At 38.3% G+C, this 72089-nt stretch overlaps 2 protein-coding genes, 2 long non-coding RNA genes and 1 pseudogene across 4 annotated transcripts; 4 read left to right on the top strand and 1 right to left on the bottom strand.

Annotated features, from left to right (window-relative positions):
* The first annotated feature begins 1110 nt into the window (after positions 1-1110).
* On the top strand, positions 1111-1918 carry LOC145964823 (uncharacterized). Its single transcript, XM_083087984.1, has 2 exons — positions 1111-1285; positions 1584-1918. The coding sequence occupies exons 1-2, from the start codon at positions 1111-1113 to the stop codon at positions 1916-1918; spliced, it is 510 nt and encodes a 169-aa protein (XP_082944110.1).
* Positions 1919-31154: 29236 nt separating this feature from the next.
* LOC145964729 (proto-oncogene tyrosine-protein kinase ROS-like) lies at positions 31155-60762 on the top strand (annotated as a pseudogene).
* On the bottom strand, positions 42341-42963 carry LOC145964732 (uncharacterized). Its single transcript, XR_014436544.1, has 2 exons — positions 42916-42963; positions 42341-42805 (listed from the first exon to the last, which is right to left on the bottom strand). It is a non-coding gene; the product is annotated as an uncharacterized LOC145964732 (long non-coding RNA).
* LOC145964730 (uncharacterized) lies at positions 44722-45397 on the top strand. The gene is made up of 2 exons (XR_014436543.1): positions 44722-44822; positions 44933-45397. It is a non-coding gene; the product is annotated as an uncharacterized LOC145964730 (long non-coding RNA).
* Positions 60763-67203: 6441 nt separating the features above from the next.
* Positions 67204-68656, top strand: LOC145964821 (uncharacterized). Its single transcript, XM_083087983.1, has 2 exons — positions 67204-67330; positions 67554-68656. The coding sequence occupies exons 1-2, from the start codon at positions 67204-67206 to the stop codon at positions 68654-68656; spliced, it is 1230 nt and encodes a 409-aa protein (XP_082944109.1).
* Positions 68657-72089: the final 3433 nt, after the last annotated feature.

Genomic DNA, 72089 nt, shown 5'->3' with positions numbered 1-72089 from the left:
TGATTACGATCTCTTAGCGAATTTAAAACAATAAATCGGTCATCGTTTTCATCGATAATACGGGGACGTCCCGAACCGGGTCTTCGCTGGAAGGAATTGGTCTCTAGATACCTAGTGTAAGCACGTTGCACGGCTGACACCGATAAATCAAGTGACTGAGCAACGTAATTGCGACTTCTCCCATCTTCAATTAACGCCACAACTTGAGCAGCGACTTCAGGAGTAATCGTCGTCATAATCGACCAATTTGAATGGTGAAAGATTAATTGTTGTTTACTGTTCGTGTTCGGACGAAAAAGCAAAATGGCAACAAACTTACAAACGGGAAGAGACTAAATTTATGTGCATTTAAGATTTCAATGGCAATGATAATTCGCGAAAGAATAAAAAATTCGAATTCGCAAGCTTGAAGAAATAGGGCCAAGGAAAAAGCAAAAGCACAAGAAGCAACTTGAACGAAACATGACTTAATTTTACTTCTCGTGGTTGTGTGCGTATGTGTATTAATGAGTGTGTGTGCGTGCGTACGTGCGTGTGCGTTTACGTCACTCTGTGTGTGCGTGGGTGATTGTATGTCTTTTCTGTGTCGTAGCTGTGTCGTTCACTCAATGAATCATAAAGAACGCTCCGAGTAAAAAGTTGTAATAAAGAAAAATTTTCTTTTCTATTCATTCATATCGACAAAAAAGGAATGTAGCATATAGAAGTTACAGGTCAAAATGGTAGCTTTTTGCTAGATTAATTTTAAGTGCAGGACACATTGAGAAAAGACATACAATCTCCCACGCACACACAGAGTGACGTAAACGCACGCGCACGTACGCACGCACACACACTCATTAATACACATACGCACACAACCACGAGAAGTAAAATTAAGTCATGATTCGTTCAAGTTGTTTCTTGTGCTTTTGCTTTTTCCTTGGCCCTATTTCTTTAAGCTTGCGAATTCGAATTTTTTATTCTTTCGCGAATTATCATTGCCATTGAAATCTTAAATGCACATAAATTTAGTCTCTTCCCGTTTCAAAGTTTGTTGCCATTTTGCGTTTTCGTCCAAACACGAACAGTAAGCAACAATTAATTTTTCCCCATTCAAATAAGTCGATTATGGCGACGATTACTCCTGAAGTCGCTGCTCAAGTTGTGGTGTTAATTGAAGATGGGAGAAGTCGCAGATACGTTGCTCAGTCACTTGATTTATCGGTGTCAGCCGTGCAACGTGCTTACACTAGGTATCTAGAGACCAATTCCTTCCAGCGAAGACCCGGTTCGGGACGTCCCCGTATTACCGATGAAAATGATGACCGATTTATTGTTTTAAATTTGCTGAGAGATCGTCATCAAACAGCTATTCAAATTCGAAGCAGTATAAGGAACGTCCGCAACAATAACATATGCGTTAACACTGTTCGGAATCGATTGAGAGAAAACGGCCTTATTGCACGAAGGCCAGCAGCTGTACCTTCGCTTACGCGTCACCATCGCGGTTCAATTTTGCAGTCAATTATAGACATTGGACGTACGCAGATTGGCGTAACGTTTTTTTAGCGATGAATCTCGTTTTGCTCTATTCTCTCCAGGGCGAGAACGGGTTTACCGTCGAGTTGGAGAACGCTTTGCAGATTGTACGGTGAGTGAACGACACAGCTACAACGGAGGCTCTGTCATGGTTTGGGCAGGAATATCTGCTAATGCTCATACGGATTTACATTTTTTCGAGCAAAACATGAATGCAGATGTATACGTAGAGGAAGTACTGATACCCTACGTTATTCCGTATGCGTCCTTCATCGGAAAGGGTTTCATATTCATGCAAGATAATGCGCGACCACACGTTGTAACGGCTCTGCTGTTACTAGAGCCAAGTTTACGAACATACGCTCGCGCCAAGTTGGCGCTGAGCGCCGCCGATTGAGCACCTCGGCTGAGCCGCGGATTAAGAGCCGCCGATTGAGAATCGCGGCCTACCCCACTTCAACACGCATGACCGTGTGGAGGTAGCGCGTGGGGGTATCCAGCCGAGTATATAAGGCAGTCGCTCCGGCAGACCTGCACCTATTCCTGTCCCGACTCTCGGGACGCTCGAAGCCACAGGGCGTACTCTGGGCATTCGAAGCCTACCGAGTTCCCATCCTTGCCTCTGGTCCAGAGCATGGTCGTTATCGTGCCCGGTCGGTTGTAACCGACGTCCAGTGGTATCCCATCGAGCCACGGACGACCCAGTCCAGGGTACGGGCATTCTCGTACTCAGTCGGTTGTAATCGACATCCGGAACTGTCCGGCTCGTCCTCGAAGACCGAATAGCCGTTCTCACGGCTCCTGACCGAATAGCCGTTTTCACGGCTCCTAACGAATAGCCGTTCTCACGGCTCCTGACCGAATAGCCGTTTTCACGGCTCCTGGACTACAGCCGTTTCCACGGCTTCCGGACGACAGCCGTTTCCACGGCTCCCGGACGACAGCCGTTTCCACGGCTCCTGGATGACAGCAGTTTCCACGGCTCCTGGACGACGGCCGTTTCCACGGCTCTTGGACGACAACCGTTTTCACGACGCCCGGACGACAACCGTTGCTACGACTTTTGGGATAACAGCCGTTTTCACGGCTCGAAGGAACAACAGCCGTTTTTACGGCTCCTGGAACGAATAAAGTATAACCACCTTCGCGGTCTCACTTTCTAGCCGTACTCCTTCCCCGTCGGCAACACCCGCGTTCTCCGACCGAACCGGCCGTTTCTTCGGCCCCGCGTCACGCTAGTTCGTACTCGTTAATTGTACTTCGGTGACCTGTCTTAACTCCCCTGGTCTAGAGCCCGGTTGTTACCGGGCCCGGTCGGTTGTAACCGACGTCCAGTATACCGGTGTACTACGGGCGTTCTCGTGTACACCACCCAGAGGACGGGTGTTCCCGTCCTCAGCCGACCACGGTTCGCGGACCCTTGTTAGACCCTCGTTAGACCCGTGTCCGTGCCTCGTTGCACGCGACCACCCTGTAAGTCTTTCGCGCCCGCGTCCGCAATTAGGTTCACGCGACCACCCTGTAAATATCTTCCGCTCACGCCCGCGCCTAGCCTTCACGTAATAGCTCTGTAAATATCCCGCGTCACTAGATTAAGGTTTGTGTTCGTAAGTTGCGTTCAATTCACGATCACGCTGTACATACCCCGCGTCACTAGATTAAGGTTTGTGTTCGTAAATAAGTCGTGTCCGATTCACGATTACTCTGTACACATCCCGCGTCACTAGATTAAGGTTTGTGTTCGTAGATTCGTCGCGCCCGAGCCGCGGCGTGCTGTACCACCCTGTGCACATCTTACGTTCGTTGCGAGAAATCCGTGTCCGTCACGAACTGTACGCGACCAGCGTGTAAAGATCTTGCGTCCGCAATCTCTAGTTGTACGCGTCCGCTTAGAAATACATCTGTTTGTGAAACTTAGTTTAAGGATTACAGAATAAAGGGTTTGTTCTTAATTAACACGTGTAGTTCTGCGAGCCTGAGCCTCCCCTTCTCCCGAACCCTGACTCCGGCGAGCCGATCCGCGGCGTCGGGAAAGGTACTCCGTTACATGGCGCCCGAACAGGGACCTGATCGTTAGAGGCTCCGACTCGCAAGCTACGTCCGTCTTGCTCCATGCTCTCGGAAATTTACCGACTCAACAAGACCGAGATTATCGCGAGATTATCCGCGGCCGGATTAGAGACTACCGGAAACTTTGAGACCGTACGCCAGCGACTTCGAGATCATATCATCGCGGAAAACGCCGAGATGGCTAAGTCCGGGGGTGATAGATTCCAGAGCATACCCAGTACCCCAGAACCTTTTTTTTTTGTTTTACATTACGGAGGGCAGGGGAAATGCAGAATCCCGGCCATCTCCCCATACAGGGAGAGGACCAGGATCCATCCTTATGCACACCCCCCAAAACCAGTTCGGGGGGTAGTGTGGGGCTCTCCCGTCTCCTGCGACAGGCCTACCTACTAAAACCCCTGCCCGACGGGGTCCATAAAGAACCCAAGCGGCAAACTTCTTCTAGTTGTCCTATGATCAGCCCCAGGGGAACCGGGAACCATTACTTCCCTGGGGACTGAGGACTCTTACTTGACTGAGGACATCAGCACGCGAACGTGCACATCATATGCTGGCTAATTCTAGTTTTACTTTTCTCTGTTTTAAGTACCATGGATCAGCGAGAAAGCTTCAACCGACTGTCACGCATCGAGTCATGACTACGACCAGGAGGACGGAGCAGAAGAGAGACGACGCATCACTACAGGTACGTATATTATATATACATATTTACATCACTTAACCTACACATATACACATATACACATTCACACCCACACCCACACACACACACACACACACACACACACACATATACACATATATATACAGGCATATCGCAGCTATAGGTAAGTATCTACATTCAGGTGTTATCGGAACTGTTTCTTATTGTTAGCGAAAGAGAACGAGATCTGCGAGCTTGTCTAGCTTTCTCTTCGATTTCCTTCGTCAACATTACATGCAGAATGTGGCAAAAGCCACCCATTTTTCTTTTGTCTCCAATATCTTACTTATGAGTACATTCATTTGCAGGTCAGGACCGATAACATCGGTAAGGGCGTTTCGTTCCTCGTCCCATCTGGAGCACTGGGTGAGCGTGTGTTCCACCGTGTCGACATTTTTATTACACGCCATACATAGTGGAGAGTCCACTTTCTGGATTCTTTCCAGATAGGACCCAAAACATCCGTGGCCGGTTAGAATCTGTGTAACATGGAATTCTAGCCTGCCATGCTTCCGGTCTAACCATCGGCTAAAAGAAGGTAGTATAGCGTTGATGGTGCGTGTACCATATTTAGAGTTACTCAAGTAGATTTCCCATTGCCTGAGCAAGAGTAGATTTTCCTCTTTTCTAATTTCGTTAACACCCCTTGTCGTATATTCTCCGTTTTTGTATAGATCGTGTATGCGTTCATAGATGCGTTTTCTGCATCCCACGAGAAGGATGACAGGAGGCATCCGAGCTAGAAGAGACGCCGCATCTAAAGATACTGTGCGATAAGCGCAACAGATTCTATTAGCTACCGATCTTATACTCTGATTCATTTTGCTAATATTATTCTTGTTTCTATTTAGATAAGAGTACCACACTGGAGCACCATACAGAAGAACGGAGAGGATGACGTTCCCGTATAACTTTCTCTTGGACTCACAGGGGCCTCTCAAGTTAGGCATCAGTCCGGTTAGTGCGCCTGTAACCCTGGAGGTTTTGGCAGTCGCATAATCGAAATGCGGGACAAAAGTAAGTCTCCGATTTAAGATTATCCCCAGATATTTGAAAGAGTCTACAACTTGGACCTTGTCTCTATCTATAACAAACGTTTCTTTGGATGTACCACGGGGTTTCCTGGAGAAGACCATAACCTCGGTCTTTTGTGTGGCCACCTTGAGGCCCAGTCTTCGGATCTGTCCCAGGATGATATGCACCTGAAGAGAAGCCCTAGCAAGTGCCGTTTCCACATCTTCAGCAGCCGTTAGCAGGAGCGTGTCGTTGGCGTAGCACGTGATGTTGGAGTACTCTTCCAAACGCTTGTGCAGGACAGAATCATATCCGATGTTCCAAAATAAAGGTCCCAGTACGGAACATTGAGGAACGCCTGATTGGATCTTACGAGACTCAATGCCTTCTTTAGTCGGGAACATAATGAATCTATTATAGCGATAGGAATCTATGAGTCGTCTTATATAATCAGGAATGTGTTTTTCCTTTAAGGCAGATCGGATCGTTCTCCATGGAAGAGAGTTGAAAGCGTTATCGATGTCCAAGCTGATAGCTACTACTACCAGGCCATTCGACAGCGCATTCTCAACAATACCGACGACACGACATAGCGCATCGACGGTAGACCTTCCCTCCACGAAACCAAACTGATTATCGGACAGAGCATAGCAGGGATTATCATTGAGCCATTCGTTAATCTTCCTACATATGACTCTTTCAAACGCCTTACCAAGTTCGTCGAGAACACAGATCGGACGCGACTTCGGTATTCTATTGACTGTAGCCTTGTCTTGTTTCGGGATCAGAACTAAGCGTCCCTTCTTCCACCAGTAGGGAAGACACCATCCCGAATGCAGCGGTTGTAGAATGCTGCCAGAAACTCCACAAAGCAATCAGGAAAGACTTTCACAATCTTGTCCGGTATACCGTCCGGTCCAGGAGCGGCATCTTTCAACGGTCTCCGTCGGAGTTCAAAGTTGATCTCAGCAAGTGGGACTTTCCATTGATCCTTCCACTGGAAATTGTGCCAAAGAATATCCAGATCATGAGTATTACCCGGGGGGAAGAGCCCGGATAGTACTTTCTCTCTATTAGAGCGGTCAAGAAGCTCAGTCAAGGATGGAGAAGACCTCCTCAGCTTCCCAGTAACAATTTTAAATGGAAGACCCCAAGGATCTTCGTCAATGAGAAGAAGCAGCTCGCTCCATGCTCTGGCTTTCGCTTCCGTGATGCTACGACGCAAGTTCTTTTTGCCGTTTATGTTCGTCCTGCAATATGAGCAGTCTGCTTTCGCTAAAGCTAGTATCGTAGTCATTACACCTCCTGATGTATCTCATCCATTTCCTTCGAGCATGCAGAACCTCCGACCGAAGATTGGCAATATCAGGATTCCACCAGTAAGTTGATTTCATCCTGCGGTTGCCTCTCTTTCTTTTGGCAGAGAAGTCAGCCGCGTCTGCTAAAACCTGCTTAATTTTGCAGGATATCGTATCAGGATCAATAGCATCATCGAACAGCATGCCCAGAGCCTCCGGAGTGTACCACGCGAGGGCAGAACAGAAGCTTTTCTCCTCAAATGCAACCCACGACCAACTCGGAAAGCGCGATACGTTTCGAGATTCGATATAATTATTATTGCTATTATTACTACTATTTACATTATTTACATGATTTACTATTTCATAATAGACGTAGCAATGATCCGAGAGAGATGCCACTTCTTCAAGCACCTTCCAGGATACAATACGTGAGAACAATTCCGGAGAAGATATCGTTATATCTATTACCGAGCTGCCCTGAGGACGAACGCATGTCGGAGTGGATCCAATGTTTACTACACATAGATCTCTTTCCGCAATCCAGTCTTCCAGCAAGCGACCACGCCAGTTGAAGGCAGCGGATCCCCACATTGGCGATTTAGAGTTAAAATCGCCAGCGATCACCACTGTCCTATCTATTGCGTCCACCACGTCGGATAGGCGGTCAAAAAATTCAAGTGCATCCGCCCTATTCCCATTAGGGGACAGATAGCATGATACTACCATAACTTTGCCGAGATTTGCCACAGCTATTCCCAATGAACACTCCCCAGGTATCATTAGGGATCCAGTAGTCATTTCGGGATGATAGAAGATCCCAGATAAGCCATCCTCGCTGATGACCCACTGTTTACTGGGATTCCGAAGTCTGGGCATCTCCGACACAAGACAGACCGCGATATCGTCCAGAGTATACTGGAATAAGAGGTCCAATGCAGGCCTACTTCTATTAAGATTGCATTGGATCACTCTTATCATCAGGAGCAGAATTAAGTGTCGGCTTCCGAACCGATTTTTCCGTCATGGATTTCTCTTTGGATTTCTCTGTTTTAGATTTGACATCCTTACCGCAGTTGTAAGATCCAGCTCTGTGTCTGGCATTTAGGCCTTTGGCCTCGCAAAGAGCGCAGCGCATCTCCCGCTTGCAAAGGGCCGACGAGTGGCCGTGTCCACGGCAGCGGAAGCATGCATGAGATCTATCAATCTCCGACTTGCATATCTCCTTATGGTGACCAGGTTCCCAACAGCGGAAGCATCTTGGAGTGCGAGGTTTTTGCAACTCCAGTCTGGCCATCGTCCATCCAAGGGGAATTTTGCCACGTTTCGAGGCCAGAAGAGCCGCCGTGAGAGGGCATCGGATCCACGTCATAAACAGATCATTTCTCATAGGCATGATAGGAGTGACCGAGACCTCGGATACTTTGCACTCTCCTGCCTTTGCAATTCCTGCAGTAATGTCAGATACACCTACAGACTCATCGAAGCCAACTATACGAATCTCTCCTTTGATTTCAGGGCGTGATACAGCAGCCTCTTCACCCAGGACAGATGCAGCGCGGGAACGGAGTTCTTCCGCCAAGCCCTTGCTGTCAGCGCCGGGGACTTCTATAAGAACTGCCCCATTGGCAGTTTTCTTAATCTTCGTGGAGTTGATTCCAATTTCCTCGAGTGGAATCTGCTTTCTTAATTTAATCAGAGCATCCGCGTAAGAGAAGTTCTCAGACTTCCCTTTGATTGCAACCACGGATGTCTTGGGAAGTTTCTTTTGCAGGATTTGTATGGCGTTTTTCTCCTTAGGAGAGGGTGCTACTTGTGCAGGAGCCGCCTTCTTCCCGCTTATAGTAGCTCCTTTTCCTTCTCCATCCTTTTTATCCTCCTTCTTTTTATTTTTCTTCTTCTTTTTCGTAACCACCGTCCAGTGTTCCGAATCTTCATCTTTATTCTGATCACCACTTCTATTTTTAATCTTTTCTTTTTCCTCTTTTTCAGGTACCGGCGCAGCAGATGGACGAGGACTACGGAGAATTCCAGTAGCAGGACCACCAGAACGGCCAGGACCAGGACCAGGACCGCGGTTATCGCCAGGGATGCCAGGATCCCGCGGACCCACAGGACCACCAGGAGGAGCAGGACCACGAGAAAAACCAGGTAAGTCGGTATTGGTTTTAGTTCTAATCACTACATTTTACAGAGGGTTAAGCTCGACAATACTCTTGATTACGGGCTTAGCTCTAGGCTGCCGTTGAGGGAAAGGATCCATCGTGAGAGAGCCATCAAGTTCATCAGGTTTGTGTGTACCAGATTCGAGTAGTGAGATTCTACTTTTAATATTAATAATCTCTTCTAATATCTTTTTAGGTACATCATCTTTGTTCTCGCCAGGTCTTCCATCACGGATGGGGGATGTTCCAACGCTACGCATTACCTTAGAATGCCTGGTGAGTATTTTCTGTGTTTCTGTAGTAACTTTAAGATTTTCAGATTTTGCTTCAAGACTAATAATGTCTTGTCTTAACTGCTGATTTTCTTTTTGGGCAACGTGATAATCAGCAGCCAGTCTCGCGTTTCGAAGTTTAAGTTGTCCAGGATCATCCGCACCAAGTGAAAGATTGTGCATGGCCCGGATACACTCCTTGATCAATTCAAGGCGTTCTTTAACATACTTGCCAATCACTCCTCGAATACTTGCACTTCTTATTCTGATAAGCTGAACATCATCTATCCAGTCCATTGCCAGAGTTGCAAGATTAGCTGCAGTATGGTCAGTCAGCTCTTCAGTATCCAACACCGGATGCATTTTGTTAGCGATGGGTGATGGTCTTCTTTTAGCGTATTTCTTTTTTCTTTTACTTCTAGGTTCAGCTCCACAGTCTGGTTCGGATTGCATCGAACCGTCTGTCTCACCAGATGTGGACTCGATACATGAGTAGAGAACTCCCGTACGAGAAGAGTGATCTTCTTTATTCTCCTCAACGGTTGTATCGAGGATCTTCGTTCTTCTGCATCGGAGCTTGCGGCCGCCTCCAATGTCCGATTTCTCTTCGTTTGAGTCAGTTAAGACCTCACGACGACGCCGTTTTCCTGTTACAGGCTTGACAGACTCAGCGACCGACTGTACATCGTCAGGGAGTGTAACACCTCCAGCCAATGCGACATCAACGTCAATCTCCATATCAAGAGGCTCTGCTAGGGGATCGGATGGATCCACCGAGCATACGACTGTATCGTATTGTACTTCTTCTGTTAAATCACTGATCGGAGGTCTTTCCGGCAGTGGTTCGCTCACCGCACGGCTCGGTTGGACAGGGCTCGTGGTTCTCTCACTCTCGACGTCGATGTCTCTGTCGTACGAAGCACGACAGTCGGGCATCAAAACCGTCGACGCAACACTAGGTTGCCTCTCTCCCTCGGATACATCAGTTTCATTTTTGTTTTGTTGTGAGGAGGTGTCCATAATTATTGTACATAATCTTTTTACGACGGTTCGCCCATCATGGGAACCCTACCGCAGTAGGATTACTTTCCCGCCGGTAATCAACCCTAATTAAAATGAACGACAACCGAGAAGCGGCTTTCGGGTGGCCAACCCTAGTCGTCCACAGTGACTCTACAAAAAGGTTCCTAGAGAGGGCCAGGTCCACAAATGATGTTAAAGGTTTAAGGGGGGAAGACCCTCCAGACAACAGGTTTTTCAATAATTTTTTACAAAAAACTGAGAGTATTTATTACATTGAATGAAATTACATATTGACATTGATGTTCAAATGTATACACACAAATTTTTTTATAAGAAAAGAAAACAAAATGGCGGCGCTACAGCTGCTCAAACTTGGCTCCTTCAATTTGCGCTGTGGAATGCCCAGCCCCTTGTAGTCAACTGAAATCAACCAATCAAAAGTTTTTCATTAAAATAAGTTATTTCGCTTTGTATGTACCTATTTTTAACGAAAAAAAAAAATGAAAATTTGAACACAAAAAGAAAAAAATTAAATTGTTAAAAACAATATTTTTAGTAATAGTTATTACTAAAAATATTGTTTTTAACAATTTGTTTATAAAAAAAGTGTAATTTTTTTCTTTTTGTGTTCAAATTTTCATTTTTTTTTTTCGTTAAAAATAGGTACATACAAAGCGAAATAACTTATTTTAATGAAAAACTTTTGATTGGTTGATTTCAGTTGACTACAAGGGGCTGGGCATTCCACAGCGCAAATTGAAGGAGCCAAGTTTGAGCAGCTGTAGCGCCGCCATTTTGTTTTTTTTTCTTATAAAAAAATTTGTGTGTATACATTTGAACATCAATGTCAATATGTAATTTCATTCAATGTAATAAATACTCTCAGTTTTTTGTAAAAAATTATTGAAAAACCTGTTGTCTGGAGGGTCTTCCCCCCTTAACGTCACCCCTATCGAATGGGCCCCGTGGATCCGAACCACGAGTAACCCAGATCTCGGGCTAGACGGTGCCGGGATTTACCCTACCCAGCTCCGGGTATGAGGAAATACTGGCCAAGTAATCCTCCATACACACGCCCGGTTACCCGGCTTCAACCCCGGCATAGGCTCCGCAGCAGAGAGGGAGCGGTTTTCCCACGTTAAACATGGACCTTCAGGCACCTCACCCCGGACAAGTCCGGGGCTTATGCATCTTCCAGGCCAAAGGTCAGGTACAGACCTCTCTACCGCGGTCGGGAGGCTACTACTCCCCCCTTGGTTAGTCTACCGGGAATATCCACCAGGGCCGGCCGTGTCCCATTCACACACACACATGGCTATTTGAAAGAAGGGAGCCACCCTTACGAAGAGATAGAGGGGGATCGTGGGACAATGGGAGGGAACAAGGATGGGATATAGGGTCAGGAACACATGCGCCAGGTGCGCCTTTCACACATCCACACCCACATTTACACACCAGGAGTTAGAAGGGATATGGGGTAGGGTTGATGGGATCAAAGAAGAAAGAATAGAGAGAGAGAAGAAAGAGAAGAATGAGTCGGGGCGTTTCCCGCCCCTAGCGGCACTCGGTGGGCCGGGCATTTGAAGTCAGGGTTTGCCATCCCCTATCCGCATCAGGCCAGAGTGCCCGGAGGGAGCGGAACCCCCCTTCTCATCTCCCATCGACAGGCCCGTGGCAAGCCACGTACCCATCTCCGAGAGATGAGGAAGTGCAATGGTGTGCTCTTAGACCCGCCTCAAAACCGGAGCGGGAGCCTCTCCACCACGACAAGGTGGCACACCACGGAGAGGAGTACCCCAGAACCTTTGTTAGAGGATCTAGCACCAATCTTAAATCAGATGAGAAAATGGGGCTTACATTTTGACGGTAAAGATCCCCTGTCATTCTTTGAACGTGTAGAAGAGCTTAGTGCTGCATATGGCTATGAGGGATCACGCTTGTTAACGGGTTTGCCCGAATTACTACGAGGCGATGCCTTACTATGGTATCGAAATTGTCGAGCCACCTGGCAAACTTGGGAACAGTTTTGCGAAGATCTAAAAGATCAGTATTTACCCAGTGGCTACCAACGCCAGTTACGGCAAGAAATTCAACGCCAAAAACAACAACCAAACGAGTCCTTCAAAAAATACGCTACGACCGTTCTGACGATGATGCGTAGAGCTGGTGGTTATACCGCCCAAGAATAGATAGATCAACTGTATGAAAATTCCGATCCGGATTTCCAACTCTACGCCCGAATTAGTGAAATAACTACCCTGCCCGAGCTATTCCGCCGGGCCGCAGAATACGAAACCATCAACCAGCGTCGCAAAGATTACCCGAAGGAGGTTAAGAAAACCCCCGAGGCCAACGTGGCCACCGTTCAGTACGACCGCAGCACTTGTTGCTGGTGTTGCAAACAGTAAGGGCACACACGCCTCGATTGTAAGCGCCCACCTCAAAAATTTTGTTCGCGATGCGGGAAAGACGGCGTCCTAACTCGAGACTGCCATCCCCCGTCGGGAAACGACCCACGGGTCGGCGACAAGGCGGCCGATCCCCGACCCGCTTCCGAATAAAATACACACTGTTACGTCCCGCGCCTGAATTTTTTCCGCGAATTTCCATGTAAATCCTCTAAGTTCCTTTCAGCGCATTTGAAACGAGCGCCAAGACGCGCCATGACACCGAACCCCGACTAGCGGCCGAGCGCGGCACTGCGTTAGACTTAAACACGCCAAGCGCCCAGAGATGGCTCAGCTAAGGACCCTCTCTCTCCAAGCTCCCCACTCTCGACCGCCGCAGCGGCCGAGCCGCCGAAATCGAGGAACCCCGGAGCGGGCCCAGACTCAGCCAGTCTAACCCGCGATCTCGAACTAGCAAGTCCTAAGCTGGACTCTTCTTCCAAATCTAAATTCTAAGTCTAAAATTCAATTTCTAGTCTATTCTTACTCAACCGCTATTTAACCTTGTGTGTATTAACTTAAGAAATATACTAGTGTTCATATTAGAATTCGTGTTTATTCAAATTCATACATCCCATATTAACCTATGCGATCATAGCTATACTTCCATCACGCACGTGCACATTTTTATAATAAATTGCAATCTCATAAATTCTGACTTCACTGGTATCTGTTAAGAGAGGATCACCGCTCACAGATACAGCCTAAGAACTCTCAATTAGTGAGGACCACCGCACATTGAGACATATCTGAAGCAACAGCGAATCCAAGAATGCTTAATTACTTTTCATTACGCAATGCTTAAAACTCGCCGTGCTGGTAGGAAAAATCAGCTCTGCAGATTACTCGCGAGATACGAACGCGGCACCGCAGACAGGCATACGACGTTCATTGAAACAGATTACCGTTGTGACCACGAATACGAACAATTATTCGTGAGTGTTAACAAAACCACGTGCTTAATAAAGTGGCCGGATCATCTCATCCCCATTGACGTTGATAACCAGCCGCATCAACCCACTTCCACTCATCCCGGAGACCCGCGTGGAGCGCCACGATACCCGCCGACCAGTGCAGCCTGACTAATTAATGCGGCCCGGCCACGTGGAAATTAATCTTTGAAGGAAATGAAGCGAAGCCATCTTGGAGGTAAGTGACGGTTGGAAAATCCTGTTCGTGCAAGTCACGACTTTTTGCTAGGCCCATCGTGTTTTTGTATAAGGTTTCACTTTTACGATCTCAGCTCGACCCTTCGGCGCCGCGGTACATTCCAGTGGTCAATCGAGCCCCTCTGTATTAAATCCCCGGTCTTATCTCCGCGAATTACCGCGAATACCGGCTCTATCCCGCGAATTATAGCCAAATATTAATAATAATAATAACAACAATTCGAATTCGTAGCGACAAATGACCGCGGTCCTCCCCTTAAGCTGTAATTAATGAAATTATGAATTGGGATTTAATCCGACGCCTGGGATATAACGCAACGACCTACTAACCTACTTTCAATCTCGGGATTTAACGCAACGACCTACTAACCTATTTTCAATTTTGGGATTTAATGCAACGACCTACTAACCCACTGACCTATTTTCGATTTCGGGATTTAACGCAATGACCCAGTGACCTAATTTCGATTTTGGGATTTAATGCGATGACCCACTGACCTACATAAATTGACCTAATTACCCAATGACCTACTTTCCCGAATCCCTTTAAACCGACGCCGCGTTAAAGGGACTTAGTCCCAGCCGAGATCTACTTTCAGGAAAATCCCTGAAAAATCGGATTTAACCCGATGAAATCGCTCTTCCCCGATGCGACCCTGCGAGTTTCGTGATCGGACCACTCAGGCCCCCCTTAATATCCCCGATCTTTCCCTGAGCTTTTGCCAAAAGGCTTGCGGATTCGCGAATAATCAAACTAGAGCCGCTCTATGCGCTTTCTGTTATTATTCCCTGCCCGCCGAAGAGCGTTTACAGTATAATTACGTGACGAAACATAAACTTATATTAGGCGAACCCATCGGATTCGCGTGCCACTCCTGTGGTAATAGATTAAGCAGCATCAGAATTAGCGAGTGCCCCGAGTGCCCTGAGCGACTTCTAGACTGTTGGCTACGCCCTGCCAATCATCCAGTAACACAAGACGGTAATATAGTCATCCCTATCGTGTACTCCGACGAAGGGTCCACCGATTCCGAGCCCGAACAATAATTCCGAGTGCTTCAGATCGCACGTATCCCCGGGAAGAACCGCATAGGTTTGCTTGACCCGAAAAAGCGATCGAGCCCCGCGACGTCCGAATTCTCTTTTTGAGCCGCGACATCCCGGGACGTAACAACACCACGGCCGCATATCCAGGTACACGCTCATGGCATCGCTGTATGGGCACTCAATAATCCTGGCAGACGGCACTGAGGCCACGGTGAGGGCTACTACCGACCTCACAATTAAAGTCGGAGGGACCAGGGTTGATCATCGGTTCGGAGTCGTACCCACGGCAAGAAGCACCATGGTCATTGGTATCGATCTGTGAGCTAAGTTGGGGATTACCGTACCAGCCCCACCGCTTGGCCAGGATACATTCGCGCCTCAAGTTGCTACCATCATCGGTGATATATCTGCGGGAATTACCCCTCGATCCCATACGGAAGACCGACGGTTCCGTCAATTCCTAGAGGAAGAACTGTTAAAATTTGAGTCCGTCCGAGGCCCCACTGACCGTATCACACATACAATCCGTTTAAAACCCGGGCCACCAATTAAACAAAGATACCGGGAACCCGGCAATGCAGGCCGTGATCAACACCGAAGTAGACAAGATGTTGGAAGCCAGAATCATAGAACCTTCCAACAGCGCGTGGAGCTCTCCCGTGGTCCTCGTAAAGAAAAAAGACGGGGCTTATCGATTTTGTATTGACTTTCGAAAGTTAAACCAGGCCTCGGAGAAGGACGCTTATCCTCTTCCACATATCACCTGTTACGTCTTACTCTATCGTCTACTTAACGATCCTGCAGGGTCATACACGGACGAGTAAGGTTATATCTCTCAATTTCTTTTAGGGCAACCTGTTAGGCCGGCTATACCCTGGGACGCCGAGAGATTCAGATTAATCTATGCTTTTATGACCTTGGGAAAATGAATAAAGACAGTTATATGATTATTATTTTTTGTTAATCTTTCTCCTATTTATTGTAAATCTTTTCTTATTATATCTCCATACATATTATTGGTAATTCTTACATAGAGTATTTATTTTGTCAATATTACAATTTTATAGTTCGACTATACTATCCAAAAATTCCTCGCTATTTAGGTAGCCAAGAAGGCGATTAACCTCCTCGTCCTCGAAATTTTCCTGAATCGGAGAAATGGGTACGGGAGATAAATCAAATGGTATTTCCCCTGGCTGAACTGGTGAGAAATTGGGGGTAGAGTATCCGAAAAATAAATCTGGCTCGGGGGAGGGTGCTTGGATTTCTTGATCTGCTGTCACAGGAGTTTGACGGATTTCCGCATCCCGCTCCCATACGTGTCCCAGTCCCAGTCCCAGAAGGATCCTTCCAGAGGGATTGTCCAAATCTACCTCGATGATTGGACACTCGCTGGTGTTGGATGTCGTGTCGGAGGGGTCTGATGTCTCGGAGTAGTCGCTCTGTTCTTCACCAGCAGGGATGGCTCGTATGAGGGAGTTATTTACTCCCGAAACCGGGGCCAGTGGCGCAAATGTTAATTCGTAGGGGGTATTTGTTTGCTCGTTAACAGCCTTGGTAATGTGTGGGGGAATGTCGTCTCGGTCTACGAAGAACGTTCGCGAATAGTTTAAATTATCTCTTATAAGACGTTGGCGTAATAACGGATCATGTCTATAATAAGAACCACGGCGTCGAATCGGGAATTCGCGTCGAGTGATAGTGTCCTGACGTCGGGCGCTAACCATCTATTAGTAAAATAATTTATTTTAATCATTTTATTTGTAATATAATTTATTAATTATTTGAATTTCATTCGCGATTGCTAACACTTACGGTGAGAATTTGTGAGGGGTCACCTGTCAAAAGAACGTATCGCGTGAGTAGTATGTTTGATGGACATGCACATGCACGAGAGAGATGGAAAACGATTGAGAGAATTTATTTTTCTTCCTAATAAATTAAGGACATTAACTTATTAATATAAATTATTTTAATTGCACAGTGACGTATTTGATTTGTTTTCGTTCGAAGAAATGTGTTCGCTTGTTTTGCAGAACAAAATAGTAATTTTAAAGTGTTAATCATGCATTGTTGTTCCAGGTAGGATTGAAGGCTTCATATGAGGAGAGGATGTTGTCGCAGGATATGTCATATAAATGACAGTCTACCAATGCGACTGGCTTAGCCTATGAAGGTATGAAAATTATTGAAGTATCGAGTCAATCGGGCGTATCCCGATTGGACACGTAACGATTCGACACCGCTCGATTGGACACGCATTATTAGACACGTTTTATTGGACACCGCTCGATTGGACACCGCACGATTCGACACCGCACGATTCGACACTGCACGATTGGACACGGCAGCATTGGACACTGCACGATTGGACACGTACATTGCACGATTGGACACGGCAGCATTGGACACCGCACGATTGGACACAGCACGATTCGACACCGCACGATTCGACACCGCACGGTTGGACACCGCATGATTGGACACCGAACAATTGGACACCGCACGGTTGGACACCGCACGATTGGACACCGCACGATTCGACACGCAAGATTCAACACCGCACGATTCGAAACCGCACGATTGGACACTGCACGATTGGACACCGCACGATTGGACACCGCACGATTCGACATGCACGATTCGACACCGCACGATTCGACACCGCACGATTGGACACCGCACGATTCGACACGCACGATTCGACACCGCACGATTCGACACGCACGATTCGACACCGCACGATTCGACACCGCACGATTCGACACCGCACATTTGGACATGTATGCACCCCGATAGGAGTGCCTACGATAGGGTGCAACTTTCCACGCGAAGCGAGGGGGACGGGGTGGGTGCGGGAGGGGGGCCGAAGGCCCCCCTTGCACCCCCCGTGTGTGTGTGTGTGTGTCTGCTCCATGCTCTTTGTGCGGTGTCGAATCGTGCGGTGTCCAATCGTGCGGTGTCCAATCGTGCGGTGTCCAACCGTGCGGTGTCCAATTGTGCGGTGTCCAATCGTGCGGTGTCCAATCGTGCGGTTTCGAATCGTGCGGTGTTGAATCTTGCGTGTCGAATCGTGCTGTGTCCAATCATGCGGTATCCAACCGTGCGGTGTCGAATCGTGCGGTGTCGAATCATGCTGTGTCCAATCGTGCGGTGTCCAATGCTGCCGTGTCCAATCGTGCAATGTACGTGTCCAATCGTGCAGTGTCCAATGCTGCCGTGTCCAATCGTGCAATGTGCGTGTCCAATCGTGCAGTGTCGAATCGTGCGGTGTCGAATCGTGCGGTGTCCAATCGAGCGGTGTCCAATAAAACGTGTCCAATAATGCGTGTCCAATCGAGCGGTGTCGAATAGTTACGTGTCCAAAAGGAGGTCACCCGAGTCAATCTAAGCCAGTGCTATTTTACTATATTTCGACAGGTCCTCTAAGAGTCCGTCCCATGCTTTAAAGTCAAGTGTCGATGTACAAGACGTCACGTCTCCCAGCACAGGATCAAAGAAGAAGTATCCCTGAGGAAAAGTCCTTCTCTAAACGGCCGAGGAGTAGCACGGCGCTACCCAATGCACATCAATTGACTTACTCAAAGCGACATTTCACTCTTAAAATTAATAAGAGGATCGGTGGAAATTCGTCAAATCAAAATAAAATAAGTCTGAATGTATAAGAGGATGGCAGTCAAATTAAAATATGACTATGTAAGTCTGATTGTAACTGATTGTTAAAGACAATATTAAGAAACGTAGAGAAGTAAGATGTTATAATTTTAAAATGTACTTACCAGTTGATGTTGCCTTTCCAAAAGCGAAGACGACGGCTCTCTGCTGGAGACCAATTGCCTCGGCGCGGTTCCTGAAGAGAGGTCGGGATCCGATGTGGAATGACGGCAGAAGACCCAAGTACAAGTTCGAAAAAACTTTATTATAATGAAACTCGGAATACAAGTTCTAAGGCTCTAATACACTTGTCAGGCTGTTGCTTCCTTTCTTCTTGAGAGCTGACGGTCAAATGCACGGAGGACTGAGCTGCGCTCCCTGAGGTACCCTCTAGTCCCTACTCCGTACCAGCGTTCGCAGTGGTAGGAGAATGCGTGCGCTCCTAGGCGTAGGCGGCTCGGCCGCTATTCATCGTTATAGCTGTCCTTCTTCCTCGAGCGCGCTGTGATGTAGTGAGCGCGCTCTTGCGTGGAAGTAGTGGGGATGACGTCGAGCTTGTTAATTTATTTTACAAAGGTAAGATTTTTATAATAGTATTTTAACCATCAGAATTATTTTTATTTGCATGCGTGTATTTTCAGTATAGAATTTTGAGCTTTATTAAATAAAACGTGAATGGATCTTCTAACATGCTTTGTTCAAAAGTAATATTTTATTCATCATATAATTGTTATTTAATATCGCGGTTAATAAATTCTGATGTCGTAACTATCATAATTACAATTGTTTTATATTATAAAATATTCGCTATAATCAGAGAGAGAATGTATGTGTTCGCATGTGTGTCTGTATGTGTATAGCGACCAGCTGATCGCAGCAGGCGCCCAGCGTAAGCACCCGCGTCTGACGGTGAATCGCGTCACCCTTGCCTGCCTCTTGTATTCGACCCGTCATACGTTAACTACTTCCTTTAATAATTCAAAAACTAAGCTTCGGACGAAATTTTGCCAAAGGAAAAATCGTCTTAGAATTGATTCAAGAATGTGTCATTTCAGGGACAAGGGGGTTATTTTGAATCACCCTGTATATACAGGGTGGCCCATTTTAATCCATCCAGTCGAATATCTCGAAAACCAAGCCCGGGAGAGAAAAATGTTTCAGACAAAAGTTGTTTGGTTTCGAGGGCGCCATAAGATGGTACCATTGATTTGACCTTGAAGAGTCATTTGAAGGTCACGTGAAGGTCACTTCAATTTTTTTATATAGAACACCCTATATATTTTTGCAGATTCTTGTAGCTCATCTCGAGAGCTTTCCCAAACACTATAATTAAGTTAGTTTTCATTAAGTACTTTCCGAGTTATGAGGCTTGAACTCATTTCTTAATTTTACATAAACCATAAAATATCTTGTAAAATATTCATTTTTCGATTATCTTACCTTAATACTTTTATGTACAAAATAATGAGAGGAATCAATTGGTGTAAGGAAAACACATAGTTGTTTTTAAGAAAAAATATGGAATTGTTAATTGCAAATTACATATTTTTTCTTCGAAACAACTATGTGTTTTCCTTACACCAATTGATTCCTCTCATTATTTTGTACATAAAAGTATTAAGGTAAGATAATCGAAAAATGAATATTTTACAAGATATTTTACGGTTCATGTAAAATTAAGAAATTATTTCAAGCTTCATAACTCAAAAAGTACTTAACGAAAAGGTACTAAATTATAGTGTTTTGGAAAGCTCTCGAGATAAGCTACAAGAATGTGCAAAAATATATAGGGTGTTCCATTCAAAAAAATTGAAGTAACCTTCACGTGACCTTCAAATGACTCTTCAAGGTCAAACCAATGGTACCATCTTATGGCCCCCTCGAAACCAAACAACTTTTGTCTGAAACATTTTTCTCTTCCGGGCTTGGTTTTCGAGATATTCGACTGGATGGATTAAAATGGGCCACCCTGTATATATTACTATTATTTAAATTAATTCGACGTTAAAGAAGCGTATCGTCGTTGAATTACTACCAAAATCATTGCTTTCGGAAATTGCCAGAAAAACCTGGGATTAGTTCCAACCTTACAATAAAAATTCCCAATTTTTAACAGGGCACTAGACGTCGCGAATGGATCTCACAAGAACCGGTGAGAAATAATCCATGATGAAAATCGTTTCGACTCCTCGGCGGTACGAGCCCCGCAACTTTTATTAACGTTTATTTAACGGAAGGAACAACGATAACTCTTTTATTAAAACGACAATCTCATCTAAGGACGCGAAAAGAATGCGGGAAAAACATAGTGTTTTCGCAATCGTAATTTATTATTTTATTTATTAATATCTTCCGATTCGAAATTCGTAAATACACAAATATAACCGAAGAAACAAATTATTAAATTCATAATAATTAACTCGCGATTCTATAATATCGAAGGCGATCGTTAAATTTTGTGAAGCTAATATTTAATCGTTGACTTATCACATCGAATCTTCACTCTCTTATTCGACATTTCTTTATATTTAATTAGCAACATTTAGGAATATTATCTGACGAGAGGGACAGCGATAAAATTCTTTTGTTATAATGATAATCTTGTATAAGGACGCGAGGAGAACGCGGAAAGAACACGGTATTTTCGCAATCATAATTTAATAATTTATTTTAAGAATATTCAGTTTCGCGCGATATGGAATTCATAAATAAATAAAGCTAACGGAAAGCATATCATTAAATTTATAATAATTGACTCGCGATTCTGTAAGGAAGGTGTCCGTCAAATTTTATAATGCTTATATTTAATCATTAATTTAGCATCGAATTTTTACATTCTATATAAAAATTTTACGAATTTATTAATGACTCTTTAACATGGAAATACAAACAGTTACTCTTTTATGAATATTCCAAAAATGTATACTACAGAAACAAATACTTTAATTTAATGAATTACTATTATATATATATATATGTTAATTACTATTATGTAATCATTATACGTATACTTTCGATAATTTTTCGTGTAATTTGCATAAGAATTTACAATCGTAAATACAATTTCATATAATATAATTATAGTCATAATGGTATTGTATTTTACAATTAAAATATCAATGTTAGATTATAATTAAAATACAATTATAACTATTTATAATTTACAATTTACAATTTACAAATTTATGATGCTATCAATATCAAATAATAATATTCGATTTATTCAAATATTTAATAACATCGTTATAATAATTTGATATTGATAGCATTAACATTTGGATTAAATATTATATTTGATTTAATACACATATATTTTTAAGTTTTAAAATAAAATATAACATGTTAAGATTTCTTAAACGTTAATAATTATGCAATTTCTTTAATATTTCTGAAGATAATTTTGATAATTTAAATTTCACTTTTAATACATTTTTATTTTTCAAACATGTTATATTTATTTTCACAACGTTTTTAAAAATAAATTCAACTTAATTAAAATAATTTTTATTTACCCCTAGGATTATTGGAATATTAAAAGAAAGAATGAATCTTTCTTAATAGCCCTAACAACCCTACTATTAAAGGATTCTAATAATTTTAATAGCTCTAACAATCCTACTATTACAGAATTCTAATGATCTTAAGAGCCCTAACAACCCTAATATAAATAGAAGAATTCTAATGATTTTACTTAATAGCCTTAACAACCCTACTTCCTGATTAACTAAAATTATTCGAGATTTGAGGAACCTATTTCTAATCATCACCTCACCTAATCATGTATATATTTTAGTCATGTGCCCTAACCGCGTGCCCTAACCGCGTATCCTAACCGTACTCTTCAGGCCAGTTGAACCTATCTTTCGTTGATCCTGGCCACTTTCTTTCTCGATCTCTAATCAGAGATCGAAGAAGGAAATAATTATTCCTCCTTTTGCCGAATAATTACCGGCAAAAGAGCGTGAAATATTTACGCTCATTTAGTAACGATCGTTCGATTTCACGATCGTTCGTTAAATATTAAATATAACTTTATTTTAACTGAAATAAAGCCAAATTACTACAAATTTCTATAAATTATATTTTATAATAAAATATAAAATTAATATGTATATTTATCATATTCCAAATTATTTAATTAATTAATCATTCGGCTTTATATTAAGTTAAAGTAAAGTTTAAAAACAATATCTACAAACAACTTCTACGATGGATAAGCTATGAGCAATTAGAAGATAAGTGCGTATTATAAGAATAAATTAGCATCAAAAATTGATAAAATTGATAATTGTTAATGCGTGTCCTTTATTTAACAAATTAGACAAAATCTTTACAAAAAAATCTTTTCTTGATCTCTTCTTTTTTTAATTAATATTTCAATATATTTTCGCAATAGATGCAAAGCATAAGTTCGAGAAAGAACTTGTTAAATTATTTAATTTAATTTAATTAATATAATTTAATTATTTTATTTAATTTATTTAATTTAATTATTTAATTATTTTATTTAATTTATTTAATTTAATTATTTAATTTAATTAATTTAATCCATCCTAGCTCATCCATTTTAAGGCAACGGATTTATCTACAATCTACAATCTACATCTACATCTACATCTGCAATTTGTACGAATCCGTTACCTTAAAGTTAAATAAAAGTTTTTTTCACTCATCGGCACTGATGCGCAACAGCGGAGTTGTTGTTATCGAAGCTAGTTGTCTGTAACATACAAATATAAAATTCATTTATAATAATGCTTACAAAATGCAATTAATACTTTAAAAAATTTTTATCGCGCTGAATTTTATATCCGATGTGTAAAATAATAAGCAGATAAACACGTATGGAAAAATTTTATAAATTTTTGAAACTGTTTTTTAAATAGAAAATTTTATATGACTTTTATAAAAATCTTTCTCTTTAATTCATTTAAATAATGAGATCGAATTATTGTTCGTTTATAACAAGTTAACGATTTATAACAATTAATATATAAATAATAATATTCACCATCAGGTTGTTCCGCCGGTGCAGAATGCCTCTCCTAGGCCCGCTCCTCCTCTCAGATCATCAGGGTTGTTGCGATCTATAACATACAAAACAAGATTCTAATGTAGCAGCGATTATTTCAAAATAATTAATATTTCAAAAATTATTTTATACATTGAATTTTATATTCGATGCATATAATAATAGCAGATTAATAAAATAATTCTATAAATTTTAAAAAACATTACTAATAATTCTCTCATAACTTTATAAAAGCTTACACCTTTACAAGATTATAGCTTTCATTTAAAAATCTTTTTCTTTAATTCTCTCTCATTTAAATATAAATAAAAAAATATAAATAAAAACATCAAATTAATTGTTGCGATTAATTGTTTCATTTAAATTATAGTAAATATATTTAATATTTAATATATAATACAATTACAAATTACAAATAAATAAATTGCTTACCAGAAGGTTGCTCTGCCGGAGCCTGATGCCTCTCCTAGGCCTCCTCCTCCTCTCAGTCTTATTGTTAGACGCGCGATACTTAACGGCACTCCCGCACTAACGAGCGATATTTTTATATCGCTATTTTCGCTATTTTACGCGCGATACTAAACGGTTCCCGCACTATTTCGGTATGATAAAAAATTTTCTATTTGATCGCGCGATGTATATACTTAATATATATATACTTTGAATGGCACTCTCGATTTCGGTACGAGCGAAAATCCCATTTCACTTACGAGAATCAGCTTCGAGCCAACAGGTCGGGAATGCAACGATACAACGAACAAAGATTAAGCCTAAACCGAGAAAAAGACGAAACGATTGACGAAAATAGAGGAAAATGAAGTTCACCAACTCTTTTTCGCGCATAATTATCCTATCTCGTATTGAACCTGGACCCGCTAAGCACGATTTCAGGTGCTCCGCCTGGACATATTATGCCTCTCGCGGTTGCTATATGCTACACCAGGCTGATAGGTGGTAAAAGAAGAGGATACCCACATTTTTTAAATGCTAACATTCAGCAATTTAGAAAATGGGGAGGCAACCCCTTTTACCGAGCGAAAATCGTGTCTAGGGGAATCCACTCGACTCCTCGACAGGGTTAACACACGCAGTGCGTGTGGCTGTAGACGAGCAAAAAGAAGGGACTCATTGACGACTATTCCGAGCAATCGATCGAGTTCTAACCAATTCGGGCCGAATCACTTGACGAAGCACGAAGCGCGAGTGTACGTTGAATAGCAACGTGTGCAAACTCGAAACATCCCAGTTAATTGGCATCGGAAGTAGAGACTCGTGACAATAATGAAATTGGGATTTTGAAAACGCGAAAACGCGATAACGCGAGAATGCTACAACGCGAAAACGCGATGACGAAACGTTGCCGTCCGCGACACCGACGCGAAAGGGTACTTAGCTTCCCCTTCAGGCTCCTTAAGATTTATCCTAAATAGAAAAATTTATGATAAACCTCAAGGCACCATCCAAGTACTAAGTCCTCCCACCCCGACAAGGTGTACCCAATGGGAGGGTTATATTATATATAATTTTATATATAATATAATATATAATTTGTGAAATTTATTTTGCAATATACTCTATAAATTTAAATTCGCAAATATAAACAATAAATAAAAATATAAAAGATGGAAAATCTATGTAAAGCTATGTTCAAAATAATTGATTTTAAAACTAATTATTGCGCGCAATTAATTTTTACTTTTAAATAGATATATTTTAATATTATAAATTGCCTAATTACAAAATAATTTATATTTCTTAGATATAAACTTTTAAAAATATAATAAATAAAAAAGTTTCTATTTTTTTACGTATGAAATATTTAAATAAATATAATAATATGAAATATTTTGTAAAATATAACAAGTATCTGAAAACATTAATTAATAAAAAACTTTAAATGCTTTAATTATTTTAAAATAAAACGGAATATTTTTTATATATATGTATTATATATATTAGATTCTCTCTGACCACGGTCTTACATACAGGTTTGGAAACTCAGGCCTTTTTTAGTGGTGGAGGAGGTCTCACTTAGTGTGTTCGTTTTTCGACTAGAAGTCGCAATACGAGCGAGAGAGACAGAGATAGACAGCAGTAGTCGTTCTCTCTCTAACATACGTCTAAATGCGACTTCTAGATCGCAGCAAACCTAGCAGGCAAACTGTGAACTCCCGAAAAACGGACACACTAAGTGAGACCTCCCCCACCACCGGAGTTTCCAGACCTGTATGTAAGACCGTGTCTCTGACAGACTCTCTGACAGTCGTTGTTTATAACATCTTGACAACGCGCGCAGAAACAATCTTCTTCCGTCCGACGTAGTTCCCGCCGAAAGAATTCAACGGGTAGCGAATACATCCACGGGGACGGGACGCAGGGACGTAATAATATAATAAATAATGTATGTGATAAATAATTTATATTAATGACTTACATCGTATCTTATTGATCCATCCATTTCCAAAACCTTCTTTTTTCTTTTGCTTTCTTCGCTTTTTCCTCATGGCACTTCAATCTTCGTTGCACTTATTTGAATTCCTCATTGCCCTTACAGTCATTCACGAAAAGTTCCTCGTTGCACATGCAATTGTGTTTAGAGAAAGAATTTGATAATATATGAAACGTCTCACATCACTATTTCATTGTTCAAGAGCCACTGCGCGAATGATCGTAAGTCAGAAACATTACCGCGGTACTGTTTATATCGCAAGGTCGACTATGAAAGGAAAGAATTTGAAAATATATGAAACGTCTCATACCACTACTTTACTGCTCAAGGTTCCTGTGCGAATGACCGTAAGTCAAAAACATTACTACAGTACTATTTATATCGCCAAGGTCGACTTATAATATACTTATAATTCATCGTTGAAATATTCTATGAGTGACTGCCGATTAAAAAAATTTAAAGCATTTGTCGAAATTTATTTAATTCCAATATGTATCGTTAAGTAAATTATTATAATAAGCATCAATAATCGAAAGATCATAACAAAATTAATCCTTTTATCCCCTTTTTTATATCCCCTGTTTCAATTTTTATTCACAGTAATTAATGATTGCGATTCGATAAAGATATATCGTTGCGATACAGTTTCATGTCCTTTATCATAAGTTAATTAATTTATAATTATTAATAATTATATCAAATTATGTTTCGATACTAATCGAATTTCAATCGTATTTAGAAAAAATATTCGACAATATGTGAAGCGTTTCGAACCATTACTTTATTGCTCGAGTGTCACCGTGCGAATGATAACGAAGCCGTAACATATAAACAATATCGCGCTATTGTTTATATTGCCAAAGTCGAACACCGTGTTATTGATAATTCATTGCCAAAATATTTTACGTACTGTAACATATACGTATATATGAAAATATTAAAAAAAAAAAAAAAAAAAAATTGTAGAAGTTTTCCAATTTATAGATTAATTAAACGATTATTTATTATACAATTAATTAACATACGAAGCATTTCGCATCATTATTTCAGATATTTTCTTTAGAGAATATTAAACTGCGCCACAAAATATCGCAAAATATCGCAATGTAAATAAACCTAAATTACCCCTAGATACAGAATAATACTCTGCGCCCCAAGATATCGCAAAATATCAAAATATCGCATTGTAATTAAATCTATACTACCCGTAGATAATTAATATTACACTGCGCCCATAAATATCGCAAAATATTGCAAAATATTGCAAAATATCGCAATATAAATAAACTTAAACTACCCCTAGATAGACAATATTACTTTACGCCCACAGATATCGGAATATATCTAAACTTTACTGCTCGAACATCATCGAGCAAATGATAGCAATACCATAACATACAAACAATAGCACGCTATTGTTTACGTCGTCAAAGTCGAACATAATATTATTGATAATTCGTTCCCGAAATATTTTATATACTATAAAATATACACGAGCGGAATATTAAATTATAGAAGTATTTTAATTTATTGATTAAAATTGATTATTTATTAAACAATTCATCACGGAGCTAATTATTTGAATTTATTCGATTGTTTTACCGCGCTTTTCCGAAGTCAAATTCTATAATATTTAATTTTGCATTTTAAAAGACCCATTGACGACCATTCCGAGCAATCGATCGAGTTCTAACCGATTCGGCCCGAATCACTTGATGAAGTAGAGCGTGTCCATCACTAAGCCGACTTGAGCACGAAGCTCGAAACCGCGCGCCCATGCACATTCCGTACTGGACATACGTTCTGCGCGGTCTATTGTTTAATTAATAAGGATTGCCGATTAAGAAAATTTAAAACATTGGTCAAAATATATTTAATTATAATATTTTTTTAAAGAAATATTATTATAATAAGCATCAATGATCGAAAGATCATAACATAATTAATTCTCTTATCCTCTTGTATGTATCGCCTGTTTCAATTTTTATTCGCAGTAATGAATGATTGCGATTTGATAAAGATTTATCGTTGCGGAACAGTTTCATGTCGTTTATCAAAAGTTAATTAATTTTTAATTATTAATAATTATACCAAATTATGTTTCGATACTAATCGTAGTCATGTTTAAATTACAATATACGAGGCGTTTCGCACCACTACTTTATTACTCGAGTGTCACCGTGCGAATGATGACAAAGCCCTAACATAGCGCGCTACTGTTTACATTTTATATTGCCAAAGTCGAACATTATATTATCGATAATTCGTTGCCGAAATATTTTATATATTATAAAATATACACTAACGCGGAATATTAAATTATAGAAGTATTTTAATTTATTGATTAAAATTGATTATTTATTAAATAATTCATCATGGAGCTTTATGCATAAAATATCTAAATAATATATTATTGTGAAGCAGTTTATAAAATATTACTATCTATATAAAAGTATTAATTAATACGAGAACTTTTTATAGATTTTTATATTTTAAGTATGTTAAAATAAAATCCAGAATATTTTATATGTTATACTAATATTTAAAAATTTAAAAATTTAAATAATTTAGATAATTTAGAATGAGGGAGAGAGAGAGAGAGAGAGAGATTCGTAATATAAATAAATGAAATGAATTATTGAATCAATAAAATAAATAATTGCAGACCCGAGATAACATCACATAAACAGAATCATTAAAATTGAAATTGAAATAGGCGATCTCGGCATCACAGCACATCATGAAGTAATTATTGACGACAGCTGTGTTTCATAAAATGTTTCGCCATCTATTGATGACAACAATTGATGGTAGTTAAAGAATTAACTATCCATTGATTTTAATACTCTGTTGTTGCAATACAGCGAAAATTAGATCAAACTTCAAATTTTTTCTCGAAAATATTATATTTCTAAGAAGTGACATTGAAAAGATGATTTATTGAATCCAGTAGATATTATCAAGCTGATATAAATAAATTAATTATTGAGAGGAATAAATTGTAAACAGATATTAATATTGGAATGTTTGTTCTTTACGATATTTCATTAAACATTCGACATGCATATTTTTGTATCTTATATAAGATTTGCGCTTTAATGTATTAACTAGTATCAACTATTCTGTAAATTCATAAATATTAACACATACAATTGTAATTTTCTTTCAAGTCTTTTACATTATGTTTTGGAGCTTTTTTCTATTTCAAATTATATATATAAATTTTTACGTACTTATATTATTTTTAAAGAGAATAAGTTTTTATAAATAAGAATAAGTTTTTATAAATTTATAAATATTTGAAAATATATATATTATTGTGCATTAATTTAAAGTAAACATTATATAAACACTTGTTTAAATTATTAAAAATATTCTTATGCAGAATGTCTTTTTAATAATACAAAAACATTTTTGGAAATAAAAATGTTATATATCATTTTATATATGAATGGACTGAATGAGTCACAAGAGGAGACCGGTTAATATCACATAATTATTTTCAATATTATTTAACAAAATGTGATTAACGTGTTTGTTTTAATTTTTTGGAAATAAAGCAATTGATTTTATAGCGAGAAAAAGAGAAAATTTAGTTTTATGCAATAATGTACACTAGTGCATATTATAAAGGTTGTCATATATAAAATTACAGTAGTATAATTTAAATAATAAAGAAATTAATACTATAAGTTGTTATAATATATTATATTATATTAATTATAAAGTTATATAAGTTATTATATATCCTTTATCTGTCTTCCATCTTTGTAGGTATTTAACGCAGACTCTTAATTTCGAACTAAACAGTTTTTCCATTCTGCTTACTTAATATTTAATTGCTGTTATGACTAATTATTGTTAATCATTAACGGCTTTTTGTGATTGCTGTTATACTTGACTTCATTGTTTCTTGATATATTGCGTTCTTTCATTTGAATTTTTTTACATAGGCTTCCATCTCGCTCATCGGTTAAGCGATTTGATTTGTCTCTACCGATTCCTTTGTGGACTTTCTACCTGGAGAGACTTCTGGTTGTTATTTAAAAAAATCTTGAGCAAGCTCATTTTTATTCTCACGACTCCATGACCTATTTGGAAAATTTTGAGCCTTTTTCATCGAGGGATCGTCACACAATATATTTTGCGAAGAATTATTTCACGTATGCGAATTTATTATACCGTCCCGAATAATGGGTGTGTTAGCTTTTTTCGGAAAATGTGGCTAGTAGCAAGACATTATTAACCGTTTAATTTATTAACTGTCTATGCGCTTTCATTCGTTACATCAATTGTTAGCGTTTTTAAAAAAAGCTGCGTCCGTTATTACTGTACACAATGTCTATTTGTTGTCCCATCGCGCCTGTCTTTGTTTTAATCGAGCTCCGTTATCGTTATTATGATTTTGAAATTTTTAATGTTTTGTTTATTTTCTAACGACTTCTTGAACATTGAAAAGGATCTTGAAAAGATCGAAACGTACGTATGTAATTTTATTTTTAACTGATTATTAATATAGTATGTCTCTTACTTAGAGTCTTTATTATTTTTTACACTTTAACATTTTGTGCCACGGTCTTTCAGCCTTTCTTTCTTATTACTTGATTTGTTATCATCCGGACCGTATATTGCGTTTATCATTGTATTTATTATATAAGATTATTCAGTACAAATAACGATAATAATAGCTCGTAGAATTAATTATTTTATTTACTTTAGTTATTTACGTGCTATTGTACATTTATTGTATACTTATTTATATTAGTGTAAAAACGCTGCCGTGTTACGTATCGCTTGATTCAAAATGCATTATGTGAATGTACAGAAAACGTGTAAATCACTTTTTTTAAGTCCATTATTACTTTTCTTATAATCAGAATACTTTTTTATATAATAAATGTTTTTCTTATACCAAAGAGAAGATACTCAGAAATAAATTAATATAAAAAGTTTAATATATAAAATTCAAATTAAACAATTATATATACATATAATTATTTTTATTTATAGAACTATTTTTGTTTTATACATATATAACCTTTTTGTCAAACAATTTTTAAAGATTTTAATTCCTTTTGGAACAACGCCAAGTATTTCCGTAGAGAAAAATAAATTACAACGGAATGCAGCTAATAAGACGTCATGACCAGAGTCCGGATCTTGGTGTCGTTTTCCCCACTCCAAGTGCATGCTAGAAAATATATGTATATATGTGAATTAATATCAATTCGATTAACACATCAGAATTAGTAGAGTGAGAAAAACAATTAATTGAGGATTAAATGGAAACCGATTGATTACAAACGTTTACGAAAAATGCAAATTATGTTTGGAACAATTTTATGTGTATTATTGAAAAGTTTAGTACTGACAAAGGCAACTATCACGTTTATGTCGACAGATTACAACACTTCAAACAGCCTCCAGAAAGAAAGTGTTGCCATGTGTCCGAATTTAAATATCACGCAGGTAAGAGATATTTTTCGCTTGATTAAAGAACAAATTGAATGTTATTGCAGTTAGTAGTGTAACTGAAAATGAATGATAGTAAATTATATATTCTATCTATATAATAAGATAAGATAAAATAAAACAATTCAATATAAAAGAAAAAAGTATGTACGATGTTGTAAAAAAAAGATGGATAAAGTTTCGGAATTTTGTTTACAAATGGATGTTATTTAGTATATTAAATTTAATTAAAACGGTATTTTAAAATTTGACTGTATTATTTTCTCTCTCTCTCTCTCTCTCTCTCTCTCTCTATATATATATATATATATATATATATATATATATATAAGTATATATATATATATAATTATTATTTCTAAAAATAACAATTTTTAAAATTATTGTAATTGCTGTCTACTATCTGCTACATTAATATATACATACGGTGATACTTCAATAGATTTTTGTGTCATTTTTATTCAATTTCTAAAATTTCTTTATCTTTCTATTTATGATATTTAAAATATTTATTGATATATAGTAAGATTTATACTACTGTAGATTTTATTTTAAGAAATTAATTTAGAAAGTTAGCCTCACTTCTTTATGTTAAGGGTAATTATATTATACTAAATATGGAAATTGAAAATCTGTTTAATAAAAAAGATATTCATTAAATGTTCTTCAAATTGTAACTATTAACGTTAATATTTCGATCGACAATACATTCAATAACAATCGCTAGAATTTATATTAATTTTCATTGTACATATATCCATTTACATACGATTATATGCACATATTCTTATCGAGGCATTATCGGTTTATACATTGATTATTCATTGATTTTCTTTTTGATATGAGTTATGTTTGATATACAAGATGCCTTAAAAAAAATAAATAAAAAATAGATTTTACGATATTAATAAAACTACATCACATTTAATATATATCATTTAGGAATGGTATATATCAAACTGGTATTATTAAGAAAACAAAAAACGAATAGCAATTTTTCGCTTAATTTTATAATTTATATAATTTATCATTATAAGCAGCAGAAACAACCACTTCAACGATATTCACTTAATTCTTTTCGTATGTTATATTTTATGAAGGATATTTCAATGTCTGAGAAAAGTGATCATCATATACTAAATTTCAAATCTGACCGGAGTTATTCTGATAATACTGTGAGAAATAAGCGAGAAGTCGATGAAGTTACACTCGAAAATATTTCTATCATCCTAGAAACAATCGGTAAGTTGCAAAAAAATGCATAAAACATTAATAAAAAATCTATGACGAAAAAGTGTAAATATAATTTAAATTCAAGAGAGAGTGGAAATCAAATCTAAAAATATCTTCCAGTAGTGAGAAGAATATAAATTCTATTCCATCCAAAAAGAAATAGAAAAGCATAATATAAACATAACATTGTACATAAAAATTTTCATGATTTAAGATAAAGTCAATTTTATTAATTTGCTACTTTGTTTTGAAGCAATCGCAAATATTGTACTTCTGATTTCTTAAGCTATAGGAATTTATCGAAAAATACTTGTCATCTTATTAAAAGTTATTTATTCGTTTTTGCCATGGATTAACGATTACTTTTCTAAATCTTAAATGACGCAAAAAATTCTTATATTATTTTTTTAAAGATCAATACTGTGCTAATTTCCATATTTTGTAGTTTACATTTATTTTTTCTTTTTCTTTTATTTTCACATTAAATTGTTCTTTCTGATTTACTGAGATAATCCACTTAATCTTATATATAATTATGTTAATATGTACGATCTTAAAATCTCTAGAAAGCAGTTTGAACAAGCCAACATCTCTCAGAGCATTTGTACAATTCGACAGTCAATTCACTGAAAAAGTAAACGACATTTTTGTGACATTGAGGTAAAGAATCTAAATTCTCAGTTTGTATTCTTTCATTTTTCTCTCTTCTCTTAAATTCAACGACATAAATATATCAAAATGTTAATTCTGTTATAATTTTACTAAATGTAAAAAGACTGAAATGTTATTCTTTTATAGATGGAACCAACCTAACTTTACCGATGAAATAATACAAGGGTACACGGTGCAGTGTTTTTTCATCGAGGACTTAAAAAAAATTCAAATCTGCGAGGATAAAAATATCACAACTACAGAATTGGAGCACATGGTTCACAATCTAACATTTAACACGACATATTATTTTCGAGTACGTGCGCATACTAAAATTGTTGCCGGTCCTTACACGGATTTAATCAATGTGTCGACTACACATGAAAATCCAATACCCAAATTATTACTCACATCGATTCGAGGTATACAAATATGGGACGTGGATTTAAACATTACTAATTTCTTAACGTCAGAGTACGTATACTGATAAAAAAAATAGTTCTAATTATCATAAATTATTTTTAACACTAACAGTAGTAAGTCTAGGCCGGTTCTAACCCAGGGGCTCCGAGGGGGGGTGAGGGGCGAGGGGGAACCGGCGGGGGGGCATCACGCGGGGGGATGACGTCACGCGGGGGGGGGACGTCGTGGGGGATGACGTCACGTGCGGGGGATGATGACGACGTCACGTGCGGGGGATGATGACGTCACGTGCGGGGGATGATGACGTCACGTGCGGGGATGATGATGACGTCATGTGCGGGGGATGATGACGTCACGTGCGGGGGATGATGACGTCACGTGCGGGTAGGGGGAGGTCCGTGGCGCGACCGGTGGACGAGGGGGTCCGCGCGGGGAAGGGGGGATCCGCGGCGCGAGCGATGGACGATGGGGTCCGCGCGGGAAGGGGGGATCCGCGGCGCGAGCGATGGACGATGGGTTCCGCGCGGGAAGGGGGGATCCGCGGCGCGAGCGATGGACGAGGGGGTCCGCGCGGGTAGGGGGGATCCGCGGCGCGACCGATGGACGAGGGGGTCCGCGCGGGAAGGGGGGGGATCCGCAGCGGGCCCGCGATGTGTCCACGTGTGAGAAGGACGGTGCACTGGTTTGAAAAGGATAGCGTAAAGTGTGTGAAGAGGATAGTGCGACAAGGATGGCATCAAGTGTGACAAGGACGACATCAACATACGACAAGGATGACGTCAACGTGGAACAAGGACGACGCATTGTAAGATGCTGCATAGGTGGGAGAAGGACGACGCAAAGGTAAGTGAGTGATAGCGACGAGCTTGTGAATGAGAGAGAACGATAATAGCGCGAAGAGAACGCATACGAAAGAGAACTATAATATCGCGAGAACAACGTATGCGAGAGAGAACGATAATAGCTAAGATAACGCGTGCGAGCGAGAACGAAGATATCGCGAGACTTACAACTAACGCGAGACTTATTGTTAGAACGATAGCGCGTACGAAAGAGAGAGAGAGAGAACGATAAATTCTTACAACTAGCGCAAGAGAGACGCAAAGGATGGGAACGCAAGGAGAGGCGCGTAAATAAATACATTTTCTTTTTTAAATTAAAATATAAAATTTATTTAAATGTGTGCGTGTACTATACAATTTTGTGTGTGTGTGTGTGTGTGTGTGTGTGTGGGTGTGTGTGTGTGTGTGTGTGTGTGTGTGTGTGTGTGTGTGTGTACGCTTAATATATAATAATATAAAATATAAAATATAAAATATAAAATTTAAAAAATATAATAAAAATATATAATATAAAATAATAAGAATAATATATTTGGGGGGAGTACGCCGGGCTAAGGAGGAGGCCGCTCCTAGAATGCTAAGGAGTCGATGTGCCGGTCTGAGTGGAGCCGCTCCTGGAACAGAAAAAGACATTTGAATAGTTTTTAATAATTTATTTTAGAACTTTTGATATATTATAAATTGAAAATTACTTACAAATTATGTTTCTTGAAAGAAGAGTTCGTTACGCGTCGCCGAATTTTCGCTCTGAGTAGGCAGCATATAATAAGGTTCCAGCAACTCCTCTCGTTGCTCTTCTATACTAGGAGGTTCAGATGGTAAAAAATGTATCTTCCATATTTCCATTCGGTCAGTATTATATACTATGATGGACATATTATCTACATCATATCCTTGTCTCTTGAGGGTACGGAACGTATGACAATATTCCTGGTAACAATCCTTGCAGTCTAGGACAGATCTTATCACCGTTACCTCCGTGCCGCAGTGACAGCACCTAAACGGTGTAAACGGTCCCTCGAAGAACCCGTGGAAATAATTATGTTTTAATGCATAATTTCGATAAAATCCGTACCGACAATCCTTGCAGTAGTGTCTGTTTCGACGTCGGTAGGACTCGGTCCAGAAACATTTTGCAATGTGTATTCTCGGGAGATCGGAGTGAAAGCGTGGATCGGACCTCGGTTTGTATGGTTTAGGAATACACATAATTTTGTCTCTTCTTCACTTTTCTTCCTCACACACTCTCCACAACTTTGTGACAAGCACAGAACAACGAAAGAAATAATATTCTAATGTCGCAGACTCCTCTTCATTATATATCTTTTAATATCTTTTGTCTCATTCCAACTAGGGCATCACGTCTCATCTACCTCAGCATTTCTCTACATCTTTAGCGGAGCGTGTTGAGAAAAGTATAACTATTCTTATTCGTATGGAAGGAAAGAATTAAAATCATAGATGAAATAAAAATAATTATTTATTGCAAGCATCGTAAAAAATATCATTTACAGCACATGTTAGTAATTCGCAATCGATTAATGATTCGCTGTTAAAGACATCACTATCGCGTATCGTTTTTACAGCATCGCATACAGTAGTAATATTGTTACGTCGTAAAACAGTTTCAAATTGTTTAAATTTTTCATTCACGAGATACGTATTCTCGCATAACCAATTATGCATATGATCGATACAATTTTCAAAATTAAATAAATGTAATAATGTTTGTGGTTTCATGTACAAAGAATTTTCGCATAATGCGAGTTTTACAATTTTCGATTGATACATTTCGATCGATAAATCTCCAATCCTTAATGGGAGAGCAGTCGATTGTAGAAATTGTTCAACGTCTGCTTGCTTCTGCATCAACAAATTCCACGTTGAGAAAGGCAACACTATTTGATTGCCTCGATTATCGCCGAGAATCAGTTCCACGTACGACACAGCTCCAACGCTTATTCCAATGTCCAAATACTTGTACGACGTTGGGGTTAAAGCATATCTTCTTCCAAGTATGTGAGTCGCACGACTAGGTTGAATGCTATAAAAATATAAATAATTAGATCAATATTTAAAAAAATTAATAAATAAAATTTTTAAACGATCGAAACTTACGTGTCGCATTTTTGCTTCTTACACGGTGGAGTTTCACCGTTTCGAATCGGAACGTAAAAATTCATGTTGATTTCTTCAGTGAACCTTTCACACGCGCGATTGATGCAATACTGATCGTATTAGAATTAATATCAATTCAAATAGTATCGCAAATTGCAATGTAGAGGGGATTATTGCTGACACGACATTTTAATTTCCTCTAAAATTTTGTCGCGCCGATGTACGGCTGCGATGACATCATCATCCCCAGAACAAAGATTTAGCTGAATTCGCTAAAATCGAGCGCTGATGTACGGCTGCTCCTGATGCAATCACGTCAGATTTTTCAAATGTACGTGACAAAACGCGAAATTTTCAAGGTTAAGATGCACATCGGAACAAAGATTTAGCTGAATGCGCTAAAATCGAGCGCCGATGTACGGCTACTCCTGATGCAAACACGTCAGATTTTTCTAATGTACGTGACAAAACGCGAAATTATCAAGGTTAAATTACACATCAGAACAAAGATTAACCGTCAAGGTTAAAACGCACATCACCCCTAGACAAAGATTTAGCTGAATGTGCTAAAATCAAGCGCCGATTTACGACTGCTCCCGATGCAACCACGTTAGATTTTTCAAATGTATGTGACAAAACGCGAAATTATCAAGGTTAAATTGCAGACGCTACTCCAGGGAATTTTTAAGATGAAATCATTCTAGAATGTTCAATGATATGCACGAGACAGTATATAAATCATGATAAAGAGGCACACCCCGCCAGTAGCTAAAGTACATCCGGAACTATCATTGGGAAGCGCATTTCGCAAGTCTGATACAATATGGAGGAACAAAGTTTGCGAGAGCAATCCACTTTGGTGAATTCATTGGAAGATTACATTGTGTGGGAGCAACGATGTGATACGTATATCGAGTCGTTGGAAGAGCAAAGTTGCATCAAGCGACCGCGATTATCGATCGGATATCGACAATCGCTGATTGCTCGGATCGCGCGCCTCGAAGGGTTGAAAAATTCGGTACGTGGACGTTTCGTACACACGGGTGCCGGATGTAGCACGCGTCAAAATGGACTTGCGTGGCGCGAGATTGATGCGGCGTTCGAGAGTCGTATATTGACTGGTGCAGTGATAAATTATAATCACATCGAACCGCGCCAGTTTCTCGATGATGCCAAAGACATTGTGTTGGAACATGTGAAGGATGTTATGAAAAAACATTATAATGTGAAAGTGAACACAATATTTAACGGTGAATTTGTGGCTGGGGATAAACGCGCCAATAAAAGTATAAACACGAAAAACTATGAACTCTTTCGCACATCCGATTTACGCGAGTGGTACGAACGGCGCGTATCGAACCCACCCTAGCGTCTCTGGAAGAGTTTCAGGAACGCGACAGCGGGTGGGCTTTGTCGCGAATATTAAATTTAACTGTAAATATAAATAAGTATAATCCTATGCGTGCGGGATGTCACATTAAGTTACCGCGGGAGATTATGTTGAAAAGAGCGGTGATTAATGTACAATCAAAGGACAATGCATGTTTCGCGTGGGCAGTGGTCGCCGCACTATACCCCGCCGAAAGAAAGGCGGAACGGGAATCATCGTACCCACATTACACGACAGTGCTGAATCTCCAGAACATTGAGTTTCCAGTGACTGTGAACCAAATAAAAAATTTTGAACTTGCCAATGACATTTCTATAAATGTGTACAGCATCGAAGACAAGAACAGCATTGTCCCGATGCGTCTTACGGAGCAGAAGCGGGATAAGCATATCAACTTGCTGTACATTGAAGACGACAACAGCGTCGGACATTTCACTTGGATTAAGAATTTATCCCGGCTCGTGAGCTCACAATTGAGCAAAAAGGAGCACAAGAAATATATCTGCGACCGGTAAGTTTAATTTATATTATTTGAATAATTATAAGTTATGTAGCAAATTGTATATAAATCTTTAAAAAATTTTTCTTTTACAGATGCTTACATTACTTTGATTCGGACGCCAAGTTGCAGTCGCATACGGTCGATTGTGGAAAGATTGCGCTGTCCGATTGCCGAGCGATAAGGACAAGTGGCTCGAGTTCAATAACTTTAATCGGAAGGAGCGGCTTCCATTTGTGGTCTACGCCGACCTGGAATGCGTTTTGGCCAAGATGGATGAAGAGAAAAACGCATATCAACATCACCAAGTATTTAGTATAGCTTACTATGTACATTGTTCGTATGACGAATCTTTATCGGCATATCATTCGCGTCGTAGCGCCGATTGTATAGCTTGGTTCGCCGAAGACCTCAAAAATTTAGCGTTACGTGTAAAAAATATTTTAAAAACAAATGTCCCCATGGTAAATTTGACGTCCGAAGAGTGGGAAAAATTCCATAGCGCCACTCAATGTCATATATGCGAAAAACCGTTCGTGGAAGACGATACACGCGTTCGCGATCATTGCCATCTGACCGGGCGATACAGAGGTCCAGCACACTCAAATTGCAATTTAAATTATAAAGAATCTTTTTGTATTCCCATAGTTTTTCATAATTTATCAGGTTATGATTCACACTTTATTATCGAGGAAATAGCCACATCGTTCGAAGGGAAAATCGAGTTACTTCCGATAACAAAAGAGAAATATATTTCATTCACAAAAGATGTTTGTATGGATGAAGAATCAAAAAATCATGTAAAATTACGTTTCATCGATTCATTCAAATTTCTCGCATCGAGTCTCGACAAATTGGCATCGTTTTTGGATAAAGACAAACTCAAAATTTTAAAATCAGAATATCAAAATTTATCAACAGAAAATTTCAATTTGTTAACGCGGAAAGGTGTATTTCCGTATGAATACATCGACTCGGTAGATAGGTTGCAAGATACGTGTTTACCACCGCGCGAATCATTTTACAGTTCCTTGACCGGTGACACTGTATCCGAGAGCGATTACGCGCACGCCGAGAACATCTGGACGCGATTCTCCATTCGGACGCTAGGCGAATATAGCGATTTATATCTTAAAATTGATGTCTTGTTATTAGCCGACATTTTCGAAAACTTTCGAGATAAATGTATCGAAAGTTACGGACTCGACCCCGCGTATTACTATACTCTCCCCGGATACACGTGGGACGCCATGTTAAAGCATACGAAAATTACGTTCGAGTTGCTTACTGACATCGACATGGTTATGTTCATCGAACGTGGTATACGCGGTGGTCTGAGTCAATGTTAGATATGCTCGCGCTAATAACAAGTACATGGAGTCGTACGATCCATCGAAACCAGCATCGTACTTGATGTACTTTGATGTAAATAATTTGTACGGATGGGCAATGTGTCAACCGTTACCTTACGCCGATTTTCGATGGGTCGACGACGTGACCAATTTTGACGTATCATCCATCGCGCTAGATTCGCCTACAGGCTATGTCCTCGAAGTGGACCTCGAGTACCCGCAACATCTTCACGATGCACACACTGACCTACCGTTTTGCCCGACACGCGACAAACCACCTGGCAAGCGGGAATTCAAACTGCTTGCAACGCTATACGATAAGAAGCGTTACGTGATACACTACCGCAACCTGCAGCAGTGTACGCGTCACGGTCTTCGCGTTACAAAAATACATCGAATTTTACAGTTTTCACAATCTCCGTGGCTTCGAAATTACATAGAATTAAATACACATTTTAGAACATTGGCTAAAAATGATTTCGAAAAAAATTTATATAAATTAATGAACAATGCAGTGTTTGGTAAAACGATGGAAAATGTGCGCAATCGTGTCGATGTTAAATTATTAACAAAGTGGGATGGTCGGTACGGCGCAGAGGTAATGATTGCGAAACCAAATTTCCACAGCAGAAGCGTTTTTTCAGAAAACTTAATCGCTGTGGAATTGCGTAAACTCGAGGTGAAATTCTACAAACCGATTTACGTGGGTATGTGCATACTCGACATATCCAAGACATGTTTGTACGAGTTTCATCATGAGTATATGACGCCAATGTATCGCGACAAATGCCAGGTAATGTATACCGATACGGATAGTCTCATATATCACATTGAGTGCGCGGATGTGTATGAGAATATGAAGCGCGATATCATCAGATTCGACACGAGCGATTATGCAGTGGATAATGCGTACGGTATACCGCTTGTAAATAAAAAGGTCCCGGGCCTGATGAAGAACGAAAACAACGGTACCATAATGACCGAATTCGTTGGGCTCAGAGCAAAGATGTACGCGTTACGAGTGAATGGAAAAAAGGACACGAAGAAAGTTAAAGGTGTCAAGAGTAACGTTGTTGCGAGAACGATAACGTTTGACGATTACACGCGGTGTTTGAAAGAAGAAATTGAAATGACGCGTCAGCAGTCGTGTATACGATCTAAACTGCACCAAGTATACACGATCTGCGAGACGAAAATTGCTCTGAGTCCGTACGACGATAAGCGGTATATCGTACCCGAAACCACCGATACGTTACCGTGGGGACATTATAGAATACCATTGTAAATAAATGTATATTTTATTTATTATTAATTGTATATTTTGTACATAACCATGTATATATTCTTATATTTAATACATTTTATGTATTTTTATATTATTAAATATTTATATATTAAATTATTTATATAGTTTATATGTATATTATTTTAATAAATATTTATAATACACTATTTTTATGTATCCAAGAGTTGTATGATTTATTCATTCCCAACCATTTCACGTATACGTCATCACCCTTTTCCCGCAAAATTTTTTCCACGAGATATACGTCGGGATTAGCGACGCGTTGTAATTCGTATTCGTAGAATTCTCCAGCGACGGGATCTCCACGCGAATCTTCGAGTATGAATGTCGTGGGATTAGTTTTCTGCACCTCGACAATCTTAAAAACTTCGGTCGTCCAATTAGGTGTGAAACCTTTTTCAAAGATGGTCTTGTATTTGCTCACGCGTACAGAATCGCCTACTTTAAATTTTGTCGGAGCCGCAATTTTTACGTTGCTATACACCGTATTTAAAAGTTTTTCAGCGATCGCTGGAGTGACGTCGGCAGGTCTCATACCGATAGTGCGATGTTTTCGCGTATTGTACTCTGCAACGAGTCGAGATAGCTCGTCGATCCATTTGTAATTTCCGTTGAGCGTAAACATTTTCCACATATTGTTTTTCAAAGTACGGTTGAATCGTTCCGCGACCGAGGCTTTCATAATGGAATACGTCGAGTAATGATTAATGTTGTGTTTCTTCATGAGTTTCTGCACACTCGCGTTGTAAAATTCTTTTCCTCTGTCGGTTTGAAAATTTTTCGGACACCTTTTATCGTCTCCAATAATCTTTGCGATCGTTTCGGACATTTCGTTTCCGCTCTTACTCTTGAGCGGTACGGCCCACGCATACTTGCTCAACACATCGATAACTGTGAGTATATATTTATGACCCTTGTTGAGTCGAGAATACGAACGCATGTCGACCACGTCCGCCTGCCACAGATCGTCGTATCCGCGTACAATGACGCGTCTTCGTGGAAAATTTCTTCTCGCCGGAGCATGTAGTTCCTCGACAAGTTGTCGCTTTTCGGAGGTGTTTATCTTCTTTCGCACGTTTGATCGAGGCATAATTAATATTGCGATCAATAAAAAATTAGTTAAAAGGCTACAAGGACCAACGCAATGGTGGAAATATGCAAAAAATAATAAAACGGTTATTACAATAAAATAACCATATGAAAATGTTTATTTAATTTGAACATGACAAACGCCGCGTTTCAATCCAATTCGGATCCTTTTCAATGTCGACTAACAAAGAGAATAATAAACATTAAGATAAAATTAAAATTAACGGTCATAGGAGAAATGTAAATAAGTTTCGGAACAACGCAAAGTCAAAAAATCGGAAGCAAATATATGTACAATAACGGAAAATTTAAACCGTCAATCACAAAAAAGGAAAGAACGCATCGCATTAACGTATCGCCACAGAAAACCCGAAAGCTCGTACCGCATACCACCAGTATACCGTTAAAAACGAGATGATCCTCTCCAAAAAAACCGGAAGGAAAACCCACATACAGGTCCATGACCATTTCCAAAAGAAAAAACAGTCAAAGATGCATAAATCGATGACCAGTTGGAAACTTGATGGTCCAAATATGTGCGAGTAAAAGCTTAAAAATCTGACACTCTAAAAAAGAAAAACAAGACAGAGCAATAATTTAACAAACAATCCGGAAACTACTTAAGAGAAACATTCATATAAAGCAAGAGTAAAGTTAATATAATAAAATCACATACCGGTCTCTAAATTTGAAAGTGATCTCAAATCAAAAAATCGAACACAAAGGGAGAGCAAGTTGAGCACAACTTAACGTTCCAATCAACAGAGTCGAACTGAGGCACATGGGGATCACATATAGCACAGAACGCGAAACATCAAAAAGAGGGGGGGGGGAAGGGGGAGAGAGAGAGAAGGGAAAGGAAGGAGAGGAACAAAACGTCACAGAAGGAAAGAAGACAGAACGAAGGAAAAATTTCAAATAATTACTGCGAACATTTTTTTATAATGGGCAAATACATCTTATCCAAGAATTCGGTATCGCTCTGAATGTTAAGGCCATGGTTCTGACCAGAGATATGTAACATCTCAGCAATTAGCCTCTTTTTATATCTAGGTTCCTCCTCCAAAATGGAAACATTCTCCCAATCAAACTCATGTCCGTTCAATCTATGAAGAGACACAACTGAGAGAGAACCAGAAGATTTATTAATATCAGAACGATGTTCTTTAATTCTGGTCAGTAACTTCCTTTTAGTTTGCCCCACATATGAAGCATCACAGTCTAAACAACTAATTTTATAAATGACATTCGCGTGGTGGAATTTAGATACCGGATCCTTGTACAGTCTAATAAGGGATTTTAATTTGTTATTGACTGTATATGCCAATCTTCTGTTCGCATAACTCTTAATGTTGGAAACAAAACCTCTTGGAAAAGCGTCTTTCCTTCACAACATGTTAGACAAAAATTTACCTAATCCGAATAGCCATATTGCGAATAGCTTTGAATTGATCAAAAGACTTAACAATGTGTTCTTAGATGATTGGTACGATTTGGTCTCATTGGATGTGGAGAGTCTTTTCACTAATGTTCCATTAGATTTGGTTATTGGAGGAATTGCTAAAAGATGGCATTTAATTAAAAACAACATCAACATTCCTTATAAAGAATTTTTGATTGCTTTAAATCTTATTATGGACTCCACCTACTTCCAATGTTCCAGGAATGTTGATGTTGTTTTTAATTAAATGCCATCTTTTAGCAATTCCTCCAATAACCAAATCTAATGGAACATTAGTGAAAAGACTCTCCACATCCAATGAGACCAAATCGTACCAATCATCTAAGAACACATTGTTAAGTCTTTTGATCAATTCAAAGCTATTCGCAATATGGCTATTCGGATTAGGTAAATTTTTGTCTAACATGTTGTGAAGGAAAGACGCTTTTCCAAGAGGTTTTGTTTCCAACATCAAGAGTTATGCGAACAGAAGATTGGCATATACAGTCAATAACAAATTAAAATCCCTTATTAGACTGTACAAGGATCCGGTATCTAAATTCCACCACGCGAATGTCATTTATAAAATTAGTTGTTTAGACTGTGATGCTTCATATGTGGGGCAAACTAAAAGGAAGTTACTGACCAGAATTAAAGAACATCGTTCTGATATTAATAAATCTTCTGGTTCTCTCTCAGTTGTGTCTCTTCATAGATTGAACGGACATGAGTTTGATTGGGAGAATGTTTCCATTTTGGAGGAGGAACCTAGATATAAAAAGAGGCTAATTGCTGAGATGTTACATATCTCTGGTCAGAACCATGGCCTTAACATTCAGAGCGATACCGAATTCTTGGATAAGATGTATTTGCCCATTATAAAAAAATGTTCGCAGTAATTATTTGAAATTTTTCCTTCGTTCTGTCTTCTTTCCTTCTGTGACGTTTTGTTCCTCTCCTTCCTTTCCCTTCTCTCTCTCTCCCCCTTCCCCCCCTCTTTTTGATGTTTCGCGTTCTGTGCTATATGTGATCCCCATGTGCCTCAGTTCGACTCTGTTGATTGGAACGTTAAGTTGTGCTCAACTTGCTCTCCCTTTGTGTTCGATTTTTTGATTTGAGATCACTTTCAAATTTAGAGACCGGTATGTGATTTTATTATATTAACTTTACTCTTGCTTTATATGAATGTTTCTCTTAAGTAGTTTCCGGATTGTTTGTTAAATTATTGCTCTGTCTTGTTTTTCTTTTTTAGAGTGTCAGATTTTTAAGCTTTTACTCGCACATATTTGGACCATCAAGTTTCCAACTGGTCATCGATTTATGCATCTTTGACTGTTTTTTCTTTTGGAAATGGTCATGGACCTGTATGTGGGTTTTCCTTCCGGTTTTTTTGGAGAGGATCATCTCGTTTTTAACGGTATACTGGTGGTATGCGGTACGAGCTTTCGGGTTTTCTGTGGCGATACGTTAATGCGATGCGTTCTTTCCTTTTTTGTGATTGACGGTTTAAATTTTCCGTTATTGTACATATATTTGCTTCCGATTTTTTGACTTTGCGTTGTTCCGAAACTTATTTACATTTCTCCTATGACCGTTAATTTTAATTTTATCTTAATGTTTATTATTCTCTTTGTTAGTCGACATTGAAAAGGATCCGAATTGGATTGAAACGCGGCGTTTGTCATGTTCAAATTAAATAAACATTTTCATATGGTTATTTTATTGTAATAACCGTTTTATTATTTTTTGCATATTTCCACCATTGCGTTGGTCCTTGTAGCCTTTTAACTAATTTTTTATTGATTTTATCTAACGGACCTTTATTTCATTATAATAATTTTAATATTGCGATATTAGTATCTCTCGTTTACTGTGTCGAGTCAGATGTTGCATATCTCAGCACATTCTTTATCTCGTCCATCATTATTCGTAGCGCCTGCACGTGTGTTTCAAGCGTGATAATTTTTTGCTCAATTTCTCCCTGTCGATCTCTCAAAAGTTTATCCACGTATCGTTTGTTGACGGCGTCAGTATCAGTTTCCGGTTGCGCTACACGTTGAATCTTGCGCGACCTTGCGTCAAAGCCGGTAGTAGTCTGGCAGAGAGCGTTATCGCGAACGTAATTTCTCAATAATCCATTCCATTGATAGTACAAATTATTCGACGTTCCGAGCGATAATCCAAATTTATTAATCGACATTTCGGTACCGAGAACTTTGACCGAATGACATGTATCGTTGACGCATAGTTTAATTTATAATAATGCCAGCCTCGCGAAGTTCTTCGATAATTGACAAGATTTCATTGTCGTGAGCATTGTTGCCGGCTCGACGCGAGGCGTCCAGCAATCGCAAACGATCTACCAATTCGTTGGGATCGTTCCAATGCACGTAATCGATCATGTTGTCGCTTAGCGTCATGGTGTGCGGCGCGTCTATACCTCTTCCCACCTTTCTATCGGGGAATAATGGTGCAATTATATATTTGTACTTGTATCCTTTGTTACTTTTAATAGGATTATTAACTTTGTTGTCACGTTTATGCGCATTTGTTGCTTTTAATATACTTTGATATTTATACAAATCGTCTTGAGTGTATTTTTTATGATTGGGAAATTTTCTAAAAATCAAATCGTAGATACCTTCGGATCCCGTATATTTTATTCCATCGATAATTATATTATCTTCCATGTCCACATCGAAACGTTTATCACCGAGCATCATTCCTTCGCTGGTAAATTTAACACCGTAGACGTAATCCATACTCTTATTTTTATCAACACTCATGATAGCTCCTATATATTTTTGCGCTAGTGGACCAAAATGATCTCGGAACGTTTTCTGACCTTCGGACGTTTCTAATTCATGTCGGACCGATGTTACAAACGAATCGGGCGTGGTCTCATAAATTTTTTCGACGGACGGGGATGGCATTGTTTGACGCGGTTGTACTTTTATCGGAGTAGAAACAGTAGCCATATTAGAAAATTGTTTCCTTCGTTTTGATCGATTCGGTGTCGAATATATCGGCGAATCGTTTATCGGCATATTTATCCGTGCTCGCTTTATTCCTTGCTTCGACTTTTTATTTTTTCCTCGTGCTTCTCTCCAAACGTTAAACTCAATGGTTCAATTTTCGGCGCATCAGATTCCACAGTATTTTCGATAAGCTGTTTTAAAGGTTCGGTAATTGGCTTAAATTGTCTTTCCAATGCAACGTCTTCCTCCATTTTACCAGTTTTCAAAGCGCGATATTTTTTGCGAATTGATTCGCTCATTTTTGCAATCTCTATCGCAATCTTTTCATGATCGCCGTTCATGATGCTCGATCGATGTGTCGATGACGACTAATCGCTTTACGGTATCGCGAAATCGTTAAATCCTCTTCTATATCGTCCATTGATCAACGTGCTGTCTTTATCAATGACTACGAAGCCATATTTGCGTTGCCAACATTTCTGACACAATGCGCGGAAATCGTCGTAAGACATGTCGGTATTTACATGATCGTTGTACACATGTTTCAAATTTGTGCCGTCTTGTTTAAATAAAATCAAAAGATTCGCATTATCGCGTATAAGATGCTTAGGTATCTTGGCGTACGTTTGACAAAGATAGAAACAGTCGACGCTCGAGTGTCGACCCATTGCAAAGTATTCTCTTATCGTATCTTGCTTGTCACATGCCACGTCATCAAAGATAAATATGGAATTCGGAAGCGCCTCGCTCGGTGGAATGACATCGCTGTTATTAGAGAATGTAAAATAACCAATTTCGTCTATAGGTGCTAGTAAATTTTCCAAATATCTATATTTCGGTTGTTGAAGCGATTTCGAGTATACGTACATGTTCTCGAAACGTACACCATATGGACTTTCTATCAAACTAATCAACACGTTTGTCTTACCGCAGTTTGAAGGGCCGCAAACGATACCGCGTATAGTAGTCGGTAGCATGTTTCCATGCTTGCGTACTTTTTTCTCCGATATTAGTCTATCATCGAAATTTGATACTTTGATTATCCGCGCTTGTCGCACGAACCGCATGTTTTCTCTTTCGAATCAATTTTGCAAATGATCACGAGGGGGAGACCTATTTATAGAGGTGTCTCAACTCGAAACCGTTCAGTATCAAAATGTTTCTCCTTCTGTCGGATGAAAGAGACATTTTCCGGCTTACCGCTGAACAACTGCAGTATATCCCAAAGATTGTTTTACTACAAAATTTTGGTGATTACGTGGACGATTGTGGGACAAGCTTCCAGAATATATAAAGGCTGATTCGGAGGTTCGACAATATCGTTCGTGCATGCGACATTACAATCAGCCGTGGCAGCGAACGCACATCGACGGTCCGCCACCGTTAATAAAAGATTGCTACGAATGTCAGCGAGAATCGTAAGAGGTAGCGGTCTCTTAAATCGTGCGATAAACGCGCTTCCCATCGAATTACATATTCCCGGTTATCAGTTTTGCGGCCCGGGAACTCGATTAGAGAAACGATTGGCTAGAGGCGATCGAGGCATCAATCCATTGGACGTCGCTTGTCGCGAGCACGACATTGCTTACTCGCGAAGCAACGACCTCGGTCAACGACACGTCGCGGATCGCATACTAGCTGCAAGAGCGCGAGAACGCATTACCGCGAGGGATTCGACTCTTGGCGAAAGAGCAGCCGCTACGACTGTTTGGGCGGCAATGAAGGCGAAGACAAAACTCGGCATGGGGATGAAAAAGCCATCGACGACAAAGAGGAGGAAAAAACGAATACTTCCAGTAGCGAAACGCGGTGGTATTTTACCACTTTTACCGTTGTTGGGAGTTGTCGGTTCTTTGGCCGGCGGTGCGGCGGGAATCGCAAAGGCGGTAAACGATAGCAAGGCGGCGCAACGTCAGCTGGAAGAGTTGCAGCGTCACAATCGCGCTATGGAAGGTCGCGGACTTTATCTCGCTCCGTACAAGCGTGGACAGGGATTCTCAACAAAGTCTAAGAGAAAAAAAAAAACGTCGAAAAAACATTAAAAATGCCTACGGGTGCGACAACTAACGTGCAATTGGAACAATTGGTGAAACGTATGCACATACCGTTCTTTAGAGGTGTTTTTATGCGCAATAATTTACCAATAAGCGGTGTACGACGAAACGAGAGCGGTATCGTCAATTTGGATGACGTTGATGGTCCCGGTACTCATTGGGTAGCGTACGCAAAGAGGGGAGATCGTGTCGTATATTTCGACAGTTTTGGAAACCTTCGACCACCCAAGGAACTTGTGCGATATTTCGGACGAGTGAAAATTGAATACAATTATGCATCTTATCAAAGTTACAATCAGAGCATCTGTGGACAGTTGTGTTTAAAATTTCTTCAAACAGTCGACGATCAATTTAAAGCCTGACAATCCATCGTCACGACTCAGTATTCGTTCGACATGTCACTGACACTTACGTTGACTGGCAGAAGCAGCGTTCTCGCTGTAAGCTTTTTCCCGCTATAGATTTGACTGATGCCGATTACGAGCTTGGATTAACGGATTTTGAAACTTATCATACGATTCCAAACGTAAATTTTTCGAATAATAAATTTTACTTTGGCAACGACGACAAAGAAATTACGATTCCCGAAGGATCGTACGAATTGCACGCTATAAATGACTATCTCAAACGTGCAATTTTGCAAGATGAACACCTTTCCAGAGATGTTGAAAACGATTATGATGAGGAATATCCAATAGCGCTTCGCGCCAATCATAGCACGCTAAAGAGCGAAATCAAATGTGCCTACAGAATAAACTTTACCAAACCCGACAATGTAGGATCCTTGCTTGGATTCTCATCGAATCGTATATTGCAACCTCGCGAGTGGTACGAATCGGACGAACCGGTTAATATTATAAACGTAAATATTATTCGTATAGAATGTAACGTGACTACTGGTGCGTACAGCAATGGCATGCGCGTACACACAATACATGAATTTTCACCGAGCGTACCACCAGGATATAAGATATCGGAACGCCAGCACAGATCATTTATCTGCCGATCATCGTACGGAGCATTACGGATTTAACGATACGTATTGTGGATCAAAGAGGTCGATTGCTCGATTTTCGAGGAGAGGAAATTACCGTAAGATTGCATATACGGCGGCGACAAACATAGTATGCTCGTGCTGAACGAAACGGAGCACGCGAGAGACAATACTTTTACGAGGGACAATACTATTGCGGTATCGGGTGACAATAATAAGATAGCCATTAAGAAGAAGCTGAGCGCGTTGAATCGTGAATTTTTAAAATCATTGGGATTCATCGTACGAAAAGAATGATTGATATTTTGAATATCGGAGGTGAGCCAGTCTTTGACGATCGCATCGTCAAGATTGAGACTCATACATACAATCCGTACGCCAATACGACGCTTGGATACAGCGACGAGATACGAATACCTATACAACATCAGGATTTGTACACGTTACCGTGTGAAAGCTTTCTTTACATCGAGGGAAGGTTTAATGTGCGTAAAGCGAATGACGAAATGAAGGTTGTATTGGGAAACAATTGTGTCGCATTCATGTTTGATGAGCTTCGATACGAACTCGACGGAGTAGAGATTGATCACAACAGAAATGTTGGAATAACTTCGACGCTCAAAAATTATGTCTCTCTAACGCACCAGAAAAGTATAAACTTGAAGAACGCTGCGTGGGATTTGACGTACAATGGTGACAAAAATTATTTCAACTATTGCGTACCGCTCAACATGCTGCTGGGATTTTGTGAAGATTATAAACGCGTTGTGATTAACGCTCGTCACGAATTGATTTTGATACGTTCGCGCAACGATAATAATTGTCTATTCGGACACCCATCGTCGGAAGCAGAGATTGAATTACTCAAGATACAGTGGCGTATGCCTCATGTAATATTGAACGAGATTAATAAATTGTCGATGTTGCGAATGTTGGAAAGCGGACGATACTTGAACATGAGTTTCAGATCTTGGGATCTATACGAATTTCCTCTGCTGCATAGCACGACTAAGCATTCATGGACCGTGAAAGCCGCCTCCCAGCTAGAGAAACCACGATACGTGATCTTTGCATTGCAAACTGGTAAAAAGAATTCAGTGCCACATGATGTTACATTGTTCGATGACTGCAAATTGGCCAACGTTAAACTCTATTTAAACTCGGAATTTTATCCCTATGATGATTTAAATTTAGATTTTGAAAAAAATAGATTCGCCGTTCTATTCAACATGTACTCTCGTTTTCGCAAATCTTATTATGGATGCGATAACAGCACCACGCTATTAACCATTTCAAAGTTTCTACATTGCGGTCCTCTCGCGGTCATTGATTGCTCGCGACAAAACGAGTCTGTCAAAACTGCTACCGTGGACGTGAGAATAGAGTTTGAATGCAGGGAAAATATACCGGCGAATACTACCGCCTATTGTCTCATCTTGCACGATCGGGTTGTCGAATATAATCCATTGACCAATGTAGTCCGCAAAATTACATAAGTCAGCAAATATCCCCTCCATTGCATATGAAAAAATATAAAAGATTGAGATGTTTGACGATCGACATCAGTCTGCGATCGGATCTTGTCATCATGGTTGTGCCAACGTTTGTGGATCTACAAGGATTTATCGTTGACAAAAATTTTGTCGTGAAGGAAGCTGCTGTTCTGAGAAAGGGATCCATACTTTCTCATTACATTTTTACATGTCCCGAACCATGGCACATGCTCACAAAATCTGAGAGATGTCAGGTTTTATGGTTGATGAAAAATCACCATGGATTATCGTGGAATGATGGACACGTTTCATATTGGAAATCGAAACGTTTAATTACGACGGCGGTGATGGGTGCAACGGGGGAGGATGATGATGCGTCATCTCTCGTGTACGTTAAAGGGTATGAAAAACGACAATGGTTAGCTGATATACTGGACAATGATGCGAGAAACGATGTGATTATCGAAACTTTGGATGCAGACTATGAGGATGTAGCTTCTTTAAATAAGTTAGATATTAAGAATACTGTACGTTGTGAAAATCATGTAAAAAATTGTGCTTTAGAAAATGTATTTAAGATTTATAATTGGTGGTTGAAACATCATGATAATGATTCGTCGAATCCATATTTATAATAAATTGATGATGCAATATATTTTTATCGTCTTTCTTATTCTCTCCTTTCTTTCCTCATCTCTATCTATGTACGTGTGCAGTATCGTGTTTCCGTACTTGACACAGCTGCCGCAGATATTGTATTTCGATACTATATTGTGGTATATGATAAAATATTTAAATATTTGATAATTGAATATAGTTTTGCGTTCGATAGTCGTTGATTTCCTTTCAACAGTTGTTCATTTCCGTTCGACAACCGTTCATTTCCGTTCGATTCCGTTCGACGGGCGTTCGTTTCCGTTCGATTACCGTTCAATTACCGTTCGACGAGCGTTCGTTTCCGTTCAACGGGCGTTTGATAACCGTTCATTTCCGTTCGACGGGCGTTCATTTCCGTTCGACGATCGTTCGTTTCCGTTCGACGGGTGTTCGTTTCCGTTCGACGATCGTTCGTTTCCGTTCGACGGGCGTTCGTTTCCGTTCAACGGGTGTTCATTTCCGTTCGACGATCGTTCGTTTCCGTTCGACGAGCGTTCGTTTCCGTTCGACGGATGTTCATTTCCGTTCGATGACCGTTCAATTACCGTTCGACGACCGTTCAACGAGCGTTCGTTTCCGTTCGATGGGCGTTCGACGGGCGTTCATTTCCGTTCGACGGGCGTTCATTTCCGTTCGACGATCGTTCGTTTCCGTTCGACGGGTGTTCGTTTCCGTTCGACGATCGTTCGTTTCCGTTCGACGGGCGTTCGTTTCCGTTCAACGGGTGTTCATTTCCGTTCGACGATCGTTCGTTTCCGTTCGACGAGCGTTCGTTTCCGTTCGACGGGTGTTCATTTCCGTTCGATGACCGTTCAATTACCGTTCGACGACCGTTCAACGAACGTTCGTTTCCGTTCGATAGCCGTTCGTTTCCGTTCGATGACCGTTCGATAGCCGTTCAATTGCTGTTCGATGACCGTTCGACGAGCGTTCGACAGTCGTTCGTTTTCGTTCGATGACCGTTCGATAGCCGTTCGACGGTTGTTCATTTCCGTTCGATGACCGTTCGACGAGCATTCGTTTGCGTTCGATAGTCGCTCATTTCCGTTCGATGACCGTTCGAGCAGGGTTGACACATTATATTATAATGTTATATTATATCATGCATACTTTTGTCTTATGATGCGTTTTTGGTAAAGCGATAATGATACGTCCTTATTCTAAAGTTTCGTACCGAGACCTCGTTGTCTCCTCACAAAGTCGCGATATGATAATATTAATATTATATTATATACCACGCTGAGTTGCATGGGACCATACTTTTGTCTTACGATGCGTTTTTAACATGGTGATAATGCTACATCTCTACTATAAAACCCCGTACCGAGACCTCGTTGCCTCGTCATAAGTTCTGAACCGTGTACGAGAAGAGTCGAAAAAAAATAAATAAAAATGGATCGCGTAAATATATACCCTCTATGGAAAAAAACATTATTCGATATATTATGTGTTGTGTTCTTAAAATTAACCTTCTTATGGAATGTAAGTATTGAATGTATTATGATTATTAAAAAAAAAAAAAAAAAAAAAATGTGCGTGTATTTATACTAAATATATTTTTTTTAATGTAGTCCCAGGATGAAGTCCGGATACCGGGCTTCATAAATATTGAATGGAGGCAATGGGTGCGGACGGTGCGTCGAGCTAGGAGAAGCCACTTTTTATATATGTGGGGCGACACCCCGGAGAGTCGCCAGGTCGAAGATATTTTCGACCTGCGGCGGCTCTTCGGGGAAGAGCCTCACGAAGAAATAGAGGAACTATGGGATATAGAAGAAGAGGAGCAGGAGGAGGAAGAGGAAAGAGAAGAGGATGAGGAAGAGGAAAGAGAAGAGGAGGAAGAGGAGGATGGAGAAAGAGAAGAGGAGGAAGAGGAGGATGGGGAAAGAGAAGAGGAAAGAGAAGAGGAGGAAGAGGAGGATGGAGAAAGAGAAGAAGAGGAAGAGGAGGATGGGGAAAGAGAAGAGGAGAATGAGGAGCAGGAGGAGGAGGAAAGAGGAGTGGAGGAACACGAATGGATCGATAGATGTAAGTGTTTTTTTATAAATCTTATCGTAATATATTTCTATTAACACATCATTTTTTTTCTGTTCCAGAAGCGGCCTCCCCCTTAGCCCGGCGCATCGCCCCCTCCCCCTTATATATTTTTTTTATTTTATATTATATATTTTTATTATATTTTTTAAATTTTATATTTTATATTTTATATTATTATATATTAAGCGCACACATACACACACACACACACACATACACACACACACACACAAAATTGTATAGTACACGCACACATTTTAAAATAAATTTTATATTTTAATTTAAAAAAAAAAAAGAAATGTATTTATTTACGCGCCTCTCCTTGCGTTCCCATCCTTTGCGTCTCTCTTGCGCTAGTTGTAAGTATAGCGATATCGTTCTCTCTCTTTCGTACGCGCTATCGTTCCAACAATAAGTCTCGCGTTAGTTGTAAGTCTCGCGATATCTTCGTTCTCGCTCGCACGCGTTATCTTAGCTATTATCGTTCTCTCTCGCATACGTTGTTCTCGCGATATTATAGTTCTCTTTCGTATGCGTTCTCTTCGCGCTATTATCGTTCTCTCTCATTCACAAGCTCGTCGCTATCACTCACTTACCTTTGCGTCGTCCTTCTCCCACCTATGCAGCATCTTACAATGCGTCGTCCTTGTTCCACGTTGACGTCATCCTTGTCGTATGTTGATGTCGTCCTTGTCACACTTGATGCCATCCTTGTCGCACTATCCTCTTCACACACTTTACGCTATCCTTTTCAAACCAGTGCACCGTCCTTCTCACACGTGGACACATCGCGGGCCCGCTGCGGATCCCCCCCTCCCCCCCTTCCCGCGCGGACCCCCTCGTCCATCGGTCGCGCCGCGGATCCCCCCTACCCGCGCGGACCCCCTCGTCCATCGCTCGCGCCGCGGATCCCCCCTTCCCGCGCGGAACCCATCGTCCATCGCTCGCGCCGCGGATCCCCCCTTCCCGCGCGGACCCCATCGTCCATCGCTCGTGCCGCGGATCCCCCCTTCCCCGCGCGGACCCCCTCATCCACCGGTCGCGCCACGGACCTCCCCCTACCCGCGCGTGACGTCATCATCCCCCGCACGTGACGTCATCATCCCCCGCACGTGACGTCATCATCATCCCCGCACGTGACGTCATCATCCCCCGCACGTGACGTCATCATCCCCCGCACGTGACGTCATCATCCCCCGCGTGACGTCACCCCCCCCCCCCCGCGTGACGTCATCCCCCACGACGCCCCCCCCGCGTGATGCCCCCCCCGCCGGTTCCCCCTCGCCCCTCACCCCCCCTCGGAGCCCCTGGGTTAGAACCGGCCTAGACTTACTACTACTAACTATAAAGTTAAAGTTATTATTATTATGCACAAGTTTATTATTATCAACATTATAGCAGTAATAACTATAAAATTAGAAAACTATAAGAAATTGGGCTCCGTATATTGAAAATATAAACTTAAATTTAAATTTAAACGGGCAGTCAGAGCCAAACGCGGATGGTAGTGCGTAAGTTCAACGAGAATTAAGTTTTTCGTTGAAACTTATTTGTTTCTATTTACTTATTTCGTTGAAACTTTTCAAATAAGTTTCAACGAAAAACTTAATTCTCGTTGAACTTACGCACTACCATCCGAGTTTGGCTCCGACTGCCCGTTTAAATTTAAATTTAAGTTTATAAAATTAGAAATCTCAACTATTATTTTTTTACTACACAATTAAGGTTAACTCCTTTTTTTCAGACTATATGGATTACATGTCGTTTATTCGATACAAGAACATAGAATTTATTGGAGTAACGATAAAGATCTAATGACACTGAATATTAATGAAAATAATGTCACAAAAATAGCTACATTTGATCATGTTCTATATGTTCTCCGCATTGACTGGGTAGCAAGAAATCTATATTGGACCAATGAAGTGTCAGACTACAAAAATTATATTGTAAAGTTCGACTTAACAATGTGGGAAAATGACATAATTAAATTTGATAAGATTTTAAAACTTAAACAAGGTTATATAAATGTATTACCGTCTATAGGGTACGTTTACTACCGTTCGCCTGAAAAAATAATTTTCCATTAAAGATTTAAACAAATTTGTAATTTTTCTATAATTTTACGAAATTTTATCATTAAGATCAAAAGTAAAAAAAAATAATAATTTATTATATAATTACAAGAATTTCGAATTTTCACTACATACAAGTTTTTGTTTTTGTTAAAATAATGTTTTATATAATGAGTAAAATAATTGTATATTTAAAATAATTATATATTTTTTAGAATTTTCTATTTCGATTTTAACACATTGACGGATGGATATAATGATTTAGTGAAATATGATCTTGATGGAAAAAATGAGCAAATTGTTCACACAAAATTATATTCTTGCCTATCTCGTCAGACAAGGAAACGTCTTCATTTTATTCATAGTATTGTTAATATGAATAATGAGGAACCGTCAGTTTACTGGATAAGTTCTGATTTCATAATTGTGACAGACCTTAACGTTTCTATGTGCAATACGATTTTACACAAGGAAAACATAAGTGATAATATCGAATTCCTATATATGACGATTGACAAAACAAACATGTATATTTTAGCATTTAATCAGCGTCAAAATACTCAACATATCTACGTTTTGAAATAGAAATATGCAAATCACAGCGTAATTGCAAACGAATATGTTGAAAAGATAACAACAAACACAGATGGAAATATCTTTGGTTACATTTACGTTTTGGATAAATCTTTCCAACCATATCCTTCAATGAGATGTCTAACACCTGACGAAAATGTTTATAATTTTGAAAATGTGACTGCAACGACAAACAGCATCATTGTAAATCTTCCGGAGCCGGTTGTAAAGAGTGGATGCAAAAAATATAATTTACCAACTACTATATATACTATCTCCGTAAGCTGTTTAGATAACATTCTCAACAAGTCTGAGAAATTCAATGTGCAGTCGTATGAGCGATATTACGAGATTCAGAACTTAACACCATTTACAGAGTACAAGTTGAAGTTTACTTTAAGCAATTTTTACTTTGATCAATTATCAATAAATCCATTCGATTCGAATGGGATACCAATAAAAACTAATTCGGGCAAGCTTAATGCACCAGAAAACATAAGTGTTCTATCTTTGACGCCTACTATAGCAGTAGTTTATTGGATGCCACCCAAGAAGGTGAACTGCGTGGCCGTGACCTACGAAATGCATTGGAAGTCAGTTACATTAGTGAACGGCACGCAACAAAAGAGCATACAATTTATCAATGTGCCGAAACGTGTGGCAGATGGCAGATTTTTCACAAAGATTAACTTGTCGCTACCAGTACAAGTTACATTATTAGCGACATTATTAGCGACATTATTAGCGACATTATTAGCGACATTATTAGCGACAAGATTAACTTGTCGCTACCAGTACAAGTACAATTATTTGATACACGTGCGTGTGTATCCAATTAATTTCAGTGATTTCTACAACGAGAGTTTAAGCAAGATCGATATATATTCAGAACCAAACAATATCACTTTGAGCAAGGTCGACATAAATAGCATGGACATTTCATGGATCTCAAACATTAATCTGACGATCTTCTCTACACTAGAGTACAAAGATATTGCAGCAGAAAAGTGGCACACAATGAATTATATTAAAATGAATTATAACAAAGAAGTAATATACCATGTGGAAGATTTACAATCGGGAACTTTATACGAGTTTCGCTTGATATTGAGCTACTTCGAATATGAGGAAAATTATACATGGCCGGCTGATGAAAGATTTATTTTTTCAACACTTGGTAAGCAAACGAAGATACCCATACAGCACAATAAGGTTCCAGACATATTGAAGAATAATTTAATTGAAACAATGCAACATTGCAAATCGATTGCGAAACTCTGCTGAGTCATTGTTATAAGATTGTGATGAAATTAAGATGTCCGCTTTTTGGAATGAAATAGTGTAGCAATATTACAGTGTAATACATTGGAAAGAATGCAATGTTATTGCAACCATTTAATAATATTACGTATAAAATATTTTTGTTTTCGATGGATAAATATCTTGGAAACTTATAATTAAATTAAAAAGCTTGATATAAATAGAAGTTTACAATATCTAAGATAATCATATCTAAGATAATACATTGCAAAATTATGTATAAACATAAACATATAACATAAAATATTATATTTTTATACAAAATTACTTTAAACTCTTACTTACGAATCACTTTTTTTATTTTAAATGTTCTATATACTCTTATAATGGGTACTTTGTACACATATAAATATTAGTTATAGAATTAATTAAACATCACTAATTATATTTTTATTTAAAAATTTTAAGAATACGTTATAATTATATATATTTGCATGTAAAAAATACATAAAAATGCATAGAAAAATATAATGATAGATATAATAGTATTTATTCTTAATATAATAAAAAGATATATTATCTTTGAAGATTAATATCGTATTCGTACATGAAGTGAAAATATATCATAAAATATATTGTGACAATGATATAAAATGTTATCTATATTTTAATAAAAAAATAGCAATGCTTATCTTTAGCTTAGAATTATATTTACTCGACTGATATTATTTCTGTCATTAATTCGTTTGACTTCTGCAAAAAAGTAAAATTCATCGCATATATACAAATATAAAAAAATATATTATTACATTATTTTTATAGATAAATTAAAGAGTGTTATAGTTTTCCAATGTTTTCAAAATATAAATATCATATTGCAAATATCTAATTCATAATTTGATAATTTATATTTTTACACTGTTTGCGTAATGTTGCATTGCAATTTGTAATATTGCAATATTGTTGCAAAGTAGTTGTAACATTCTGTGCTGCATAGATAGATTATAATATTATGTACTAATATTTTTAGATATGAATAGTCCTAAAATTTAAAAAAGTTAAATTTTTCCAATAAAGTTACAAGTAAGAATAAATTTGTAAAAATATACACACACGAAGATATTAAAATTATATTTTTGCTTAATATAGATATTTCGGACACTCCTGGAATAATAGCGAAAAAATATTACTTATTATTGATGTTAGGTTTTATCATTATAGTTACAATAATCTGCCTCTGCTACTTTTATTGTTGTAAGTATATTTGTAGGTATCAACTTGAATTGTAGTTTATACATATATGTACATCTGATATAATATCTAAAAATTTAATGAAAATAGTAATTTACTTATATAAAACTAAATAAATTTACTAAAAAACGAAAAATTTTATAATACATATTATTATATAATTAAGTCGAAATTTTATAACAGTGTATCGTCAACGCAGAAGTAATAATGAACAATTTTTGTCTTCAACAATGACCGATATAGAATTGGAGATTCTACAAGAAGTACCTTACCGAAACACTGAATTCAATACGATTTACAATCATATGTTAAATTATAATCCGGATGAATGTGCAATAACTAAAGTCGCACGTAAACAAATTACATTTACAAAACTTATTGGTAGCGGCGCATTCGGAATGGTAAAAATTAATTTTTTCAAGCAATGTTCAAATTAATTTCTGGATCAAACAAAACAGATATGTATTTTCTAATAAAGATATAAATTACATAAATTTTTATAATAGATTATAAGTAATATAAAATTTAGATGAGACAACAAACATGTACTTTATTATATATTTTTCGTTGAATTATTCAATATAAAGTAAAATATAATATTACTTGACTTTATACTATACATTTTCTAATGAAGTACGCATGTAAATTTGTGTGAAATATTTCGCAGGTGTTTCAAAGAAAGGTGAAGAACTTAGAAAGATCGGACACAGAGATATCCGTTGCAATAAAAACGCTTCGTAAAGATGCTTCTTCCCATGAGAAAAAGAAATTGTTAAACGAAGCCAAACTTATGAATAATTTTCGACACAAACATATATTAAGATTGTTGGCCGTTTGTTTAGATGGGGAATCTCCGTTACTAGTGTTGGAACTGATGGAAACTGGTGATCTGTTAAAATATTTGAGAGATTGTTGAAATTTGGAAGCGTCAGATTCGCATGCTCTGCGTTTGCAGGATTTGCTCGCCATGTGCGAAGATGTTGCGCGAGGTTGTTGCTACTTGGAAGAATTGCGTTTCGTACATAGAGATATAGCGTGTCGCAATTGTTTAGTATCTTCGAGAAATCGCGAGAATCGTGTCATTAAAATTGAAGATTTTGGACTGGCTAGAGATATCTACAAGGATGATTATTATCGCGTGGTATAAATACAATTATTAAAAAAAATTAAAAAATGAATTCTTTTGAAAATACTTTCCACTTTTTTATCATAATAGTATCGTGCATTGTTTCTTCAAGTAATATGGAATATAAATAGTATTTATTTATATATAGCAAGAGATAACGTTATTCATTTTGCACATATTGTAAAAATGAAAAACTTGAAGCAGAAAATTAAATTTTTGTTAAAATCATGTTTTAGAAAGGCGAAGGTTTGCTTCCTGTTCGCTGGATGGCACCCGAATCTTTGATGATCAAAATATTTACTTCTCAAAGCGATGTTTGGTCATTTGGTGTTTTAATGTGGGAAATTACATCGTTGGGTGAGCAACCTTATACTGCCAAGGCTAATGAAGAAGTGATAAATTATGTACGTGCTGGAGGCAGGTTGCCGATGACTCTTAACTGTCCGTCAACATTATACGAGTTGATGCTACGTTGCTGGAGTACAGCGGATGCTAGACCAAGTTTCGAATTTTGTTTGAAAAATATTGTAGCATTAAGAGAGAACATAGAAGATGCCTTACTGAGTCCAATCGATAATATTTAGCCGATATAATTAAATTAATGTTTCTCTTCTTTTCCGAACGATTCAATAAATCTTAATGTAGAAAAAATATTTCTAGAATATTTCTAAATTGTTTCTGTTATTTTAAGGTTTAATCTTAATATTAAATTTATCAATGAAGATAAAAGAAATTTTTTATCTTAAATTTTTCTTACCTTCCATAAAATTTTGATTATTAAAAATTATCACATCCATTTTCATAATTGTAAACAGCGGAATATAATGACATATGTAATTTGTGTTTTTGAGTGTTCGAAGCGAATCCTAATAATTGTGATTATATATATATATATTGTGACGTTGCCGTCCCTACGCGCGTCCATCCGCCCCGGAAATCTTGGCGGGGCGCGAGCCGAGCAGCCGCGTCAGAAAAAGATTGCGAGAGCCGTATCGAAATCTCCGGAGAGACGAGCTATTATTATAATTTCGCGTTATTACTAATTCTTTTTTTGTTATTATTATTTGGTACGTCGGGCAACCCGCCGGAGAACGATCGGAAGAGGCAGAAGAAGAATACGTCCAGCGACTACTAGTACGACATTTGCGACCTTTCATTTGAGAGCGGGGATAGCGCCCGAGGATCGAGACAGCACAGAGTCGCAGGTGGAATTCTCTTCCGCGAAGAGAGGATGAATGGCGGAAAACCAAACAGCTGTCAAGGACCGGAATGGTAGGGCCCGGTCGGCACTATCGTCCAAGGGTGGAGGACAAACCATCGACATAAAAGAAGACCGCCGATACCAGAGTCATGGAAATTATGATTTTCGAATTGTCGGGGCCGTAACGGCCCCCGATACGGCGTTGTTGCAGGGCGCATTAATATCTCGCGTGTCACGGCGCTATTGGCCGCGAATCCGCGCATCCCTGCGCGCAGGATTGACGCCGCTATCGACCCTGGATCGCGAGATCCAGGGAGACATTCTGGTGCGGTCGCTCTTAGCGTCAAGTCGCTTTTTTTTTTGGTTATAATATCTGTCGTGGGCGTAAGGGTGTCACCGCCAAGATCCGATTGAGAGGACGAGCCGAGGACCATCCCCAGGCCACGGGAGGAAATATCGGTGAGGTTGCCCATTGCTAATTTGTGAGCCACGTACGCGATTTCGTCCGCGGACCGGCCGCTCTGTCGCCGTCGCCATTTTCGTGTCTCGTTGTCGCTCGGTTTTTGTACTGAGCCTTCAATTTTCGTGTATTTCGGGCGACCGGAGACAAGTGACCGAGGCATCAAGGACGATCGTAACGTTGGCCGTAGTCGATACGGAATTGTTCGTCTCTCTTCGGGATTCGGGGTGTTGTAAAACCACGTAGTGACCGGCTCTCGTATATCGACCACGTGCGCGGTAAATCGCGGGGGATTGTATTCGCTCTCCGTGCGGTCGAAAAGAAGTGTCGACGCCGCGTAAGACATCCCCGCAATCGATCTTCGTGTGACGTTCGTTTTAAGTGGCGTGTAGGTGTGTATGTGGTCGAGCGTATCGTTGTCTTTGTCGCGCTCATTGGCTTGTGTGTCGTGTGTGTGTGTGTCGCGGTGCGCATTAGATTGCGGTAGGTCGCGAATTCGAGAAATTCACGCGTGTCGGAATAATTTTAAGAACGTTGTGAGCGGCGGACTCAGCGTCCGACGACGATCGATTATCGATCGCTACACCCGTGCTCATCGTCAACGAGCTCTCTCTCGTCTTCGCCTATTATTGAGTAAGTCCTGCATATAAAGTATTCTCGTTGTCGCGATTGCGGATCATTGAAATTCTCACAGCGAGTAAAAGCAAGGCGAAAATATAATATTACGGCGAGGCGGCGTTCGGCGAATGATAGCCGCAAGAACGATTCTGCGAATTTCAGACTATTTCGATCACCGTTGTCGCGCTCCGGCTAATATTTGTAATCCGTCATTTTTCTATTATTTGCAAGTTTAATTACATTTAGAGTTTCTATTATTTTTCTCACTTTCTGTATTTTTTTGTATGATTTTCTCTAACTATGGTATCTGCCTCTAACTTTCAGTGATTTCTGTTACTTTGGTTTTAATAAACTTGTTATTTTATTTTGTTTGTTATTCTAAATTCGCGTAAGTTATTCAAATGTCGCTGTGAGTGTTTAATTGTTGATTCGCCCGCCTAATCTTCCCCGTTTCAAGGAGCCTCTTAATCAAAGATTATAGAAAACTTTCCAATAACCCTGCCCCTCTACCGTTAGGCGAGCTAGTCGGCCCGTGGCGAGAAAGGCCCATGTTTGTCGCGAATTTCGCGAAGTGATACGTGAAAGACCGTATCTGGCGCCCAACCTCGAGATCTCGAAACGGCCTTCGTTTCGCCGCGGCTCGCGCGAGAACACCCTCCATCCCGGTTCCCCCGGACGCGAGTACCCTTTTCCGCTTCCTCTTTTTGACGACGTTTCATTCCCCACCTTTCTCTCTAACATCCGAGAAATACCTTTTATAACTTAAAAATTGAAAAACTCGTCGCAATATACAGGGTGACCCATTTTAACTTAGGCAGCCAAATAACTCGAAAAATAAGCAAGATAGAGAAAAATGTTTTAGACAAAAGTTGTATGGTTTCGAGGGGGCCATAAGATGGTATCATTGGTTTGACCTTGAAGAGTCATTTGAAGGTCACGTGAAGGTCACTTCAATTTTTTTAAATGGAACATCCTATATATTTTTGTACATTCTTGTAGCTCATCTCGAGAGCTTTCCAAAACACTATAATTAAGTACATTTTCGTTAAGTACTTTTTGAGTTATGAGGCTTGAAATAATTTCTTAATTTTACATAAACCGTAAAATATCTTGTAAAATATTCATTTTTCGATTACCTTACCTTAATAGTTTTATGTACAAAATAATGAGAGGAATCAATTGGTGTAAAGAAAACACATAATTGTTTCGAAGAAAAAATATGTAATTTGCAATTAACAATTCCATATTTTTTCTTAAAAACAACTATGTGTTTTCTTTACACCAATTGATTCCTCTCATTATTTTGTACATAAAAGTATTAAGGTAAGATAATCGAAAAATGAATATTTTACAAGATATTTTACGGTTTATGTAAAATTAAGAAATTATTTCAAGCATCATAACTCAAAAAGTACTTAACAGAAAGGTACTTAATTATAGTGTTTTGGAAAGCTCTCGAAATAAGCTACAAGAATGTACAAAAATATATAGGGTATTCCATTTAAAAAAATTGAAGTGACCTTCACGTGACCTTCAAATGACTCTTCAAGGTCAAACCAATGATACCATCTTATGGCCCCCTCGAAACCATACAACTTTTGTCTAAAACATTTTTCTCTATCTTGCTTATTTTTCGAGTTATTTGGCTGCCTAAGTTAAAATGGGTCACCCTGTATATACATATACAGGGTGACCCATTTTAACTTAGGCAGCCAAATAACTCGAAAAATAAGCACACTACGAAAAAATGTTTAGAATCAAAATTTTGTCATTTCGAGGGGGACGTACAATGACGTTAAAATGAGCCCCCCACCCCTCCCCCTGGGCGGTGAGGGGGGGCAAGTTTGAAATCTTAAATGGGAACCCCTATTTTTTATTGCATATTCGGAATCTTTGGCTAAAAACACATACAATTTGTCTGAAACATTTTTCTCGATTCATGATAGATGGCGCTGTAATCGACGAAATTCAATTTCTTCGATTTCTCTTACTGAGAACCCATGCTTACGATTCTGCAATAAATTAACAATAAAAATACCACGTTTTCATTGTTAATACTCGAAATTAGTCTTAAAACAAACTTCTCATTATTTTTTATTACTCATTAATTACTTCTCAAGAAACTGCTTTTAGCGTAACCTGCCCTTTAGGCAACTTGAATGGTCCAAAGTACCGAGACATTTTGGACTTTCCATCTGATGGAGTTCCTCTAAGTATCCCTCCAAAATTTTGTCCATTTAGTGCCAAAGTCACAAGTGTTTATGTATTTTTTTAACATTTGTACTCTGATAAAATTCTGGTAAAATGGCAAATTATACGCCTACAGAAGTAGTCGATATTCTTATAACCTTTGGCGAATGTGGTAGAAATTACAGACTTACTGCCCGTACTTATGCGGAGCGATTCCCAAATCGCCGCCATCCTACTGATCAACAAATTATAAACATTGAAAGGAGATCTCGTAATAATCCACTTCATCGCGAAAGGCGAAGGAATAGACTTCATAATAATAATGACCCTAGATTGCTCGCAGTTTTGGCTATGGTTCATCAAAATCCCCATATTAGTACCCGTCAAATAGAACGAGAACTGGGAATCCCTCAAACTACGGCACATAGATTGTTACGATCAGTCAATTACCATCCGTATCATATTACTCTGGTACAGGAATTAAGTGAGGCCGACTACGTACTCAGAGTACAATTTTGTAGATGGGCTCTTGAGATGTTAGATCAGAATCCAGATTTTTTTAGTAATGTTTGTTTCAGTGATGAAGCAACATTCATCAGCAATGGTAGTCTCAATAGGCATAATTGCCACTATTGGTCACCAGAAAATCCACATTGGTATCGTGAGGTGCTTAATCAACATCGTTGGAGTTTATATGTATGGGTAGGCATTTGCAATGGCCAAGTCATTGGACCTCATTTTTTTGAACGTCCAATTAATAGTCCAATGTATTTAGAATTCCTCGAAAATGATTTGCCAGCATACCTAGAGAATGTTCCCCTTGCAGTTAGACTAAATTTATGGTATCAACAAGATGGTGCTCCTGCTCATTATGCTCGTATTGTACGGATGTTTTTGAATCAAAGGTTCCCAAATCGGTGGATAGGGCGGGGTGGACCAGTTCTGTGGCCTCCGAGATCACCGGATTTGAACCCCCTTGATTTCTTTTTATGGGGATACGTTAAAGATGCAGTGTATAGTAAAGCTCCAACGACAAGATTGAATATGATGGAAAGAATAAGAAGAGCTTGTGAAGCTATAACTCCTTTAATGCTAGAAAATGTACAACGTAACTTTCGCTGTCGATTACTGTTATCCTTAGAAAATAACGGTGCACACTTTGAGCATCTCCTCCATGCGGAGAGAGCTGATAACAATGCAATCTTGCCTTAACTGGTTGGGTCACCACACGACCTTGCCTTCACTGGCTGGGTCACTACTTGACCTTGCCTTAACTAGTTGGGTCACCACACGACCTTGCCTTCACTGGCTGGGTCACTACTTGACCTTGCCTTAACTGGTTGGGTCACCACACGACCTTGCCTTCACTGGCTGGGTCACTACTTGACCTTGCCTTAACTGGTTGGGTCACCACACGACCTTGTCTTCACTGGCTGGGTCACTACTTGACCTTGCCTTAACTGGTTGGGTCACCACACGACCTTGCCTTCACTGGCTGGGTCACCACACGACCTTGCCTTCACTGGCTGGGTTACCACACGTTCAAGCACCCCGAATTGTGAGAGGCGAGGGGACTCACGTTAATCAAGCACCCCGAAGGGAACAGAAAACTGCTACGTCCACGACGTTGTTCCTGGGTTACGCTAAAAGCAGTTTCTTGAGAAGTAATTAATGAGTAATAAAAAATAATGAGAAGTTTGTTTTAAGACTAATTTCGAGTATTAACAATGAAAACGTGGTATTTTTATTGTTAATTTATTGCAGAATCGTAAGCATGGGTTCTCAGTAAGAGAAATCGAAGAAATTGAATTTCGTCGATTACAGCGCCATCTATCATGAATCGAGAAAAATGTTTCAGACAAATTGTATGTGTTTTTAGCCAAAGATTCCGAATATGCAATAAAAAATAGGGGTTCCTATTTAAGATTTCAAACTTGCCCCCCCTCACCGCCCAGGGGGAGGGGTGGGGGGGCTCATTTTAACGTCATTGTACGTCCCCCTCGAAATGACAAAATTTTGATTCTAAACATTTTTTCGTAGTGTGTTTATTTTTCGAGTTATTTGGCTGCCTAAGTTAAAATGGGTCACCCTGTATATGTGTAACTCTAATCTATAACTTTAATGCAAAGATAATCACGTATTGCAACATATTTTGAAGTAATTTTTCTGTATTGAGAAGATTAATCACTTTAATTAAAAGATTAATCATGTTAATTAAAAATAAAGATGATGTTAATTAAAAAGATAATAAAACTATATATAAATCGGAAATATTGCACATAACTTTAGTATGAAGTATAATTAACAAGTTTAACGATTTACTCAAGTGTAAAAGAGAGAAATTGTCACCATTAATTTTTAGAAAATGTGTCTAAATTTTTAGTATAACAATAAAGCAAAATGTTACGTGTAAATCCTGCAAATGTTTTAAATTTATTAATTTTTTCATTTGAAATTTCAAATATTCCACAAACACCTTTAAATAATAGAGAAATTGAATTACATGAAACTATAAAAGATATTATACAAAATGCAATAGACAATGTATCATTTGCTATGCAGACTGATACTACATTAGAGTTTGAGAATTTTTGGAGTTCAAAGTTATTAGATGCAGAATTTGTCGCAGTTGAGGAACTAGAAGAACTTGAAGAAAATTCTGAAGATGAAGAAGAAGATAGTTGTACAGAGCAAGAAATTATAAATAATAGTTATAAAAGAAAAGCAGTTGATTATTGGAAAAGTGGGAAAAAAGGACAGTTACAGTTTATCAACAGTACAACATCGCTTTAAAAAGGTAAAATCTTTGCCGCAATTGTATCGATGGGAACTTTCTCTGCAAAAAGGTGGTACTCATAAAGAAAAATTATTACATATTTCCCAATATGTCTTTTAAAAATTTAAAGACGCTGGTGATAACAACAAAATTATTCATGATTTGGATCTACGACGTTGGGCTTTAGAAGCAAAAGAAGAAATTAATCTTCCTCATTTTAAAGCAGGACCAACGTGGATATTAAATTTTAAAAGAAAGCACGGGATTGTGTCAAGAAAAATAACAAAATTTATAAATCGTTCATCAAAGACAGATCAAGAAAAATTACAAGTTGCAAGTCAAGAATTCGTAGCTTCTGTAAAATCATTTATAGATCTTTTTGAAATACAAAATATATATAATGCAGACGAAAATGGATTCAATTTAGAAATACATTCAGGCAGAACGTTGACAACACAAGGTGTTAAAACAGTCGAAAACATAGTTCAATCACAATCAGCAACTACACATAGCTATACCATTATGCCTACAATTTTGGCAAACGGACAACTGCATTCACCTCTTTATCTGGTATTGAAAGAAGCCAGTGGAAATTTTGGACCACGCGTTGAAGAAACTTTATTTAGACCCTCAAATGTTTTTATCGCAGCTTCAAAATCAGGAAAATTAATCAGACAACATTTTCAGTCTTGGTTCACAAATGTATTTTTACCCTCAACTGGGAGCTTCAGTGTACTCTTATTAGACTCTTGGACCGGACATTGTCCCGCAAGCTTACAAGAGTTTATGCCTAAAGATAAGGATATACGGATTTTAACAATACCAAAAAAAACCACAGCAATGATTCAACCGCTAGATGTTTATGGGTTTAGAACATGGAAAAACTTTGTGAGAACATTCAGTGATCGTGTTATGTTATTAAATTATGATATTAATTTACACTTGAGAAATAATATTATTAAATTACAATCCTTGACGCATATACAGCTGTCATCACCACGATTTCATAGTCTTTTCAAATATGCATGGTTTAAAAGTGGCTATATCGAAGAACGGCCATCACGGTTTGAAAACCCAGTAGATTTTTGTTTTTCAGGAAGAGATATACAAGAAATACCACGCTGTTCAATATGTGGTGAACCTGCTATAATACGGTGTTCTTGGTGCAAACAATATTTGTGTATGCATCACTTTTTTGAAGAACATCATGATTGTAAATACTATGAAACATAAGAATTTATCTCGTAAGTAAAAAGTTTTTCTCTAACAATAAATAATAATGTTTATTAATTATATATGATGTTTGTAATAATTATTTTTATACATTATAGCGAATGCAGTTCAAATATGGCACTGTAGCTCTGGAGAATATCAACTAACAACAAAGAATGCATGCTGTTTGCGCGTGGTCACTTCTAACTGCAATTTTTATTTTGTCTAATTACAGAACATAATGCGCAATTTTTTATGTTAAGTGATTTTTCATAAATTTAGGAACGGAAAAAATATGTTTTAAGATAATCATTGACTTGAATTACAAAAATATAATCAAATAAATGATAAATTAAAATAATGTTCTTATAATGTACATATAAATAAAATTATAATAATTAAATTCAAATAACGAATTAAAATAAAACTATTAATCATTAACCATTTAATTGTGTGGATTAAGGTGGGAGAAAAATCTTCAAAAATTTTAATTTTAATAAAACTATAATATGTAGGGTTTTTCTAAATTAATTTTTTAACTTATACATGCATACACAATACGTAGATACATAGATAAATAAATTTAAAAATTTTTAGTTCCGGCCTGAAAATAATTCTAGAGTGAAATTATCCCTCATATATGTATGTACAATAGAACGGTTTATAGGTTTTTTCTATATATCTCGAAAATTATTGAAGATATCAAAAAATGTTTTATACAAAAGTTTTATAGTAAAAACACCTCTATTTAACTAGATTAATAAAATTTTAGAAAAAAAATTTTTTTTTAAGATTTTTCAAGAAACTTCAAGAAAAAAAAATTTTTTTTAAATTTTATTAATGTCATTGAATAGAGCCATTTTTGCCATAAAACTTTTGTATAAAACATTTTTTGATATCTCCAGTAATTTTCGAGATATATAGAAAAAACCGATAAACCGCTCTATCTATGAAGGGTGGTTTCACCCCTTAGAATCGTTTTTGGGCCCCAACTGAAAATTTCTAAATTCATCTGTTTACCCCCTCTACATATGTGGAAAGTTTCATTAAGATCAGAATTTTCGGGTTCGCGAGGTTCCCTTGTTAGTATAATATACTTAATATATAATATAACATAATATAATATAATATAATATAATAATATAATATAATATAATATAACATAATATAAAAATTTATAATATTAATTACTTCATTATTTTAATTCTACTATTGTAATTTTATATACAACAGTCTTTATTATACACCAGTGTGCGATAGTGCATCCAATCAAATTCTCTCTTTCTCCTGCTATAAATCAATTACTTTATTTCCAAAAAAATGTGATAAACACTTTAATTACGTGAAATATAATTGAAAATAATTCTATGATGCTTCGGTTTCCTGTTATGACATATTTAGTCCATTTACATATTAAATGATATAGGGGAGACCGAGGACAAAAGTAACATTTTTTGTATTATAGGTCACTAATTAATTTTTTATCGTTAGAGATATAAAAAAAAGATTATATGTTAAAAAACTCCACTTATTGCTCTATTATTATTCCTATGTTTCAATCTCAAATGAGAGATATTTAAAGAACTACTATAGCTTTTCGCAAGTACGATTGTTACTTTCATCCTGGGGGCCTGGGACGAAAGTAACATAGTCTGGGAATAAAAGTACCAGTTCTTATTTTCGGGAAAATAAAATAAATATGACTTTTTTCAATTTAAGGCAACTTTTATTATAATCTTTTATTAAGCGAGATAACTTTTATTATAAATTTTGTTTGTATTATATTATTTTAAAATTGAAAATAAAATAAATATTTATTTTTATCATCTTTGAAAAACTTAAAAGAAATAATCTTCGTTAAGCAAAATAATTATAAGTAATATCATAAAATAATTATACTTAATATCACACCAGTTATGTACTTTTTTAAGTCTAAATAATAGCTTAATTCTAAATAATAGTGTAAAAATTGTATGATAACTATTTATACAAAAGAGATTAGTATCTATTCCGAATCACAATTATGGCATACGTAATAAGAATCGCCTTTAATACAGTTATTATGGGACCAGCCCTTATACTTTAAGCACTGAAACATGATACTTTCGTCCCCAGAGTGTCGTGTTACTTTTGTCCTCAAACACATTTTTTAGAATAAAAGCATTATAACCTAAATATGATGCAAGACTTAGCCCAATTAACTATAAAAGCTTATGAATACATTTTAGAAGAATATACCAGCAAATAATTACGTCAATATATACACTTAAATTAGGCATAGATACAAAAAAACTAAAACAAGAAATACTTAGGTGAATAATGCAAATACACTAATTTCACTCCTGTACGGGCAACTGGCGCGATCGTTCTACAACAATTAGCTGAAAAGGAAGAGAATCGGGGCTATATAGTACAAATTATTCAACATACAGGTATTGTGTAGTTTATTACGAGGCTTGTTACTTTCATGACGTTCTTACTTTTGTCCCCGGTCTCTCCTATTGAGAAAGTTATATTCCAAATTAAAAAAGAGGTACTACTAAAAAAATAAAAAGATAGAAATTTATCCATAGAAAATTTCATTAAAGAGAAAAGAAAGAAGAAATTTTTTTTTATGAACTTTTGTTCTTTGTATTTGTGTAATAAAATCATTAGAAATGGCGTGCGTTTCATTAAAGATATTTGCATATTAATATGCGATAGAGAAAAAATCGAAGTAGCTAGGGAAAAATTAGGATCTCCGAAAACGGATAATCTGGATTAAATTGGATGAATGAAGATGTGGGTAGAATCGGAAAGAAATTTCTCTACGTTTGCCCTCACCGTATCTTTTCTTTGATTCACGCGATCAATTTGCTAGAATTTCTCGAAAGAAAAAAAAGATCATCCGATACATTCTTCTAATTAGAACTTGACAAATTATACAAAAATAGATTTACGTCGGACAAATCATCAAACGATCCGATTACGATTACATAACTAAGAATTTTTCTGCATTGATATAGGGAAATCCGATTGGTTTTCCCTCTCACATGGACTATTATTTTCTAAACACGTCATATGTACAAATTAATTTTAAATTTAGCGAACTACAATGGTCATCGTGCTACTGTTTTACTTTGTTCCATTTATCGAGGATTTATTCAAGGAAAATTACAATTGCCAGAGGAAAAGTACAATCAGTCCCGCGAGATAAATATATGTATTATATAATAAATGTAACGTAAGCATTTTCGCAAAACACGGTCTGTGAAATTTCTATTCCTCGACTGTTATCTGTCAACTTCGAGAGAATGGAAGGCAAGTAGAGGAAATGTAAATAACGTAAAAGTCGATGTACTCTTCAATTGATTTGAATTAAAAAGACGAGAATTTATCTATACAAATAAATATTAATATCTCTTTTATCCGAGATTTTTAGAATTTTAATTTATTTTTTAAAACATTTTTTATT

The sequence above is a fragment of the Camponotus vicinus genome, unplaced genomic scaffold (genome assembly GCF_025532165.1).
Source record: "Camponotus vicinus isolate PSW18456_S1 unplaced genomic scaffold, iyCamVici1.0 SCAF_14, whole genome shotgun sequence".
Lineage (NCBI taxonomy): Eukaryota > Metazoa > Arthropoda > Insecta > Hymenoptera > Formicidae > Camponotus > Camponotus vicinus.
This window is presented reverse-complemented; position numbering and strand designations above follow the sequence as displayed.

Coding starts and splice junctions, on each gene's coding strand:
- LOC145964821 (XM_083087983.1), top strand. CDS start 67,204: ATGCAGACTGATACTACATTAGAGTTTGAGAATTTTTGGAGTTCAAAG. Junction 67,331..67,553: donor AGATGAAGAAGAAGATAGTT/GTACAGAGCAAG, acceptor AAAAATTTAAAG/ACGCTGGTGATAACAACAAA.
- LOC145964823 (XM_083087984.1), top strand. CDS start 1,111: ATGGCGACGATTACTCCTGAAGTCGCTGCTCAAGTTGTGGTGTTAATT. Junction 1,286..1,583: donor ACCCGGTTCGGGACGTCCCC/GTATTACCGATG, acceptor TATTCTCTCCAG/GGCGAGAACGGGTTTACCGT.